Source organism: Triticum urartu, chromosome 5 (assembly GCF_003073215.2).
Source record: "Triticum urartu cultivar G1812 chromosome 5, Tu2.1, whole genome shotgun sequence".
NCBI classification, from domain to species: domain Eukaryota; kingdom Viridiplantae; phylum Streptophyta; class Magnoliopsida; order Poales; family Poaceae; genus Triticum; species Triticum urartu.
In genome coordinates, this window is record NC_053026.1 from 560,805,433 (window position 1) to 560,877,521 (window position 72,089).

General features: G+C 45.9%; 3 protein-coding genes across 3 annotated transcripts; 1 reads left to right on the top strand and 2 right to left on the bottom strand.

Moving 5' to 3' along the window:
- Window positions 1-32,279: 32,279 nt before the first annotated feature.
- Window positions 32,280-34,071, top strand: LOC125506017 (zealexin A1 synthase-like). Its single transcript, XM_048670901.1, has 2 exons — window positions 32,280-33,235; window positions 33,344-34,071. Exons 1-2 carry the CDS (start codon window positions 32,285-32,287, stop codon window positions 33,959-33,961), a joined length of 1,569 nt encoding a protein of 522 aa, XP_048526858.1. The 5' UTR covers window positions 32,280-32,284; the 3' UTR covers window positions 33,962-34,071.
- A 2,356-nt stretch (window positions 34,072-36,427) lies between these two features.
- LOC125506018 lies at window positions 36,428-38,998 on the bottom strand. The gene is made up of 2 exons (XM_048670902.1): window positions 37,151-38,998; window positions 36,428-37,037 (listed from the first exon to the last, which is right to left on the bottom strand). Exons 1-2 carry the CDS (start codon window positions 38,919-38,921, stop codon window positions 36,715-36,717), a joined length of 2,094 nt encoding a protein of 697 aa, XP_048526859.1. The 5' UTR covers window positions 38,922-38,998; the 3' UTR covers window positions 36,428-36,714.
- Window positions 38,999-42,905: 3,907 nt separating this feature from the next.
- Window positions 42,906-46,069, bottom strand: LOC125506019. The gene is made up of 2 exons (XM_048670904.1): window positions 43,588-46,069; window positions 42,906-43,483 (listed from the first exon to the last, which is right to left on the bottom strand). Exons 1-2 carry the CDS (start codon window positions 45,950-45,952, stop codon window positions 43,173-43,175), a joined length of 2,676 nt encoding a protein of 891 aa, XP_048526861.1. The 5' UTR covers window positions 45,953-46,069; the 3' UTR covers window positions 42,906-43,172.
- Window positions 46,070-72,089: the final 26,020 nt, after the last annotated feature.

A 72,089-nucleotide genomic window follows, 5' to 3' on the forward strand; every position in this document is an offset into this window, starting at 1 on the left:
TGTCTCGGCCATGTCTGCATGACTCCCGAACCCGTAGGGTTTACACACTTAAGGTTCGATGACGCTAGGGTTATAGGGAAAGTATGTACGCGGTTACCGAATGTTGTTCGGAGTCCCGGATGAGATCCCGAACGTCGCGAGGAGTTCCGGAATGGTCCGGAGGTAAATATTAATATATAGGAAGTATGGTTTTGGCCACCGGAAGTGTTCCGGGCATCACCGGTAGTGTACCGGGACCACCGGAGGGGTCCGGGGGTCCACCAGGTGGGGCCACCAGCCCCGGAGGCCTACATGGGCCAATAGTGGGAAGGGACCAGCCCCTAGGTGGGCTGGGGCGCCTCCCACCAAGGCCCAAGGCGCCTCCAAGAGGGGAAGGGGGCAAACCCTAGGGCAGATGGGCCCTAAGGCCCACCTCAGGTGCGCCTCCCCCTCTCCCCTTGTGGCCGCCACCCCAGATGGGATCTGGGGCTGCCGCCACCCCTAGGGGAACCCTAGGTGGGGGCGCAGCCCTCCCTCTCCCCCTATATATAGTGGAGGCTAAGAGGCAGCCCAACACACGAATTCTTCCCCTGTTGGCGCAGCCCTACCCCTCTCCCTCCTCGTCTCTCGTACTGCTTGGCGAAGCCCTGCTGGAGTCCCGCGCTCCTCCACCACCACCACGCCGTCGTGCTGCTGCTGGATGGAGTCTTCCCCAACCTCTCCTTCTCCCCTTGCTGGATCAAGGCGTAGGAGACGTCACCGGGCTGTACGTGTGTTGAACACGGAGGTGCCGTCCGTTCGGCACTAGGATCATCGGTGATTTGGATCACGACGAGTACGACTCCATCAACCCCGTTCACTTGAACACTTCCGCTTAGCGATCTACAAGGGTATGTAGATGCACTCTCCTTCCCCTCGTTGCTAGATTACTCCATAGATTGATCTTGGTGATGCGTAGAAATTTTTTGAATTTCTGCTACGATCCCCAACACTATTGACCCAAGACATGATTCGGAGCCGATGCATATAATGCTATAAGTTCGGGGTGCCGCACTTGTTAAAGTGTTCGGACTTCTCACACCATATTGAGGGGTACTAAAGCCCCTGGCGTATTTTGGCCGTACCAACATGTACGGGTGCAACATGTCGTTAAGGAACATATATAAAGAAAAAAGGTAATGCAAAAATAGACAAAAGCTATGCATTGTTTATTAAAAAGGGCTGCGATCAAAGCAGAACGATACAAATAATGTGATAAGTGAAAGGTTGGACTAGTTAACATGTCCGTTCCAGGGGCAAGCTGCGGAATAGTATGCGGAACAGGTATACTGCTCGTGATAGAGACCACCTGGGAGTTCCGTAATGCGGCGTGGCTTGTGTGCTTCCCTGGTTCTTGCATCGTTTGTGCGGCAATTGAACTGCCGAACAGGCCTTCCGAAGGATGGAGTCTTGAAAGTAGGAGAAAATTAAAAAATTGGCAGCCCCTGGTACGGTTTAAGCCGTGTTTCGGGCGTGCCGTGATGGTGCCCCTCCCCCTGTACCCATGGTATCTCTAGAGCGTAGTTATGTACGCGAAGTACTGGCGTCGCCATTTTGCGAGGGTTGGGGTTGGGGCCGCATTGCTACGCCTGCTCGGATCATGCCAGGCGGTCTTGTTGTAGGTTACTCCGGGCGCGCTTGACGGTGTCCGGTCGTTTAGTGGCCGGACTGGAGAACTGCCTAGAGAGGCTGCTTTGTACTTCCGCTGCAAGGGCCGCCGTGTGCTCCTCCGTTCGGAGGGAGCGTTCGGTGTTTCCGTTGACCGTAATTACTCCTCGAGGGCCTGGCATCTTGAGCTTAAGGTATGCGTAATGCGGTACCGCATTGAACTTGGCGAATGCGGTTCGCCCGAGCAGTGCGTGATAACCACTGCGGAACGGGACTATGTCGAAGATTAACTCCTCGCTTCGGAAATTATCCGGAGATCCGAAGACCACTTCAAGTGTGACCGAGCCTGTGCAGTTGGCCTCTACACCTGGTATTACGCCTTTAAAGGTCGTTTTGGTGGGCTTAATCCTCGAGGGATCTATGCCCATTTTCCGCACTGTATCCTGGTAAAGCAGGTTCAGACTACTGCCGCCGTCCATAAGGACTCTAGTGAGATGAAATCCGTCAATAATTGGGTCTAGAACCAATGCGGCGAATCCGCCGTGACGGATGCTAGTGGGATGGTCCCTTCGATCAAAGGTGATCGGGCAGGAGGACCATGGGTTGAACTTTGGGGCGACTGGCTCTACCGCGTATACGTCCCTTAACGCGCGCTTTCGCTCCCTTTTGGGGACGTGAGTTGCGTATATCATGTTCACTGTCCGCACTTGTGGGGGGAAACCCTTCTGTCCATTGTTGTTCGGCGGCCGGGGCTCCTCGTCGTCATCGCTATGCAGCCCCTTGTCTTCATTTTCGGCATTTAACTTGCCTGCCTGCTTGAACACCCAACAATCCCTGTTGGTGTGATTAGCCGGCTTTTCGGGGGTGCCATGTATCTGGCACAAGCGGTCGAGTATACGGTCCAAATTGGACGGGCCCCTAGGATTCCTTTTGAATGGCTTTTTCCGCTGACCGGATTTAGAGCCTCTGAATCTGGCATTAACTGCCGTATCCTCAGCATTGTCGCCGTTAATGCGGCGCTTCTGCTTGTTGCGACGCGACCTGCCACTACTGTCCCTGGTATCCGAATTACCAGGGTTCTTGGTCATATTGTTGCTACGAGCAAGCCAACTGTCTTCTCCTGCGCAAAAGCGGGTCATGAGTGTCGTGAGTGCTGCTATAGACTTCGGCTTTTCCTGTCCAAGGTGCCGGGCAAGCCACTCGTCACGGATATTGTGCTTGAAGGCTGCTAGGGCCTCGGCGTCCGGACAGTCGACTATTTGATTTTTCTTTGTTAGGAACCGTGTCCAGAATTGCCTGGCCGATTCCTCTGGCTGCTGAATTACGTGACTTAGGTCATCGGCGTCTGGGGGTCGCACATAAGTGCCCTGGAAATTGTCGAGGAATGCGGCTTCCAGGTCCTCCCAACAACTGATTGATCCTGTTGGCAAGCTGTTAAGCCAAGGCCGAGCTGGTCCTTTAAGCTTGAGTGGGAGGTATTTGATGGCGTGGAAATCGTCGCCGCGGGCCATGTGGATATGAAGGAGGTAATCCTCGATCCATACCGCAGGATCTGTTGTGCCATCATATGATTCGATATTTACGGGTTTGAAACCCTCGGGGATTTGATGATCCATTATTTCGTCTGTGAAGCATAGTGGGTGTGCGGCACCTCTGTACTGGGCTATATCACGACGTAGATCCAATGAGCTTTGTCTACTGTGTTCGGCCCTGCCGAATTTGTGGCCGGCCTAACGGTTACCATCTTGAGCCGTGGGGCGCCCACACGATCCGTAGATCGATCTTGTTTGCCTTACCTTGTCCTCCAACATATCTCGTAAGTCCGGCGCATATTTCCGTGCCTTGGTACGGGGTGCGGCTTGAGTGGAGGGCCGAGAGGCCTCTCTGTCGCGGCCACGAGGTGGTCGGTCGGCCGCATCAAGTGCTTCCTCCTCTAATCGGGGTAGCAACCTGTGCTTTGGGTAGCTCTTGGAGGGGCGTTCGAGTTTATGCTCTTCAGCCGCAAGGACTTCGGTCCATCTACCGACTAGCAAATCTTGATCAGTTCTAAGCTGTTGCTGTTTTTTCTTGAGGCTTCTTGCCGTGGCCATAAGCCTGCGTTGAAAACGCTCTTGCTCGACGGGATCCTCTGGCACGACAAATTCGTCGTCGTCGAGGCTTGCCTCGTCTTCGGAGGGAGGCATATAATTATCGTCCTCGACCTCTCTGTCTGCCGCTCTCTCATGAGGGCTGGTTTCTCCATCCTCCTGTGCTAAATCTTGCTGGAGGGGATTTTCTTCGGCACTTTCCGGAGTATTATTATCTCCCGTGCTGGAATCATCGTATTTGTTTTGGCGGGATTATGAGCGGCGCCGCTGACGCCGGCGCTTAGGCTGTTTCTTGGAGGGGTCGTCCTCCGTTGTTCCATCGCCATCTCCTTCTTTTGGGGTGTCCACCATGTATATGTCATATGACGAGGTGGCTTTCCAGGGCCTAGTAGGCGCTGGTTCTTCATCATCTCCTTCATCGGCGTCCATACCGCCGATGTCTTCGGAGTCGAAGTCGAGCATGTCGGTTAAGTCATCGACAGTGGCTACAAAGTGGGTGGTGGGTGGGCCTTGAATTTCTTCATCGTCCGTACCCCAACCTTGCTGACCGTGGTCCGGCCAGGGCTCTCCTGATAAAGAGAGAGACTTCAGTGTCTTCAGGATATCGCCGAAAGGCGAGTGCTGAAAGATGTCCGCGGTAGTAGACTCCATGATCGGCGCCCAATCGGATTCGATCGGCAGGGGCGCGGAGGGTTCGGAGTCCGGAGAGGAGTCCGGCTCCTTGGAGTTACGAGTCTCGCAGAGTACGGGGCTGGTGTTCGGCTCAATCGCCGTTGGGATCGCAGCCCCCAAGGTGGCGTCCAACCGCCCATCCTCAATTGACGCAGTTGGCTCCGAATTAAGGGTCGAAGCTGATGCGTGTGCGGCCTCCAGGGCACTGTTCGGCGGCAGATCTAGATCATGCTCGTCGGGACAGTGCGGCGCGCTCGACAGTGGCTCGAATCCGTCGAAGATCAAGTCCCCACGGATGTCAGCCGTGTAGTTTAAACTTCCAAATCTGACCTGACGGCCAGGGGCGTAGTTTTCAATCTGCTCCAGACGACCAAGTGAATTGGCCCGCAGTGCGAAGCCGCCGAAGATGAAGATCTGTTCGGGGAGGAAGGTCTCACCCTGGACTGCATCGCTATTGATGATCGTATGAGCCATCGAGCCTGACGACGACGACACAGAGGAACTCTCAATGAAAGCACCAATGTCGGTGTCAAAACCGGCGGATCTCGGGTAGGGGGTCCCGAACTGTGCGTCTAGGCCGGATGGTAACAGGAGGCAAGGGACACAAAGTTTTACCCAGGTTCGGGCCCTTTCGATGGAGGTAAAACCCTACGTCATGCTTGATTAATATTGATGATATGGGTAGTACAAGAGTAGATCTACCATGAGATCGAAGAGGCTAAACCCTAGAAGCTAGCCTATGGTATGATTGTTGTTGTGTATGTTGTCCTACGGACTAAAACCCTCCGGTTTATATAGACACCGGAGAGGGTTAGGGTTACACAAAGTCGGTTACAATGGTAGGAGATCTACATATCCGTATCGCCAAGCTTGCCTTCCACGCCAAGGAAAGTCCCTTCCGGACACGGGACAGAGTCTTTAATCTTGTATCTTCATGGTCCAGGAGTCCGGCTGAAGGTATAGTCCGGCTATCCGAACACCCCCTAATCCAGGACTCCCTCAGTTGTAATTGTGGAGTCCCTTCTTAAAGTCAATTTTCTTCTCTACAACACGTTCAGGGGCCAACAGAAGAAAAACATTAGAAACGGTTCTGTTGTGACAATTTTCTCTGCTTGAGGAACTAAAAATTGCTATTTTCCACTGTTATGCTAAGATAGTGGACTAACCACGGCATGTGGTTTACTTGTTCCTATGATATAGAACATATCAATGAAAAATAGTGTGCTATAACAAAACAGCGCAACCCTTAAAATCTGTTATAGCGAAGCTATATCGCGCTATAGCAACACTATATCGAGAGTGGATATTTGGGAGCCGGGTGGATTGGAGGACTTTATTTTAAATACTTTAAAACTCACATTTGAAGTTTCAAAACATACAAAAAGAATTCTACATGATCGTATGGATGTATATTACACATGTGTAAAGTTTGGTGATGAAATAAGTAATGTGAGCTATACAAAAATGACAAATGGTGATTTCTAAATAGTGGATAAACATGCACTGTTCATCTTTTAAAAAAAAATCATGTTTTTTTGTGTGTAACTCACATGGTTATTTATTTCAACATCAAATTTTGCACATGTGTAATATACGTTCATACAAACATGTTGAATTTGTTTGATTTTTTAAACTTCAAAGTACTATATTGGCACTACTCAAAATATAGGGCTCACCAGAGCTCGTCCTCCAATGTGATTTTTTGCGATATGTCACGCTTTTATGAATGATTTTTTTGCAGGGAATTTTAGAAATGGTTGTACATCGATTTCATTTTAGCGAGACATTAACCGTAGCACCGTATCATGCTATTAACAACACTATAGCATGATATTTTTTTCATGGTAGAAAACACACATTTACTCTCCACGTAAAAGACAAGGATCTTGACGGAATGGTGCAGCTGAGTCTCAGCGACAAAAATGCGTCTAGATAGACGAGTGCAGGGTGGTGACGCTGTTTGACGCCGTGGCGGCGTTGACGGATGACCGGTCTGACAAGGATGATGCCAATCTATTTCCTGGACATGGGTCAGCGGTTCAATGGCGATGTCAGCTTCTAGAATGCGTGCATGCGGTGTACGTATTAGGTTTGCTGCACCGGACGTGGACTCATGATATGTCATGTGGGCGGGTCGGTGGTGACCCCGGTTCTCGATGGTGAGGAGTGATGACACTCCACATTTTCAAGATTATAGGTGTGAGTAACGGCTTCGGGTGAATTGATGTATGTTCTTGTCTGACCCTTGTTGAATAATCAACAAAGATGGATGTATGCATCGATTGATGCACAGGCCGGCGGTTTTAACATCTTTTTTAAAAAAGAAAAGAAAACGTAAAAGACAAGGAATTAACCTCGAGAATTCTAGAGCAGTAAGCAATCAACCATATAATCTAGGCCTTTAACTCTAGACCCGCTCCTCGTCACATTTATGCAAGTTCAAAACTTCAACGTTTTGGCCCGTCGTTTCTGCCGCCGCCCCTGCCCCTGCCTGACAAATGTACAAAGGAACGAGGTGGACGTACGACAGTGACGGGTGTGATCGGTGATGACTTGGAGATCAGCATACGCCCGGACGCTCGGTATCCTTGACTGGATAGGGTTTTTTTTTTCAGAAGACCTTGACTGGATAGACAGACGTCGATTTCCGCCGTGATCGTGGACCAAGACGTTGAAAAATGACTGTGCTACTCCAGTAGTTGTATGCGCGCCTGACTCGGTTTGACGATCGAGAGCGATGGCAGTGGCGGGGAGGCGATGTGGCGTTATGCGCAGCCGTGTCGATCGATGGCTGCTAGCGCTATATACTTTCGTTTCTGCTTGACCACACATTATACATGCAGAGCGCTGCATAACCATCACCGTGTATATATAGTACTTTGCATTGACACGTATATTACTATGTAACTATTAATTATACAGGTTAATAGACAGATAAAAGATGGAATTAAAATAATAATTCTAATATATTATATTTAATCAAAGTTCATTGCAAATGAGTGTGTTACATGAAAATTAAAATAATGAAGATATTTCCGCAAAGGAAAAAATATATCCATTTAAAAAAGTTTAGTGAACTGAACAATCTAGAATTGAAAAGGAAGAATTTAAAAAACCGACCATGAAATGAACAAAAGGCGAAAAGAAAGAATAAATTTCAATCTAAGGAAGATAAAATCATGAGGTTACTCTAAAAGAGGAACCGTAAAAAACAAAGATGAGAAAAGTCCACTCTAAAAGGAAAAGAATTATAGAAGTGGTATTACCACAATAATAAATGAATAAACATAATATTTTGCCGCATGCCGAAATATAGGAGAAAACTCAACAATAGCAGAAATATACTAAGCATCAGTAAGGGAAGACTTAATGAAAATATATAATACTCTAAGGCACAATCAATTAAGAGTACCAGTATGACCCTAAAAGAAGAAAGAAACCCAATGAAAAACTCAAAGCAAATGATGACTAAAATTTGCAACATATTTCATAAAACTTGCACTATTCCACAAATGCAAGAGCAAGAATATAATACCGTAGTGTTGATACTAATTATGATTCGAGTAGAACCGTCCAAAATTGAATTACATTTTAATTCCAAACACAAAATTAAGTAGTGACATGGTCCAACATCAAATACCCCCGTCACATGCACACATACAAGTGAAATGCAATTGCCAAAAGATAAATCAACGAAGCATCAATAAAGAAAGACATAATAAAACAATATTTTCTTGACTAAGCTAGAACAACAATACATGAGCTAGGAACATTATCACAAGGGACAAGAATAAACACTTTTTTGTGAGCCAATACATTAACATAACTTTCAGATAGCAAAATTAAGCAGTGCCACACATGTGCAATATCAAACGGTCATCACACGCATAGAAATAAAAGAAACTGCCATGGCCAAAAAAAATTAACTAATCAACAACCAAAAGTAAAGGATTTGAAACATTAGCACAATCGTAAAAGCTAACAATAAGGGGACAACTATTAAACAGGAGCCTGGATTTGTTTCGGTTCAGTCAAATCGCTAACCACCGTCCGACCAAGATCCAAAGGACCAACTGCCATCTTCCTCCAACCTTCTTCCCCCACCCCTATACAAAAACTAAAAGAAAGGCTTTTTTAAGTTTTCTAAGGAAGAATGAATTAGTGACATTTTCATTACCCTTAATAAATAAAGAAAATAAATATATAAATAAATGATGAACGTTATTGCACACAATTTGCACATACATTGCACTTCTTTTATAACATGCAAGAATAACTAGATAATAGTGCATTTTTGCACTCTAGTATATTTTACACATATACCGTATAGTACTCACATGTATGATAATTTACACACAACCAATATCCACAGATATACATAAATAAAAATAAAAAACGATTAAAAATAGAAGCAAACACACCTGAAAATAGGAAAATATATTGACTAAACTAAAAAAACATGGCAACTGCACAACAACAAAAGCGCAACAATATAATAGTCAATTTTGAGGTGTAAAGTTACCTTGGTAAAAAAACATAAATAGTAAGCTCATAGAAAAAGCAGACTAGTCCAAATTGAAAATTTGCATACTAATTTTATAGAGCTTGCACTACTTCACAATATGCAAGATCAAAGGCTATATTAGTATAAATGTTAAACATCAATGTGATTTACGATCCATATACGCTTATATATTGTACTCATTCTTAGAGCATCTCTAGCAGACCCCGTACAATGCCGACCCGTAAAATGCGTTTACAGTTCGCTGAAAAACGGATTTGCGGGTCGACGCGGGCTACGGCCGAGCAGACCCCGCATAGCCGACCTGTAAAAGAGCATATCCAGAATATGCTCTTTTATAGGTCGGCTACGCGGGGTCTGCTCGGCCGCAGCCCGCGTCGACCCGCAAATCCGAAAACCCCTAATAAGCGATTTTGACAGCGATTCCGACAATTAAGTTCAAATTCGAACAATAAAACATAGTTCGCACGCAAATAAAAGCATAGTTTTGTATGACAAACGCAAAAGGACTTCATACAAAAGCGACGAACACGTCCATCATCATCTTGGTCGCTTTTCAGCCGTCCTCATGATCTTCACTCCGCACCACCTTCATTGATGCCATCGCCGCCCCCGAATCCATCGCGGGCGCTTGTTCCAACTCCGGCACCGAAAGCATCGCCGAGCGCACTGAATGCATCAGTGACATTGGTTCCAAATCCCGATGAGAAAACATCACCGGCACTGTAACACGCACCGGCCGCCGCAAGCATCCTCCTCTTCAAGATGTCTCTCCTTGCCATATCATGCCATTCTTTGGTGATGTCGTTCATGTCAGCGCGGTTCAATGTCATGATCCTATTCTCTTCGGCAAGAAGCTTGGACATGGCTTTGTTCTCAGCGACACATGCTCTTCTCTCCTCAATGTTGGCAAAATTTGATGTCATTTCATGCATGGCAAGAAGTACACCATGTTCAAAGGTGGTGGCTCGGGTAGGCCGGTTTGACAAGTCTGGGTGCACTTTTTTTTACATCAATAAAATGGACCAATTTTTTTTCCACACACTAACATCACCAAGGCAAGCATTCATGATAAAATTTATTGAGTTATGACATTTTATGCGTTTTGTAGGGTTTTCCTAGTGAAAACCCCCTAACAACTAGCCGAATGTGTGACGCAACGTGCGTTCGGTATCCGAATTCCTTCAAATTTTGCATGGAGGTTTGCCATGAGCATGCCCACATTCTAGAAAAATTTGGTGGCATATCATGCATGGAAAGAAGCACACCTTGTTCAAAGGTGGTGGTTCGGATAGGCCAGTAGGGCAAGTCTGGATGCACTTTTTTCACATCAATAAAATTGACCCAAATTTTTTCCGCACGCCAGCGTCACCATGCCAAGAATCCATGATAAATATCATTGGGTTATCACCTTTTGTGCATTTTCTAGGGTTTTCCTGGTGAAAAAACCCTAAAACAGCAGCCCAACATGATGGAACGTGCGTCCGGTGTTGGAATTCCTTCAAATTTTGTATAGAGGCCTGCCATGAGCATGCCCACATGCTAGCGATTTGATGTCATCTAATGCATGGCAAGAAGCACACCCTGTTCAAAGGTGGTGGTTTGGGTAGACCGGTAGGGCAAGTTTGTACGCACTTTTTTCCACATGAATAAAATGGACCAAAATGTTTTCCACACACTAGCATTACCAAGGCAAGCATCCATGATAAATTTCATTGAGTTCTGACATTTTATGCGTTTTCTAGGAGTTTCCCAGTGAAAAAACCTAAAAAAACTAGCTGACCGTGACACAACGTGTGTTTGGTGTCCGAATTCCTTTAATTTTTATATGAACGCCTGCCATGAGTATGCCCACATGCTAGAAAATTTTGGTGTCATATCATGCATGTCAACAAGCACACCATGTTTAGGTCGTGGTTCGGGTAGGCCAGCAGGGCAAGTCTGGATGCACTTTTTTCCATCAATAAAACGGACCCAAAATTTTCCACACACAGCATACCCATGCCAAGCATCCATGATAAGTTTCATTGAGTTATGACATTTTGTGCATTTTCTAGGGTTTTCCTGGTGAACAAATATTAAAACACTAGCCGTGCGTGACGCAACATGCATTCGGTGTCCGGATTACTTCCAATTTTGCATGGAGGTCTCCCATGAGCATGCTCACATGCTGGCAAAATTTGATGGCATCTAATGCATAGCAAGAAGCAGACCACAAAAGTGGTGGTTCGAGTAGGCCGATAGGGCATGTCTGGGTGCACTCTTTTTTCACATCAATAAAATGGACTCAATTTTTTTCCACACACTAAAATCACCAAGCAAGCATCCATGATAAATTTCATTGAGTTCTCACATTTATGCGCTTACTAGGGTTTTCCCAGTGAAAAAACCCTAAACAAACTAGTCGAACATGACGCAATGCGCGTTCGGTGTCTGAATTCCTTCAATTATTGCATGGAGGCCTGCCATGAAAATGCTCAAATGCTAGCAAATTTTGGTCTCATATCATGCATGTCAACAAGCTCACCATGTTCAACGGTGGTGGTTCAGGTAGACCAATAGGGAAAGTCTGGATGCACTTGTTTCACATCAATAAAATGGACCCAAAGTTTTTCACACACTAGCATCTGTTGGGTCACGTAGTAATTTAAAAAAAAAATCCTACGCACACGCAAGATCATGGTGATGCATAGCAACGAGGGGAGAGTGTGATCTACGTACCCTTGTAGACCGATAGCGGAAGCGTTAGCACAACGCGGTTGATGTAGTCGTACGTCTTCACGGCCCGACCGATCAAGCACCGAAACTACGGCACCTCCGGGTTTTAGCACACGTTCAGCTCGATGACGATCCACGGACTCCGATCCAGCAAAGCGTCGGGGAAGAGTTCCGTTAGCACGATGGTGTGGTGACGATCTTGATGTTCTACCGTCGCAGGGCTTCGCCTAAGCACCGCTACAATATTATCGAGGATTATGGTGGAAGGGGGCACCGCACACGGCTAAGAAAACGATCACGTGGATCAACTTGTGTGTCTAGGGGTGCCCCTTGCCCCCGTATATAAAGGAGCAAGGGGAGGAGGTCGGCCGGCCCCTATAGGCGCGCCAGGAGGAGTCCTCCTCCTAGTAGGAGTAGGACTCCTACTAGGAGGGGGAAAGAAGTGGGGAAGGAGAAGGAAAGGGGGGCGCCGCCCCCCTCTCCTAGTCCAATTCGGACCAAGGGGGGAGGAGGCGCGCGGCCCACCCTGGCGCCCTTCTCTCTCCCCACTAAGGCCCATATGGCCCATTACTACTCCCGATAGGGTTCCGGTAACCCTCCGGCTCTCCGGTTTTCTCCGAAATCACCCGGAACACTTCCGGTATCCGAATATAGTCGTTCCAATATATCAATCTTTATGTCTCGACCATTCGAGACTCCTTGATGTGTGTCATATCCGGGACTCTCCGAACTAACTCGGTACATCAAAAACTCATAAACTCATAATATAACTATCATCGAAACCTTAAGCGTGCGGACCCTACGGGTTCGAGAACAGACATGACCGAGACACGTCTCCGGTCAATAACCAATAGCGGAACCTGGATGCTCATATTGGCTCCCACATATTCTACGAAGATCTTTTATGGTCAGACCGCATAACAACATATGTTGTTCCCATTGTCATCGGTATGTTACTTGCCTCGAGATTCGATCGTCGGTATCTCAATACCTAGTTCAATCTTGTACCGGTAAGTCTCTTTACTCGTTGGTAATACATCATCTCGCAACTAACTCATTAGTTGCAATGCTTGCAAGGCTTATGATGTGCATTACCGAGAGGGCCCAGAGATACCTCTCCGACAATGGAGTGACAAATCCTAATCTCGAAATACGCCAACCCAACATTACCTTTGGAGAACACCTGTAGAGCCCTTTATAATCACCCAGTTACGTTGTGACGTTTGGTAGCACACAAAGTGTTCCTCCGGCAAACGGGAGTTGCATAATCTCATAGTCATAGGAACATGTATAAGTCATGAAGAAAGCAATAGCAACATACTAAACGATCGGGTGCTAAGCTAAATAATGGGTCATGTCAATCCATTCATTCCTAATGATGTGATCCCGTTAATCAAATGACAACACATGGCTATGTTAAACATAACCATCTTTGATTAACGAGCTAGTCAAGTAGAGGCATACTAGTGACATTTAGTTTGTCTATGTATTCACACAAGTATTATGTTTCCGGATATACAATTCTAGCATGAATAATAAACATTTATCATGATATAAGGAAATAAAATAATAACATTTTTATTGCTCTAGGGCATATTTCCTTCAGTCTCCCACTTGCACTAGAGTCAATAATCTAGATTACACAGTAATGGTTCTAACACCCATGGAGCCTTGGTGCTGATCATGATTTGCTCGTGGAAGAGGCTTAGTCAACAGGTCTGCAACATTCAGATCCATATGTATCTTGCAAATTTCTATGTATCCCACCTGGACTAAATCCCGGATGGAATTGAAGCGTCTCTTGATGTGCTTGGTCCTCTTGTGAAATCTGGATTCCTTTGCCAAGGCAATTGCACCAGTATTGTCACAAAAGATTTTCATTGGACCCGATGCACTAGGTATGACACATAGATCGGATATGAACTCCTTCATCCAGACTCCTTCATTTGCTGCTTCCGAAGCAGCTATGTACTCCGCTTCACACGTAGATCCCGCCACGACGCTTTGTTTAGAACTGCACCAACTGACATCCCACTGTTCAATGTAAACACGTATCCGGTTTGCGATTTAGAATCGTCCGGATCAGTGTCAAAGCTTGCATCAACGTAACCATTTACGATGAGCTCTTTGTCACCTCCATATATGAGAAACATATCCTTAGTCCTTTTCAGGTATTTCAGGATGTTCTTGACCGCTGTCCAGTGATCCACTCCTGGATTACTTTGGTACCTCCCTGCTAGACTTATAGCAAGACACACATCAGGTCTGGTACACAGCATTGCATACATGATAGAGCCTATGGCTGAAGCATAGGGAACATCTTTCATTTTCTCTCTATCTTCTGCATTGGTCGGGGATTGAGTCTTACTCAATTTCACACCTTGTAACACAGGCAAGAATCCTTTCTTTGCTTGATCCATTTTGAACTTCTTCAAAACTTTGTCAAGGTATGTGCTTTGTGAAAGTCCAATTAAGCGTCTTGATCTATCTCTATAGATCTTGATGCCCAATATATAAGTAGCTTCACCGAGGTCTTTCATTGAAAAACTCTTATTCAAGTATCCTTTTATGCTATCCAGAAATTCTATATCATTTCCAATCAACAACATGTCATCCACATATAATATTAGAAATGCTACAGAGCTCCCACTCACTTTCTTATATATACAGGCTTCTCCAAAAGTCTGTACAAAACCAAATGATTTGATCACACTATCAAAGCGTTTATTCCAACTCCGAGAGGTTTGCACCAGTCCATAAATGGATCGCTGGAGCTTGCCCACTTTGTTAGCTCCCTTTGGATTAACAAAACCTTCTGGTTGCATCATATAAAACTCTTATTCCAGAAATCCATTCAGGAATGCAGTTTTGTCATCCATTTTCCAAATTTCATAATCATAAAATGCGGCAATTGCTAACATGATTCGGACAGACTTAAGCATCGCTACGGGTGAGAAGGTCTCATCGTAGTCAATCCCTTTGAACTTGTCGAAAACCTTTTGCGACAAGTCGAGCTTTGTAGACAGTAAACATTACCGTCATCGTCAGTCTTCTTCTTAAAGATCCATTTATTCTCAATTGCTTGCCGATCATCGGGCAAGTCAACCAAAGTCCACACTTTGTTCTCATACATGGATCCCATCTCAGATTTCATGGCCTCAAGCCATTTTGTGGAATCTGGGCTAACCATCGCTTCTTCAGAGTTCGTAGGTTCGTCATGGTCTAGTAACATAACTTCCAGAACAGGATTACCGTACCACTCTGGTGCGTATCTTACTCTGGTTGACCTACGAGGTTCAGTAACAACTTGATCTGAAGTTTCATGTCATGATCACTAACTTCCTCACTAATTGGTGTAGGTGTCACAGAAACCGGTTTCTGTGGTGAACTACTTTCCATTAGGGGAGCAGGTATAGTTACCTCATCAAGTTCTACCTTCCTCCCACTCACTTCTTTCGAGAGAAACTCCTTCTCCAGAAAGATTCCTAATTTAGCAACAAAAGTCTTGCCTTCGGATCTGTGATAGAAGGTGTACCCAATAGTCTCCTTTGGGTATCCTATGAAGACACATTTCTCCGATTTGGGTTCGAGCTTATCAGGTTGAAGATTTTTCACATAAGCATCGCAGCCCCAAACTTTCAGAAACGACAACTTTGGTTTCTTGCCAAACCATAGTTCATAAGGCGTCGTCTCAACGGATTTTGATGGTGCCCTATTTAACGTGAATGCGGCCGTCTCTAAAGCATAACCCCAAAACGATAGCGGTAATCAGTAAGAGACATCATAGATCGCACCATATCTAGTAAAGTACGATTACGACGTTCGGACACACCATTATGCTGTGGTGTTCCGGGTGACGTGAGTTGCAAAACTATTCCGTATTGTTTCAAATGAAGACCAAACTCATAACTCAAATATTCTCCTCCATGATCAGATCGTAGAAACTTTATTTTCTTGTTACGATGATTTTCAACTTCACTCTGAAATTCTTTGAACTTTTCAAACGTTTCAGACTTATGTTTCATTAAGTAGATATACCCATATCTGCTTAAATCATCTGTGAAGGTGAGAAAATAACGATATCCGCCACGAGCCTCAACATTCATTCGGACCACATACATCTGTATGTATGATTTCCAACAAATCTGTTGCTCTCTCCATAGTTCCGGAGAACGGCGTTTTAGTCATCTTGCCCATGAGGCATGTTCGCAAGTACCAAGTGATTATATATCAAGTGGTTCTAAAAGTCCATCAGTATGGAGCTTCTTCATGCGCTTTACACCGATATGACCTAAACGGCAGTGCCACAAATAAGTTGCACTATCATTATCAACTCTATATCTTTTGGCTTCAATATTATGAATATGTGTATCACTACTATCGAGATTCAATAAAAATAGACCACTCTTCAAGGGTGCATGACCATAAAAGATATTACTCATATAAATAGAACAACCATTATTCTCTGATTTAAATAAATAACCGTCTCGCATCAAGAAGATCCAGATATAATGTTCATGCTAACGCTGGCACCAAATAACAATTATTTAGGTCTAATACTAATCCCAAGGTAGATGTAGAGGTAGCGTGCCGACCGCGATCACATTCGACTTTGGAACCATTTCCCACGCGCATCGTCACCTCGTCCTTAGCCAATCTTCGCTTAATCCGTAGCCCTTGTTTCGAGTTTGCAAATATTAGCAACAGAACCAGTATCAAATACCCAGGTGCTACTGCGAGCATTAGTAAGGTACACATCAATAACATGTATATCACATATACCTTTGTTCACCTTGCCATCCTTCTTATCCGCCAAATACTTGGGGCAGTTCCGCTTCCAGTTGACCAGTCTGCTTGCAGTAGAAGCACTCAGTTTCAGGCTTAGGTCCAGGTTGGGTTTCTTCTCCTGAGTAGCAACTTGCTTGCTGTTCTTCTTGAAGTTCCCCTTCTTCTTCCCTTTGCCCTTTTTCTTGAAACTGGTGGTCTTGTTGACCATCAACACTTGATGCTCCTTCTTGATTTCTACTCCGCAGTTTTCAACATCGCGAAGAGCTCGGGAATAGTATTGTTCATCCCATGCATATTATAGTTCATCATGAAGCTCTTGTAGCTTGGTGGCAGTGATTGAAGAATTCTGTCAATGACGCAATCATCTGGAAGATTAACTTCCAGTTGAATCAAGTGATTATACCCAGACATTTGAGTATATGCTCACTGACAGACTGTTCTCCTCCATCTTGCAGCTATAGAACTTATTGGAGACTTCATATCTCTCAATCCGGGCATTCTTTTGAAATATTAACTTCAACTTGGAACATCTCATATGCTCCATGACGTTCAAAACGTCGTTGAAGTCCCAATTCTAAGCCGTAAAGCATGGCACACTGAACTATCGAGTAGTCATCACGTGCTGCCAGGATTCACAATGTCTGTAGTTGCTGGCATAGGTGGTACACCTAGCGGTGCTTCCAGGACGTAACTCTTCTGTGCAGCAATGAGGATAATCCTCAAGTTATGGACCTAGTCCGTGTAATTGCTACCATCATCTTTCAACTTTGCTTTCTCAAGGAACACATTAAAATTCAACGGAACAACAGCACGAGCCATCTATCTACATACAACATAGACAAGAAAGATACTATCAGGTACTAAGTTCATGATAAGTTTAAGTTCAATTAATCATATTACTTAAGAACTCCCACTTAGATAGACATCCCTCTAATCCTCTAAGTGATCACGTGATCCAAATCAACTAAACCATGTCCGATCATCACGTGAGATGGAGTAGTTTCAATGGTGAACATCACTATGTTGATCATATCTACTATATGATTCACGCTCGACCTTTCGGTCTCCTTGTTCCGAGGCCATATTTGTATATGCTTAGCTCGTCAAGTATAACCAGAGTATTCCGCATGTGCAACTGTTTTGCACCCGTGTATTTGAACGTAGAGCTATCACACCCGATCATCACGTGTGTCTCAGCACGAAGAAACTTTCACAACGGTGCATACTCAGGAGAACACTTATACTTTGATAATTTAGTGAGGAATCATCTTATAATGCTACCGTCAATCAAAGCAAGATAAGATGCATAAAAGATAAACATCACATGCAATCAATATAAGTGATATGATATGGCCATCACATCTTGTGCTTGTGATCTCCATCTTCGAAGCACCGTCATGATCACCATCGTCACCGGCGCGACACCTTGATCTCCATCGTAGCATCATTGTCGTCTCGCCAATCTTATAGTTCTACGACTGTTGCTACCGCTTAGTGATAAAGTAAAGCATTACAGGGCAATTGCATTGCATACAATAAAGTGACAACCATATGGCTCCTGCCAGTTGCCGATAACTCGGTTACAAAACATGATCATCTCATACAATAAAATTTAGCATCATGTCTTGACCATATCACATCACAACATGCCCTACAAAAACAAGTTAGACGTCCTCTACTTTGTTGTTGAAAATTTTTCGTGGCTGCTACGGGCTTAAGCAAGAACCAATCTTACCTACGCATCAAAACCACAACGATAGTTTGTCAAGTTGGTGCTGTTTTAACCTTTGCAAGGACCGGGCGTAGCCACACTTGGTTCAACTAAAGTTGGAGAAACTGACACCCGCTAGCCACCTTTGTGCAAAGCACGTCGGGAGAACCGTCTCGCGTAAGCGTACGCGTAATGTCGTCCGGGCCGCTTCGTCCAACAATACCGCCGAACCAAAGTATGACATGCTGGTAAGCAGTATGACTTATATCGCCCACAACTCACTTGTGTTCTACTCGTGCATATAACATCAACGCATAAAACCTAGGCTCGGATGCCACTGTTGGGGAACGTAGTAATTTCAAAAAAATTCCTACGCACACGCAAGATCATGGTGATGCATAGCAACGAGAGGGGAGAGTGTGATCTACGTACCCTTGTAGACCGACAGCGGAAGCGTTAGCACAACGCGGTTGATGTAGTCGTACGTCTTCACGGCCGACCGATCAAGCACCGAAACTACGGCACCTCCGAGTTTTAGCACACGTTCAGCCCGATGACGATCCCCGGACTCCGATCCAGCAAAGCGTCGGGGAAGAGTTCCGTCAGCACGACAGCGTGCTGACGATCGACGCAGGGCTTCGCCTAAGCACCGCTACAGTATTATCGAGGATTATGGTGGAAGGGGGCACCGCACACGGCTAAAAGATCACGATCAATTGTGTGTCTAGGGGTGCCCCCTGCCCCCGTTATATAAAGGAGCAAGGGGGGAGGGCCGGCCTATAGGGCGCGCCAGGAGGAGTCCTCTCCTAGGGAGTAGACTCCTACTAGGAGGAGGGGGAAAGAGTGAGGGAAGGAGAAGGAAAGGGGGGGCCGCTCCCCTCTCCTTAGTCCAATTCGGACCAGGGGGGAGGGGCGCGCGGCCCACCCTGGCGCCTCTCTCTCTCCACAAGGCCCATATGGCCCATTAACTCCCGGGTAGGGTTCCGGTAACCTCCCGGTACTCCGGTAAAATCCCGATCTCACCCGGAACACTGATGATATCCAAACATCAGGCTTCCAATATATCAATCTTCATGTCTCGACCATTTCGAGACTCCTCGTTATGTCCGTGATCACACCCGGGACTCCAAACAACCTTCAGTACATCTAAACATATAGATTCATAATATAATTGTCATCGAAACTTTAAGCGTGCGGACCCTATGGGTTCGAGAATTATGTAGACATGACCGAGACACATCTCCGGTCAATAACCAATAGCGGAACCTGGATGCTCATATTGGCTCCCACATATTCCATGAAGATATTTATCGATCAGACCGCATAACAACATACGTTGTTCCCTTTGTCATCGGTATGTTTCCTTGCCCGAGATTCGATCGTCGGTATCTCAATACCTAGTTCAATCTCGTTACCGGCAAGTCTCTTTACTCGTTTCGTAATACATCATCTTGCAACCAACTCATTAGTTGCAATGCTTGCAAGGCTTATGTGATGTGCATTACCGAGAGGGCCCAGAGATACCTCTCCGACAATCGGAGTGACAAATCCTAATCTCAAAATACGCCAACCCAACATTTACCTTTGGAGACACCTGTAGAGCTCCTTTATAATCACCCAATTACGTTGTGACGTTTGGTAGCACACAAAGTGTTCCTCCGGCAAACGGGAGTTGCATAATCTCATAGTCATAGGAACATGTATAAGTCATGAAGAAAGCAATAGCAACATACTAAACGATCGGGTGCGAAGCTAATGGAATGGGTCATGTCAATCACATCATTCTTCTAATAATGTGATCCCGTTGATCAGATGACAACACATGTCTATGGTTAGGAAACATAACCATCTTTGATTAACGAGCTAGTCAAGTAGAGGCATACTAGTGACGTTTAGTTTGTCTATGTATTCACACAAGTATTATGTTTTCGGATAATACAATTTTAGCATGAATAATAAACATTTATCATGATATAAGGAAATAAAATAATAACATTATTATTGCCTCTAGGGCATATTTCCTTCAGCATCATCATGCCAAGCATCCATAATAAATTTCATTGAGTTCTGCCATTTTATGCAATTTCTACGATTTTCCTAGTGAAAAAACCTAAATAACTAGCCGAACGTGATGCAACGAGCGTTCTGTGTTCGAATTCCTTCAAATTTTGCATGCAGGCCTTCCCTGATCATGCTCGCATGTTCACAAAATTTGATGTCATTTCATCCATGTCAAGAAGCACATCATGTTCAAAGGTGATGGTTTGAGTAGGCCGGTAGGGCAAGGCTTTTGCTATTTGCAATCTCTGTCATTATCAGTCAACATGAACATTTTCTTATATCCGAATTATTTCTATAAATTTGTCAACAATTTTGGTATTTCAAATTGTGTATGAAAATTTTATAAACATGGACACTTTTTCCAAAATTGTTAATAAATTGTCAAATATTGATGTTGCACACAAATTGCAGACCACATTCTTTTTTTAAAAATTTATCAACATTTTTAAAACACAAACATTCATTAACTTTATGAGCAAAAAATTCAAAAATGGGATATTGTTTTTCAAATCCCACAACATTTTTGTAATTTGTAAAAAATATTTGAAAACAATAACACTTTTTTGATATTCCAAAAAAATAAAAAAATTTAAACAGGCTTTGAAATGAATAATAAAGTTAAAAAATAAAAATAAAATTAACGAAAAAATAAAAATATAATAGACTTCCGATCTCTCTCAGGCATTGCCCAACCGGGCGACAGCATCACTTCCGTTGGTTGCCTGTTGGGCCGGCCCAAGCATTCTCTGATTTGAAAAAAGTCCACTAATTTTGAAAAAGAGTGTTTATGAATTTGAAAAAAAATGTGGGCTTTTATCGAACGTTTGTAGAAGTTGAAAAGGGTTACTAGATATGGAAAAAGGTTTTTGAATTTGAAAACAAAGTTTGCGAATTTAAGAAAATGTTCACGAACTTAAATGGAAAAAGTTCGAGTAGGGTATTCGGGTTGGGCAGAAGGTTCAATCTCAAAGTACCTTTTTTCAACGTCATTCAAATGGCCCAAAAATTTTCTAGGGCCTTGTATCACCATTTCAAGGCACTATGCCAACTTTTTGTGATTTCGACAGTTCTGCATTTTCAAATAATGTTTGTGCTTTCAAAATTTATTTGGAATTTAGAAAATAATCCTATATTAAAAAATTTGTTACACAAATACAAAAAAAGTATGAGGAAATTCAAAATAAACTAGTTTCATTTATTTTATTTTTGCGTCAAATTCAAATTTTGTTGTGATTTTCGAAAAAATTCATGTTCAAAATTTTGTTCGCACTTTTTAAAATATGTTTGTGTTATGACATTTTGAGCAATTTTGAAAGACACGAACATATTTTTAACATATCTATACATTTTTTTAAATGCAAAAATTTGTTTTTTAAGAACAAAAAGTGAAAAAGCAAACATTTTTGAAAATTTTGAACAAAAGCTTATAAGTGTGAGCATTTTTTGAAAAATAGAAAATAAAAAGGAAAAAATGAAAAAAAAATAGTGATAAAAGGACCGCTTGAAGAATAGGCCAGCCCAGCTGCGAACTGATGTAGAAGAAAATAAAAAAAGGAAGTAAATACGCACAAGCATTAGGATGTCTTAGTTGGTTAGTGTGGTCCTTCTTAGAACTTTTTTCTTGAGATATCTCAGCGGTCAATGTGTTTAAGGGGGTGTACCGAAGCAAAAATGATTACTGAAATATTTATCGCAATTGTTATTTTTCTTTGCCGTGTTACATTGCTATCAACTATATCTACCACTTGCAGTTAATATAGTAACTAGCAAGACAAGGGACTTGACAACCCTCTTATTGTGTTGGGGACGAGTATGTTTTGTGTGCAGGCGCCGTTCACTTTTATAGTTAGGGGAATCCTACTAGATTGATAATCTTGATTCTCTAACTGAGTGAAATACTTTCCATCATCCTGTTTCACCCTTACATTTGTAAGAATCCCAACAACTCCTGCGGAAGTAAGCAAGATTTCTGGCAGCGTTGTCGGGGAGTCTTCTACTTAACAAACATGTCCTTCATACTGTCTCACCATGCTCTTGTTATATATCTTACCTAGTTACTTTTGTCTTTTTCTTTGCATGCATCTTTGCTTGCCTAAAAAAATCTTCAAAAATACCTTTTGTTGCTACGTTCGTGTTCTGCCTTGCTATCATGGCTATACAAAGTTTACATGTTCCTCAGCTCGACTAGTGTGGAGAACGGTTATTTTCTTGTGATTAGGAATTGGCTAAGGGGGTTAGGTTCTTAATTGACAGCTCATATATGGGACATATGAAATTGCCGTAATCAACGGTGAATCTACTAGGGGGGCAACTGCATGGAGTACGAACTCAATCCTGCTTAAACGAGCGCTCGATCCAAGAGGCAGCTATGCTTCGAGTCTTGCTGACCTCGCTCTTGCTCGCATGCTGTCAGTGCCTTAGCCGCTGCTGGGGGCAGGGATTGACCGGAGCCTTCGTGCTGCTCTCGACTAGCCGACCTCCAGGTCCCCTTCATCATCTCGATCACCCACGCTCTTGCTTGGGTTACCTCTTGGTCTTCCCTGCGGATACCTTGTGTAACATCTTCGATGCGGCTATATCTCTCACGTGTCGGAGCACGACTTAGAGGCATAACTACATTGAAGGTAATGTCGCAAGAGGGGTAATCGTTACACATTCCATGTACTGAATAAAAAAAGAGAAACATAGTTGGCTTACAATCGCCACTTCACATAATACATGAATAAAGCATTACATCATACAGATACAATCAAGGTCCGACTACGGAACTAAAATAAAAGAAGACTACCCCTAATGTTACAGATCCCCGATCGCCCCAACTAGGCTCCACTACTTATCAACTGAAACGAAACAACACAATGGACACGATCTTCATCAAGCTCCTCCTTGAGCTCGGTTGCGTCACCTGCACGGTATCATCGGTACCTACAAACTGGTTTGGAAGTAATCGGTGAGTCACGGGACTCAGCAATCTCACACCCTCACGATCAAGACTATTTAAGCTTATGGGTGGGTAAAAGGTATGAGGTGGAGCTGCAGCAAGCACTAGCATATATGGTGGCTAACATACGCAAATGAGAGCGAGAAGAGAAGGCAAAGCACGTTCGAGAATCTATGATCAAGAAGTGATCCTAGAACAACCTACGTTCAAGCATAACTCCAACACCGTGTTCACTTCCCGGACTCCACCGGAAAGAGACAATCACGGCTACACACGCGGTTGATGCATTTTAATTAAGTTGAGTTTCAGGTTTTCTGCAACCGGATATTAACAAATTCCCATCTGCCCATAACCGCAGGCACGGCTTTTGAAAGATCGTCCGTGCAGGGGTGTCCCAACTTAGCCCATCACAAGCTCTCACGGTCAACGAAGGATATTCCTTCTCCCAGGAAGACCTGATCAGACTCGGAATCCTGGTTACAAGACATTTCGACAATGGTAAAACAAGACCAGCAAAGCCACCCGAATGTGCCGACAAATCCCGATAGGAGCTACACATATCTTGTTCTCAGGGCACACCGGATAAGCAATCCGTACAACTAAAACCAGCCCTTGAGTTTCCCCGAGGTGGCGCTGCAAGGGGCTCTAGTTTGGACCAACACTCAGAGGAGCACTGGCCGGGGGTGTAAATAAAGATGACCCTTGAGTCTGCAGAACCCAAGGGAAAGAAAAGGCTAGGTGGCAAATGGTAAAACCAATGTTGGGCCTTGCTGGAGGAGTTTTATTCAAGGCGAACTGTCAAGGGTTCCCATTATAACCCAACCGTGTAAGGAACGCAAAATCAAGGAACATAACACCGGTATGACGGAAACTAGGACGACAAGAGTGGAACAAAACACCAGGCATAAGGCCGAGCCTTCCACCCTTTACCAAGTATATATGTGCATTAATTAAATAAGAGATATTGTGATATCCCAACAAAATATCCATGTTCCAACATGGAACAAACTCCAACCTTCACCTGCAACTAGCAACGCTATAAGAGGGGCTGAGCAAAGTGGTAACATAGCCAAACAACGGTTTGCTAGGACAAGGTGGGTTAGAGGCTCATGGCAATATGTGAGGCATGATAAGCAAGTGGTAGGTATCGTAGCATAGGCATACCAAAAGAGCAAGCAACTAGCAAGCAAAGATAGAAGTGATTTCGAGGGTATGGTCATCTTGCCTGAGATCCCGCAAGGAAGAAGAACGAGTCCATGAAGAAGACAAACGGACGAAGTCGAACGGATCCTCACAACTTTGGAACGGAACCGAAGCTAACGAGGGAAACAACCCGGAAAGAAGCAAACAACATAGTAAAAACCACCACATAAACATGGCATGATGCACAACCAAGTATGATGCATGTCCGGTTTAAAGAGGCATGGCATGTCAAAGTGCACAAACAAAACTACAAGTTAAGTACGAGTTGCATATTGACGGAACACCACATTCAAGTTATTTAGTTCGATCTCGTTTAGGTACTCAACAATATTAGATGTTGATAAGCATGGCAAGAGGGTGAAGCATAACAAAACTATACCATTTAAACAATTTAAATGGGGCCAGATATAACAAACAACAAATCCGGTAAATCCCCATATGCATTAGCAATTTAATGCAACAACAATTTTGAACATTTTAAATGTTGTTATCATGATGCGGATGACATGTGCAAGTTTATGCAATTTTTATTAAAAGTTGACAAGAGCATTATGAAGCAATTTGTCACTGTGGTGGAAATAAAAGGGGTGCCACGACAACGATAACGAAAACGGTGCCACGACAACGTTCCGGTTCCGGCAATTCGATTGAGATACCGATGCAAAGGAGAAGTGTGCGGATGCGTGCAAAAGATGGTGGGGCACTCCCGGATACCAGGTGTCCCATGAGTCGATGATGGTGACGAGGCAAAATAGGGGCAACATGCACCAACAATTCGAGCATGGAGCAAGCACGAGCATCTCATACATCACACATGCATTCATTCACGGGCGGTCGTCTCGGGGTTATACCTTTCGGAGCATGCATTTTCGGGGCGGAACGAGTTTGACGGGATGTAGTTGTTCTCGCGACGGTAGTCGTTCACGTTCATAGTGGAAGTAGCGGTTCACGCGACGGTAGTCAAACTTACGCTCGCGTTACACGGGTCTTCGGTGACGGTTATCGTACATGGTTCGGAGTGGTACTTGCATTTTCGAACTTGACGAATCCAAAGGCTTCGGGGTTCACCGTTGAACTTGACGAAACCCACGGCAACGAAGAGGTACGCGTTGGCGATAGTCGTTCGGGCGGAGAGCGTCGTTGAACTTGACGTTCTTCGGACTTGCTGGTCTCGTCGAAACGAAGGGGTACTTGACGTCGTGGTACTTGGGGATTTCGGAGACAGCGAAAGGCGAACTTGACGATTTCGTTGACCTGGTACTCGGCATATTCCCTGTTTCGAGCAGGTACCGTGACAACAGCTCGAGGCTCGGGTCAACGGGGACAACGATAGAAGGTCGCAGACACGAAGCAGGGGCGCAGCTGGACTGCAGCGACAGCAGGACGGTGAAGGATGAATGGGCCGGCATCGGCCTTGGCGCGAAGCAGGGGAGGCCATGGCGTCGGGCAGGGGTTCCTGAGGTGGTGCAGGTGGCCCAAGGCGAGGTGCAGCGGGACAGAGCTCGACGGAGCAAGGTGGTGGAGGTGCTCGACGCGGGCCAACTCGATCCGGCCGGATCCGGTGGCTGGGGGTCGGGGATGAGGCCGGAGACGCGAGGACGAGGCGGGTCGACGGGGCGGCACTGCTTGCCCTAGCAGAGGAGGTCGAGGCAGGTGTAGCAAAGCAGAGGCTCGCCGGCAGCAGCCATGGAGGACGGCGGCGCTGAGGCGCAACCGCGTCGGAGCAGGGGCCCAGCTTGGTCGTGGCGCGGGCGGAGGGAGGAGGCTGGAGGGCTTGAGCGAGGGAGGGACCGAGAGGGAGATTCGGGAGAAGAAGGGGGTCGCGCCTGCGAGGGAGAGATGGGGTCGGGCACCAGAGTGAGATCGAGAGAAGAAGGAGGTCGAGCGAGGGTCTCCTGGCGGCGGAGGGAGAGCGATGGGATCGAGGGAGTGGGGATCGGGTGAGGGGGCGCTAGGGTTCGGGAGCCCGGCTGAGCCTTGGGCCAGCGCTGGAGTTTGACCTAGGGAGGCCGGCGGCTGGTTGGGCCTAGGGATGGCCCTAGAGGCCGGTCTGCTGGGCTCTCTCCTCTCTCTCCTTTATTTCTAAGCAGAAAACAAAAGTGGAGAAGAAAAGAACGAGGGAGGGGTTAGGGAAAGAATTAGCGCACGCAGATAATATTCCCGGACTCGCAAAAATGCGCTGGTTGCCTGGTTCCAAGAAAAATAGGAGAGGCATGATTGCAAGGATTTAATTCAAAGTCATTTGAATTTAATTCAAATGGTTTGAACAAGGGCTAGGAAATAGAGGTGTCCAAAAATGTTCGGATTTTTGGTGGAGCTCCGAAATATGATGAAAGAAATATATGGCCATGTTGGAGACCAAGAATTAAGATAACAAAGGCATTGGGATATTTTGCAAGTGTGTTTGCGGTAAATCCAAATATTTGGAATATTTACTATAGCTCTCTAAATATCGAGAGGATATGTTTTAAAGAGAATCACCATGTGAATTCCCTCGATTTAAATACATCATCGATCTATGCAATTTATTTAGTTGAGTTGCAAAAGATTTATGAGATGATGGCATGATGACATGAGGCAATGCAAAAAATAAAAGGGCAGGCACAAATGAAACACACGGCGAAACCCGGAACATATGGAAGTCTTCTCGAGCATCGGTCTCGGGACGTTACACCTTGGGTTACCGCTTGGTCCATGAGTGCCAACGAGAATAGAGATTTAGCCCATCCTTGACCATTTTGCTGCAAGGCTAAAGCCTTGGAAGGAAAAGCTAATGAATAGAGTGGGAAGACTTGCATTGGTTAACTCTGTTCTCACTGCTCTGACCACATATCTCTTTACGACCTTCATACCCTCCAAATGGCTCATCAAGAGGATCGATAAAATTAGAAGAAGCTTCATGTGGAGTGGCGAAGACGAGGCTGCCGAAAGAAAATGTTTGGTTAACTGGAGGAAAGTTTGCTCCCCAAAGGATTGTGGTGGCCTGGTGTAAATAACTTCGAGAGATACAACCGAGTATTTATTGAATTCATGCTCCAGCCAACTCATCCAAAAGTCCAAACTGATGAAGGGAGGCGGGCAATATATTTCAACACTCCCTTCACGTCTAGGCTTATTTAGTCCTTAGACGTGGGATCGATGTAGGCCGCGGGATCTTTTTATTTAATATTGCATTGGCAGGGTCTTGAACTCAAGACCTCTTGGCTTAGATACCATACTGAATTCATACTCCAGCCAACTCATCCAAAAGTCCGAACTAATGAAGGGAGGCGAGCAATATATTTCAACAGTATTGAGGCTAAGATGGCTCTGGTTTGATTGGGACCCGGTGGACAGACCTTGGAAAGGGATGCAGGTGCCTTGCGACGCCGTCGACCGGAACCTGTTTGCAGGCCCGGTCCTGAGATTCCGGGGGCCCGGGGCAAGATAACAAAAAGGGGGCCCTAAAGCTATATAAATATATGTGTTTTTGTTCCAATCTCAAATTTTACACTATAATTTATGCTTCCTTGTTACCTCAACTATTCAAAAAAAAGGCACATAAAAGTTGGTCGCTCTTTTCAATTGATACTTATATTTTTTTACTCTTTTCAATCGATACTTATATTTTTGATTAGGTGAATTAGTTAAACTTATGTGCCAACATAAATTTTTATCATCTTATAATATTTCGCCAGGTTGTTCTTCAACAGTAACTAAAGCTAATTCGTCGAAATCCCTAGCAGCACATTCTTTGTTTCTGGGGAAGCAGTAGAACATTTTTGTAGGACTCAATCAACTCATATGCATGTTCTTTTTTTTTTCTCTCTCTTTCTTTGTCAAATGGATACTTTGGAACTAAATTAATAGCATTCTTGCTAAGTAGCACACACATGCGATACAAGAAATGAAGAACACTGCTAATTAAATAAAAAAATGCTAAGAAAGAGGCATGGAATAAGGTACCTTGATGGCTAGAAAATAGAAATTGCAAGCTTTTGCTGCTGCTTACGAGTCACAGACAGAAATCCCAGTTTCCCTTGTCTATTCCCAAACAATACGGGGATTAAAACTCCATGAACTCAATAATCATACAAGACTATATAAAAAGACGAGGACGTTGATGGAATCTTGAAAATCGCATTACCTTCCTCCACTAATCGCGTCCGGCAGCCGAAAATCACAATTAGACCATGCGGGTGACATGGCGTTGAACTTTTTTTTAACAGAAAGACTGTAAAGGAACCCCCTACAGTATAATTGGTGCAACAACCCCAAATTGCAAGTACCATGCTTTGAATCTGGGTGGGTGGGAAGGCATCAGCTCCTTTCAACCACTAGGCTATGCCTTAGTCTGCTATGGCGTTGAACTTTGCATTGGCATGGCCGATTGGTTGCCAATTTTAGAAGAGAAGAAATAGAAAGACGAGAACACCACTCGCGTGAGGCAAGGCCAGAATTAATATTAATCGCTCTGTTACAATTCTTTCCATTTTTGATTGAGAATTAATTAGTCAATCTGTTACATGGGAAAGAATTCTTTCCTAAACAACAAGCACGTAAAAATGAGGTGATCTGTTACATGCAAATAATTCTTTATACCTTTTTTAGAATTAGGCGATCTGTCAACACGGGAAAGAATTATTTTCAAAAAATTACAACTCTTTCCTAAATATCACACACATAAGATAACCAAGCCATCGGGGGCCCTTCCTAGTCGGGGGCCCGGGGCGGCCGCCCCCCCTGCCCCCCCTCAGGGCCGGCCCTGCCTGTTTGTGGCATGCACAAAGATCAATGTTGGAGATGATCGATCGACATCCTTTTGGAAGGAGCGATGGATTGACGATCTCCCTCTCGCCGAGGCAGCACCCTCTCTCTACATGCTGGCCACAAGGAAAAATATCTCAGTCTATGATGGGCTGACTGGGGGCAAATGGATGAGACGGCCACACATGATTATGAATGTGGAGCAACTGACACAATTCAGTAAGCTATAGAAGATGATTCAGACTGTTCAGCTGACTACAATTTTGAATAGCATTGTTTGGAAACTCAACAACAACAACAACCATTTCACGCAAAAATTGCATACAACATTCAGTTTTGGGGGTTTGTGAGGAGGCCTGAGCTCCATGCTATTTAGCGAACAAGAGAGGAAGCCAAAGTGAATTTCTTCCTTTGGCTACTTCTTCAAAACCGGCTTTGGACTGCCGACCGTTTGGCTGCTAGAGGAGGGCCACACTCAGATCTTTGCAAGCTTTGTGATCAGGAAATGAAATCGGCAGCTCGTCTCTTCCTGGGCTGCTCTTTCTCTCAATCAATCTGGGCGGCCATTGACTACACGCAACCACGAGACTCTGCTCTTACCATTGGGCCTTGAACTCTAAGTGTGTGGTGGAGCCAAACCACGAGGATGATGAAGAACCCGGCAACAACACATGATTTCCACTGCCATGTACTCCCTCTGTTTTTAAATATAAGTCTTTCTAGATATTTCAAGTGGAATACCACATACCGATGTATATAGACATATTTTAGAATGTAGATTCACTCATTTTGCTCCGTATGTAGTCACTTATTGAAATATCTAGAAAGACAAATATTTAGGAACGGAGGAAGTACGTAGCCTGGAACATCCGGAAAGAGAGAAATCGCAGAACCTTCGAACAAAAGGAGCTTCGGCATAACAAGGTGGCTTCTTTGATAAGGGCTGACATCCAGTTACTTGAACTGGCTTACCGTGAGTAGTTCCAATTAGCCTTGTTTCTTTTCCTTTTCCTCTTCTTTGTTTTTCATCGCTGACTACTTAGTCATGTACAGAAATCCCTCTACTTATAATGAAAAAGGCAGAGCTCTTGCCATTGGCCGTCAAAAAAAATCTCGATCACCCACGCCTGACGAGGCACTCGACGGCATCTCCGCCTGGTCCGACGATGCCTGGCAACATCCCCTTGGCGATCCGGAAATCCCCACGACCAGAAGAAATCCTTGAGAACCACACCACTCCCACAAGCCTCTCAATGTCGCCGCCCAGATGGGATTGAAACCATGGAGACTTTATTGAACGAGGCAACACCACCACCATCTGAGCACCGCCCCAACAAACCTTGACCCTAACACCATAAAACAGAACCCTTCCACCGACAAGGACCGAGATGCACAACGTCTCCATGGCCCGAAGGCCACAGAGGCGGGGCAGAACGGCGGCGACGCCGACAGGAGGCGGGGGGAACCCTAGTTGTAGTTGTAATTAATCCATGAATTCATTTCTATTCTTATTTCTAGAAATGAAGAGAGAGTCTTTGCACAATTGGTTTCCAAGCATTTCTAATTCCCCCTTGTTGTGCCAGAGCCCAACGCTACCTCAACTGATGTTGATTGTTTTCCTAAACAAAACCAAAATTGGTTAAAAAATTTAGTACTAGAAAGTTGTATTAAAGCAGCGACAATTAATATGGATCGGCGGAGTAGCAAATATTAAATGTTTCCAATAGTAATGCAATTTTTGAGCTTATTTGGACTACATAGTTACAAAATATTGGTTGTTTTGCTAAACATATCCAAAATTGGGTATTTTTTTAACTCATCAAGATATTTAGATAAACACTACATGTTTCTGGTAGTACAAATTCTTCAGCTTATTTGGACTAAAGGATTCGGAGGAGGCACGGGATACAATGGACTCGGGGTGGAACTACTTGAAGACGATAACTCTGGCGTTATTCGACCAATTTGGATGACGATCTAGCCACATGATTGGTGATGCATGAGCTTCAATTAACTTTTCTTAGGATTTACACAATGCAATAAAAATAACTACTCCCTCCGTCATTTGATGGAGAGGCTGATGGTATCCACTTCTCTAACTGAGATGCTGTTCAGCGCTCACCAACGGGGAACGCCAAACTTCTGGATGCCGTTCCGTTTCCTCTTGTCCTGTCCATCTCCTGTTTCATTTCCCAGTATGATGCGACAGAATTGATCTCTTTCATAGATGCGCTAGCTCCATGATTCACTAATTGCCAATTCCACACAGCAAGGCCAAGCAATATAACAAGTTAATTCGTGCGTCTCTTTCATGGTACTACCGATTTCCGTCGCTTGTGTACGCTACATGGATTCTCGATTTGTTTACCATATCTTGGAGAAATGCTTCTCTGTCATGCATCGGCCCTACACTTCCTCGGAAATCTGCAGCCGCACCCATGTATATTCACATGCATTTGGATTTTGCTCTTTCTTGTAAATTTATCTTGTTCCGCCCCTTTCACCTGACACAGTTTCTTATCTGCCTTGCCTCCCCTGTTTCTCCGCTTTTATTCCACACTGGCTATGTTGATTTTGTTGCGATGTATGGATTCTTTGCCAATATACATGTGTAGCTGTGATTTTTTTTAATACCGTACAGGGGTAGATGCTCACAACACGTATGCACCTGGGCCAATGAAAGGACTTGAACCCGGATAGATTTGTTCCACCACTGAAATCTAACCATTTAAGTTGCACTTGGTTCACATGTCTTGCTGTGATTTGGGAGGACATTTTTGTACAAACACAAAAAGGTACTTCCTCCGTCTCATAATGTAAGATATTATTTAACATTAGAAATTGGCAAGTCTTCGGATATGATATGTATCTCCGACCTATTTAAGTCAAAATGAAACAAATTTGATGAGCACAGGAACACACTAAGACACGGTGATGCGCTATGAAACACAATGATATGTGCCTCCGACTTATTTATGTCTCATTTGTGTCGCTTGCACTTCATGGACTCTAGATTTGTTTACTAACTCCCTTCGTTTCATAATATAAGAGCGTTTTTGATATTATACTCTCCGTCTCATAATATAAGAGTGTTTGTGACACTACATAAAGTGTAAAAACGCTAACGCTGGGAGGGAGGGAGTAGTATATACCTCGTTCAAAGTCCTATATAGCCAAGCTGGATTTTCCAATCTTTACACCTTCGATCGATGGAGCTAGCTCAAATGGCAGAAACCACACCCGTTCAGCTCGTCTGCTACAGTCTCCTCTGCGTCCTTGTCGTCACCATAGTCCTCAAGCTCAAGCTCAAGATCAGACCAGACTCTGCCGGCCGTCTGAACCTGCCTCCCGGCCCATGGGCGCTGCCGGTGATCGGCCACATGCACTTCCTGCTGGGCGCCCTGCCGCACCAGGCCATGCGCAGTCTCGCCCGGCGGCATGGGCCCGTCATGCTCCTCCGCCTGGGCCACGTCCCGACGCTGGTGCTCTCCTCCTCGGAGGCGGCAAGGGAGGTGATGAAGGTCCATGACGCCGCCTTCGCCAACCGGCCCGTGTACGCCACCGCGGACGTCCTCACCTACGGAGGGCAGAACATCTCCTTCGCACGCCTCGACAGCCGGCACTGGAAGACCGCCCGGAAGCTGTGCAGCGTGGAGCTGCTCAGCCCGAGGCGCGTCCGCTCCTTCCGCCCCATCCGGGAGGAGGAGGCGGCGAGGCTCGTGCGGTCCGTCGTCGCTGATGCCGGCGCCGCGGCCGCCGTCAATGTCAGCGAGAGGGTGAAGGTGATGATGAACGACGTCATCATGAGGGTCTCCGTCGGCGACCGGTGCCAGCAGCGGGAGCTGTACCTGGAGGAGCTGGACAGGGGGCTGGGCGTCTTGTCCGGGTTCAACCTGACCGACCTGTTCCCGACGTCGCGCCTGGCACGGGCGCTCGGCGGTAGGTCCCTGAGGGCGGCATGGGAGGTGCGCGAGAGGATCCAGTCCATCTTGGACGCCATGGTCGAGGACCACAAGAGGGCGATGGAGAGCGAGGAAGCCACTGCCGCCGGCGCCGGCCATGAGAACGAGGACATCCTCACCACCCTGCTGCGGTTCCAGAGGGACGGTGGGATGGGCGGCATCGCCCTCACGAACGAGAATGTCAACGGCATCTTGTTCGTAAGTCACTCAGCACTCACTACCACCATTTCTGCCATGCATCCCCTTTCCTGCGCCAGCGCCACATCTGCGGAGTATGAAGTGTCTCAACTGTTTCTTTTACATCAGGACATTTTCTCCGCCGGGTCAGAGACGACGGCGACGACCACCGTCTGGGCCATGTCGGAGCTTATCAGGAACCCACGGACAATGGCCATCGCACAGTCTGAAGTGCGGCGAGTGCTCCAAGGCAAGACCAAGGTGGCCGAGGCGGACATCGACGGCCAGCTCCACTACCTCCAGATGGTAATCAAGGAGACCTTCAGGTTGCACCCTCCGGTGCCGTTGCTCCTCCCGAGGCTGTGCACGGAACAGAAAAAAATCATGGGCTACGACGTGCCTCCGGGCACCACGGTGTTTGCAAACGTGTGGGCCATCGGCAGGGACGAGAAGAGCTGGACCGACGCGAGCGAGTTCAAGCCCGAGAGGTTCGAGGTCGAGAAGGTGGACTACGGTGGTACCGACTTCAGGTTCCTCCCTGGTGGCGCCGGTCGAAGGATGTGCCCTGGTATGATGTTTGGTGTGTCCAACATGGAGATTGCTCTCGCGAGCCTTCTCTATCACTTCGACTGGAGGCTCCCCGATGGTGCGAGTCCGGAGAAGCTTGATATGACCGAGGCATATGGGATCACGGCGCGTCGGAAGACTAACCTCTTGTTGGAAGCTACTGTTTTTGTGCCTTATTAGTTTGTTGGTTTACTAATTGATGTGTGCATCTTTGGCTGCAGAGATTGAGAGAGTGTACCTTTTTACTGTATATGTTGCATTGTACTTTGTCGAAATATGTTATTGTATATTATAATTTGTGCTAGCTCATTGAGTGTTATTTAGTAATTTTGTCGATCTCTATTTTATCCACAAGTACAACTACCACGTCCCATACGTGCAAATCGCATCCAAAGTTTATGTACGCATGGACTCTTTCGAGATACAATATGAAATGAAATAAACGCACCCCTTATAATTTGTCATGCATTCTGTATTAGTTTATGCTGAGCCCGGTCAGCCATTTTGCATGATTTGATTATAATAAAGCGGACTTCTGGTTAATCCCTTTGATCTCAACCATTGCATCAATCAATGGTCACGTCCTATGACTCAAGTATTCAAAACTGAAATATGGGGCCTCTTTGATTTGAAGGATGCTAAAAGCACAAGGACAGAAAATACATAGGATTCAGATCACATGCCATGTTGAATTCCGGAGGAACTGAAATCGCAAAAAAAAAGTGTGCTAGGAATTTTGGTTGCACCACATGAGATTTGTTCGACGGAAATTTTCCTTACATGCAGCATAGACCATAAGCCAAGTTTCTATAGTTTACAATCTTACTAAAATGAACATTAAAATTCACATAATCTCCTGGAATTACTACAGAATTTATTTGAACAGAAGAAACCCAGATATATATCTCAGATAATCAAATAATTTTTGGCAGGCCTGATAATCAAATTGTCGCTACATGGTCAACAGGGTGGCTAATACATTTGGTTGGATATGAATCAAAGCCATTCTTGACCATAGTGGTGTTTTCTCAGTGCTAGAAGAAAACAGATTGAGATTGGTATCTTGGCGATTGGGATGGGCACACAACGATGATAAAAATATTTATGTTACATCCAAGGACTATAGGTGGAGATTAAAGCAATGATTGACTTCATCTAGTAGTAAAGAATTTGCAAGTACATCTGGATGTTAGTGTTATATTTCTTATTGTTTTGATTGTTTGACTTATGTACGCGGCCACCTAGGCTCGCCTCTTCCTATGCTGGCCGTTACGCGTGCAGGGCGCTTGATGAAATGCCCGCTCGGGACGTTTGTCTCGTGGGCCAACAGGATGATGCGGGGCAGACATTGGTTAGCATTATGGGGAGCCGGGTCCCCGTGAATGTGGAAAGCTTCTTGTTTTATAAGATGAGGGAGCTTCCCCCAGTTCCATTGCATTGCAAGAATGAAACCAGACATACACACATGCCAAGCATGTTCAAGAACGTGGAAAGCTTGCTCTCGGCTGAAGCTGCTTGGGTATGGAGCCATCAATCAAGATGAGCAGGGGCTTGGGTTTGAAGCTGGAACGAGACCATCAATCAATATGAGGACATTTTAATGAAATCCAGGAAGGTACAGAGAAATCCATCCTATAGCTGGGTACAGAGTGGCAACTGGCTACAAGCTTTTCTTGTCAGGGCTCGGGGGTGGTTAGCTGATGGTGCACTTATATGCTGGTAATGTAATCTTTCAAAATACTACGTATATTACAAGTTCAACCTACCTGAAAAATATTGTCACTGTAATAGCTAAAGAATACGATAAGGAGTGCAAAGGCTTTTAGAAGCTCTAGTGGCTGCGCTGTATGACCTGACAATAATCCTGTTAAGATGACTTAATATTGATTGGCGCTACCGGTCTACCTATCAACGAAAGAGAAGGTAAGCAATTCTTAGACAAATTGTCTCTCTACATAAATAACTTTGGGCACTTCTGAACTTCTGTTCAACTGTCTCCGTCGATACAGTCATTAGCATACTCGATATATTTTCTGCATAGTGAAATAGCGTTTGCTAGTCCCTCAACTTTGAGTAGTAAATCAGGATAAGCAATTCTTAGACAACTTGTCTCTCTATATAAATAACTTTGGACACTTCTGAACTTTTGTTCGACTGTCTCCGTCCATACAGTCATTGGCATACTGACTATATTCCCTGCACAGTGAAATACTTTTTGCTAGTTCCTCAACTTTGAGTAGTAGATCAGGATAAGCAAGAATATAATCTTGATTTGCTAATAGAACAACATTGTAATCCGTAACAAATATCATGTCCAAAGATGGTAGTACATATGAGGTAGAGGCTGAGATGTTAATCTGTATCTGGGCAACCTGCTTTAGATAGAAAATAAGTTATGTACCAGTAAACTGTTTTCATCTATCCACATCATAAATTTGTTACTGTTGAACCCCTATTGGCTGACCACATTCATCCAATGAATTTATGTCTAGTAAGTTTGAACCTCTGGCAGCCTAGTTGGCTTCAGACAAGCGGTCTGTGTCCAAATATGGTATGCCACAGTTTCTGAATCTATCTCAGCTGGAAAGAGTATAAGTAGAAAGGGAATAGACAAAAAAAAGGGATCAGTTAGCCAGGGCACGCATATCTATCTCAGCTTAATGTGAAGATTGCATAGGGTTTATATATACTAGTACCAAACAAACTAGCAGTTATGTATTCCCCTGAATTTCACAAGTTAACATACAGAAAAAGCAACCAGGAACATACAATTAGAGTCTAATGGGGTGTAAGCGCTGCAGTTTCTTCACTCACAATTATCTGATGAAGATCATTTCACCGGCAAGACTAGCCCACCATATTGTGGCACTCTTCATCAGGAGATGTCTTCTAAAGACCCAAGCTACCGTTATGATATTATGTTAAGTTATACCTCAAATTTTAGAGGTTGTCCTGTCCCGCAACTGCATCTCTAGCGCGACAACTTGTTCCTTGAGACGAGTGATTATTGTTTCCAACTCAACCTTTTCTGCTTCTCGAGCTTCAGACGCCTCTCTAATCATTTCCGGTGTCCCGACTTCCCGTCCTGGTTGGAGAATCACTTGACCTGCATTGGTGGCTCTTGAATCTCTGACCTGGGCATCTTTCACCCACTCGAATGGTCTAAGATAGTAGAGTGTTTTGGTAGAAATTACTCTCTTGACCATTTCACTGTTTCCATATACTAGACCATCACAAGATGCATCATCATTGTTTCCTACAGAAAAAAAAAGGTAAAGTATGCATTAGCAATAGCTTGCTATGACGATTCATCAATTCTTCTACAGTAGATATGAGGCTGAGATGTTTTCATGTGCTATTTCATTTTACCTTCCAAAACACCTGAGCTTTCTGTATCCACCTTCGCTCTCTGAACTTCCTTTTCTGTGACATTGTGTGTCTGCACCTCATCATCAATGGATCCTTCTAAGACAAAGACATCAACACTAGTGACATGAGTTACTTTATTAACTGTGGATCCTTGACTGGGAGTGGTATCACTTTGGACATTATTAGCAAGCTCATAACCACAATTGTTGTGCACCATGATGATATCTTTGGACGACTCGGTGCAGTCCTGCGCATCTCCTACACCAGCAGGGGCAGGGAGCCCTTCAGCTTTCATGGTTCTTGGGCTAATAACTGCGACATGAAGTTGTTTCATCCTTGCAGCATTAGCAACAGCAGCAGCACATGCCGACGAGTAAGGCTTCCACCATTGTGCATATTCAACCGTCATGCCCGGATCACGTTGCGGAACGAAAAAGGAAACGTCTTCAGGCCGCATCCTGTATGTCGCCCACGCGGTCTTTCGACATGAATTGGCACGGGGGATAGTCCCGGGCACGTCTTGATCGAAGCCCAGCTGCCTTGCGACGCGGTGCGGACAGTAGTGCTCGATGCATTGCATGCCGACGAGTTCACAAGGTAGCAGACACTGCGCAAAGGATTGCAGCTCCTTGCTTGTTGCTACAACATGGCAGTGCACCCAGCAGCCATCTTTGCCTTGTGGCAGAGCAAAGCTACTGCCTCCATAAGGCCTCCATTCGAACTCCTCCGGGGACATGAGCACGGCGTGGATGTACCCAGGATCAAGCGGGTTTCTGATGTTGTGCCACTTGACAGCCCTCGGCATGCCCTGATCGTCGCCGTGGGAGGCAGTGTTTGGTGTCTCAGGACGAAGCTCTGGGAAGCGCTCCCAGACCCATAGCTGGAGGATGTGCAGTGGCGCACTCGCCACGAACGGCTGATGGGTGGTGCCCAAGCTTAAGTGGTGACTGAGTGCGGAGAGGTCATTGTAGATGTTGGCAAGAACGGCGGGTGCGAGGGCCGAGCACCTGCCGCGCGCCAGTCCGGCGGCGAGGGGGAACACGTCCGGTCTGACCACGTCGAATGGCGGCGCCGGAAGCACGTATCTGGTCAACCACATGGCCAGAAACGCCCCGTGCTCGAGCAATGTGGCCGCCTCGGCCTCTCCTCTGCCGGCGGCAGCGACCTCCCCCGTCGGCGGCTCCACGAATCGCTTAACCCACTGGGCAAACGAGGGTTTGTTGTTCGTGCATCTGTTGGGCGCGATCCGGGCGGCTTCGAGCGCGTCCACGTCGCCGCGGAGCTCGTCCGGGAGCCGGGACCACACCGGCCGGCCCAGCAGGGGCAGGCCCCCGAGCACGGCCATGTCCTCCAGCGTCACCGTGGCCTCGCCCCACGGGAAGACGAACGTGTTGGTGTCGCCGGACCAGAAAGCCGCGAGCTGCAGCAGCAGGCCCTCGTCCCGCCGCACCCAGCCGGTGGTTGCGAGGACGGCGTCCAAGATCCCAAGCTTCCGCCACAGGCGCTCATGCCGCGGCCGGAGCCTGGCCACCCACCGCCTCCACAGCTTCGAGGAGCCGGGCCAGGCCGTCCAATCCACAGGGAGCTCGTCGCCAAGAACAGGGTCGGCATTGCGGGGCGGGGACGGCAGAGCGGGGAGGCGAGCGCCCCCCGCGCGGGGGAGGAGGAAGTGGGCCGATCGGGCCGAGGGGCGGGAGGGATCGGCGCCGGAGACGATAGCGGTGGTGGCTTCCTGTACTAGGAGGCCGCGGAGCTCGTCGTCGCTGGACATTGCGGTGCCGGTGGCGCTCTGGGTGGGCTGGGGTTTTCTGGGCGGCGCAGAGCAAGGCGAGCGTGAGTAGGGAAGGTGCTCCGTGGAATTTGGGGTGGGTGGGAGGCAGTAATAATAAAATAACAAAAAGTAAAGTGGGGAGGAAGTAAATTAGGCTGTTCACTTTCCTACGCGCCGGAGTAGAGATGTCAGAGATGTTGCCATGGTGATGGGTGGCAGACGACGACATCAGCTTTGGCTGCTGCAAAGCATACGCAGACGTTTTGACTGAATTATTTCGACACTTTTAGCCATTCGGTTATCAAATTGTCCAGACAAGTCCAGATGTCCGAAATTCCGTAAATCGTGACCAAACCTCCGCAGACGGCTTCTGGCGTGCAGGTGGAGTTTGACTCCTCCTTTTGGCTTTGGCCGATTTTGGGGAGGCCCCCTCTCCTCAAGTTCCGTTTTCTCACCGCCACCTACATCCTCTATAACGCTAAGCTATCTAATTTTAAAAAGCTCATACTCAATTAAGGTTATCAATTAGAATTGGATCACCGGAAACGGGTCAACAATTTCTCAAAGGTCTCTCATTCAATTCTTTTATATCATACATTCTTTTATACTATCCACTATGCTTTTTAATTTTTAAGGTCTCACAATTAATTGAGGTATTCAATTTATAATTGGGTCAAATGATTTGACCGGGTCAACAATTTCTCAAGCTCTCCCATTCAATTCTTTCAATTCACTATTTGCTGAAGTTTGAAGCTCTTTCATTCAATTGAGGTATTCAAATTTGAATTTGGTTTATGATTTTGACCGGACCAACAATTTTTCAAATCAATCAGCAGCAACCGGGCTATAAAAACATATCAATCCCGCGCACCCACCGACCACCTACAAAAAAGAAGCGTCATCATGTAATATTGTAGCACCAATGTAGTACATGCAACCACTCACATAGAATTTTTTTTCACATAAATATAGGTTGGTTAGCGGATAACACAAAATCACACCACGAAAGAACCATCAAATTACGCATTATAAATAAAAATAATACACACTCTATCATCTCCCCCACCCGCCAAACAAAATATTACATTAGTTCCAAAATATAAGGGGTGATAGTTTTTTAGAAAGTAAAATTTCTTTAACTTTGACCGAGTTCAAAGCAAAAATATCGACATCCACAATATTAAACAAAAAAGTATGAAAATTCATTTCATGATGAATCTAAAAATATCGATTTGATATTATGGATTTTGATACATTTCTCTACAAATTTAATCAAACTTAAAATATTTTCCTTTTCAAGAAAGTAATACACCTTATATTTTAAAATATAGTGATTTTTTTAGATAACTCAACTACACCAACGCGCAGCAAAACGCACCCAACCCTTCTCGTATATATATGTGGTAGGAGGCAACTTCTAAAACACACCCAAATCCTTGAAGGTTGCCCCCTGCTGCCAACACGCCCCTTTTCTCTCCTCGCCTCTAGTTGATCTAGATGTGTCGCCGCTAGGCATTTTTTCCTCCTCACCGCAACTCCAACATGTTGACCCAAACGCACATGAGCTTTGTCTTTTTTGTCCGGTTGGATCGACTCGTCCGCCCCTTTTGCGGAAGGACAAGCAACAACAGGATATTGAAGGACGTCACACTCTCCCTCCGGTGATTAGCCGTGTTCCATTTTTTAGTCTTCTGTTGTCCGAGCTCTAAAGTCACCATCCGGTCCCGCAGAACTACTGCTCCTCCTCCCTTCTCAGCATGCTTCGGTATGGCCCCATCCGAATTTGCTTTGACCCAACCCTCATCTGGTGGTGTCCATCGTTGTAGAAGCCATACTTATATGTATTTAATTCTTATTATGGAAAATTCTTACATACTATTGATGGAAATACAGCAATGGACCGGGAGAAGTGGAAGGGTGAAATTCAAATTTATTTTTATTTTATTTGTGGGTAAAATTTCTGATCTATTCATCAACAGTCATGCTAGTATAAAGAACATCAGGGATAACAAAAAATAAAAATAAAATCCACTAACATTTGCTAAAGATGTACATATCGACTACACACCTCACAAGTTTTTTATTATTATTAAGAATATATCAATGATAACACTGAGGAAGATTGAAGGCATAAAGAAAATGTGTGGTTGACACGAAAATAATTGGCTAGGAAACCATTCCAATTAACATTTTGTTTGTAAGTTTTTGATAAATGTTTCCTTCATATTTTAAAACAATTTACCTAAAACAAGTTAATATTTTTAAACTATTTTAATATATATTTGAAAACAATTGGCTAGGAAACTCATACCAAATATAGGGACGCAAGCAGAAGGGTTAGTTGCGTTGAAATAATGATGAAAGACAAGTTACAAGGAGAAGAAGAAAAACATGTCTAAGTTGAAATGAGCATTTTACATCCACAAGGCCAGCCTGAACTACTCAAATGGTCAAAATAATCATCAACTGCAGCAGCGCGCTCCCGCCAGCCACTTGACAACCGCGTTCCTTCGTGCACGCGCACCTCCACCAATGCCGCGACGACAACAACCTCCTCGGTCGCGCCCATGCCGCCGCGTCCTTGCCCCTCGCCGGCGCCGGCGCGCTCATCCTCTCCCACGCCGCGATTGCCGACCTAACCTCCTCCCGCCTCCTCCTCCTTCCTCTGGACGACTGGAACTCACCCATCCTAAGCTCTGCGCGTACGTTTACATCCACATGCTCTGCTCCGCCGTGAGCCAGGACGACCGCACCTTCCCCTTCGTCCTCCACGCCGCCGCTGAGGCGCACGCAGCCAAGGGTCAAGCAGTCAAGCTCCACGCCGCCGCGCTCAGAAGCGGCCACCTTACGGACGTGTTCGCGGGCAACACGCTGCGCCTCTTTCTATGCGGCCACCTCACGGACGTGACGCGCGCGGGGTGTTTGATGAAATGCCAGTCCCGGATGTTGTCCGTAGTCTCGGCGTTCTTGGCCAACAAGATGCTAGATGATGTGAGGCAGGCATTGGTTAGTATGACGGAGAGCGGGCAGCGGGGTCCCTGTGAATGTGGCAAGCTTGGTCTCGGTTATGCCTGCCTTATAAGTAGCTGTGTACATACTACAGTGGCTACAGGCTTTTCTTGTAGGGGATCAGATGGTTAGCTGATGGTGCACTTATATGGCGGTATAAGAATGGATTCTACTGTATATAGCAACATAATATTACAAGTTCACCCAACATGATAATTATTGTCACTGTAATAGCAAAGGAACACATATGATGAGGAGTGCGATTGCTTTTAGAAGAGTCTAGATGTGGATGTCTACGCTGTATGACCTGACAAGAATCACATTAAGATGAGTAAATTTTTATTGGCGCCTACACATCTTTGCTTATGGAGTCTGGACTAGCAATGAAAGACAAGGTAAGCATTCTCAGACAACTTATCTCTCTACATAAATAACTTTGAGCAGTTCAACTGTCTGTGTCCATACAGCCATTGCATACTCAATGTATTCTCTGCATAGTAAAGTACCTTTTGGTAGCTCCTCAACTTTGAATCATAAATGCGCTGGGGGACAAGCAAGAAGATAATGCTGATGTGCTAATAGAACAATTTTGTAATCTGTAAAAATATCATGTTCAGAGATGATACTACAGATGAGTAGGGGCAGAGATGTTAATTTGCAGTATATAGGCAACCTTTAGATAGAAAATAAGCTATGTATCAGTAAACTGTTTCCAAATATGCACACCCCAAATCTGTTGAATCCTTGTTAGCCAATTCCATGCATCCAATGAACTCATGTCCTAGAAGGTCGAAACCACTATGACAGGATTCTCGGTTTGACTACTTGGTACAGAAGTTGGCCATTGGCACATCAACTGCGAAGCACCGTTTGTTTTAATCACAGCTAACTGAGGTAATCAGCTTGTTTTATGTAAGTCAAAAGATCAGTTAACAAGAGCACACACATATATGTATGTCATGGTCAAATCGGTCGTTTAGTGTGAAGATTGCATATCGTTTATCTATACCACCAAACAAACTAGCACTTATGTATTCCCCTGAATTTCACAACATAAAGAAAGAAGCAACCAGGAACATATAATCAGAGCTTAAGGAGCTGTAGTTTCTGCACGCACAATTAGCTGATGAAGATCATTTCATCGGCAAGACTAGCCCACCATTTTGTGGTACTCTTCATCGGGAGATGTCTTCTAAAGACCCAAGCTACCACTATACTATGTTAAGTTATACCTCAAATTTCCTAGGTTCTCCTGCCCCGCAACTGCACCTCTAGCGCCACGACTTGTTTCTTAAGACGATCAATTATTGTTTCCAACTCAACCTTTTCTGCTTCTCGAGCTTCAGACGCCTCTCTAATCATTTCCGTTGTTCCGACTTCCCGTCCTGGTTGGAAAATGACTTGACCTGCATTGGTGGCTCTTGAATCTCTGACCTGAGCATCTTTCACCCGCTTGAATGGTCTAAGATAGTAGAGTGTTTTAGTAGAAATTACTCTCTTAACCACTTCATTCTTTCCATATACTAGACCATTATAAGATGCATCATTGATTCCTGCAAAAAGGAAGAGGAAAAGTATGCATTAACCTTTATACAGTCTTTAAGCGACTCCATTGCTAGATATGAGGATGAGATATTTTCATGTGCTATTTCATTACCTTTTGAGTTTTCTCTGTCCACCTTCGCTCTCTGATCTCCCTCTGCCATTACATTGCGTGTCTGCATTTCATCAATGCATTCTTCTAAGACATCAACATTAGTTTGAACATTAGTGGCATGAGTTACTTTAACTGGTCCTTGTCTGAGAGTGATATCACTTTGGACAGTAGGAAGCTCATAATCACTATTGTTTTGGACCATGATTTCCTTCGACTCATCTCTTCTTATGGTGACCAGATGTCGTTCGAATTCTTCATTTGGCTGGTCTGAGTTGGATGCTGCCATCGTCAACTTGGACAGTTCCATATAAATTGCACTCGCCTCGCTATCCTTTCTGAATATTTCATCCAACTCATTACCACTGATGGCCAAGATGTCTGGAAGATTTGAATACATGTCCGCTCCAATTGCAGCTCTAATGCCTTTGTTGCTTCTAGCGGTCGCTGCACCCTCGACTTCCCCATGTTCTGAACTGAAATTCTTCTCATCACACGGAATAACCGAGCCTAATGCTTGCTCTTCAAAATTCTCATTCTTGGTGACCGGCCCACACGATGGTTTATCAACTTCACTCACCAAAACTGCCTCTGCATCAGAGAAAGCTTTCTCAGCAACTTTGCGTGAAATTGCCCTACGTCTGCCTTTTCCTGCCCATCTTGGCACCAAATCCTTCACGGTTTCTGAATTTTGCTTTGTCTCGCCATCTTTCAAAATATGCGTCTCTGTATCCTGGCTTTCCGTCTTTAGAATGACACTATTCAGCCTCTCTTCCAGCGGAATCTCATCCTCTGTATCATCTTGCAGAGTCATCCCAGCCTCCAAGTGACGCTTTTTGCCACAATCTACACCACTGAGACTGAGACCATCAGCTTTCATCTTTCTTGGGCTAATAACTACAACATTAAGTTGTTTCATCCTTGCAGTATTAGCAACGGCGGCAGCACATGCTGACGAGTATTGCTTCCACCATTGTGCGTATTCAACTGTCATGCCCGGATCGCGTTGCGGAACGAAGAGCGAAACATTTTCAGGCTGCATTTTGTATGTCGCCCATGCCGTCTTTTGACTTGAGTTGGCACGGGCAACAGTCCCAGGTACGTCCTGATCGAAGCCGAGCTGCCTCGCGACACGGTGCGGACAGTATTGCTCGATGCATTGCATGCCGACAAGTTCGCAAGGTCGGAGACATTGCGCAAAGGATTGCAATCCCTTGCTTGCTGCTAATTCATTGCAGTGCACCCAGCAGCCACCTTTGGCTTGTGGCAGAGCAAAGCTACTGCCTCCGTACGGCCTCCATTTGAACTCATCCGGGGACATGAACACTGCATGGATGTGCCCAGGATCAAGCATCCTTCTGATATTGTACCACTTGGCAGCCCTCGGCATGCCGGGATCACCACCGTGGGAGTTGATGGCAGGGCAAAGCTCCGGGAAGCGCTCCCAGACCCATAGCTGGAGGATGTGCAGTGGCGCACTCGCCACGAACGGCTGATGGCTGGCGCCCAAGCTTAAGTGGCGACTGAGTGCGGAGAGGTCACTGTAGATGTTGGCAAGTACGGCAGGTGCGAGGGCCCAGCACCTGCCGCGCGCCAGTCCGGCGGCGAGGGGGAGCACGTCCGCTCTGACCACGTCGAATGACTCCACCGGAAGCACGTATCTGGTCAGCCACATGGCCAGAAACGCCCCGTGCTCGAGCAATGTGGCCGCCTCGGCCTCTCCTCTGCCGTCGCCAGCGGCACCAGCACCGGCACCGGCACCGGCACCGGTCTCCTCGATGAATTGCTTAACCCACAAGGTATAATTGACTCTCTTGCTCTTGCTCCAGTTGAGCGCGATCCGGACGGCTTGGAGCGCGTCCACGTCCCCGCGGAGCTCGTCCGGGAGCCGCGACCACACCGGCCTGCCCAGCAGGGGCAGGCCCCCGAGCACGGCCATGTCCTCCAGCGTCACCGTGGCCTCACCCCACGGGAAGAGGAACGTGTTGGTCTCGCCGGACCAGAAACCCGCGAGCTGGAGCAGCAGGTCCTCGTCCCGCCGCACCCAGCCCGTGGTCGCGAGAACGCCGTCCAAGATCCCAATTTTGCGCCACAGGCGCTCGTGCCGCGGCCGAAGCTTGGCCACCCACCGCCTCCACAGCTTGGAGCAGCCGGGCCAGTCCGTCCACTCCACCGCGAGCTCGTCGGCAAGAGGAACAGGGTCGGCATTGCGTGGCGGGGATGGCAGAGCGGGGAGGGGAGCGGCCCCCGCGCGGGGGAGGAGGAAGTGGGCCGATCGGGCGGTGGGGCTGGAGGGGTCGGCGCCGGAGACGATCGCGGCGGTGGATTCCTGGACCAGGAGGCCGCGGAGCTCGTCGTCGCTGGACATTGCGGTGGGGTTTCTGGGCTGGGTTGGGGTTTTCACGGCTGGAGAAAGGAAGCAGAGCAGAGCAGAGGCTGTGTGGAGTGTGGAGTGTGCCGTGTGGTCAGTGGTGGTTCTCCGCAGGTAGGGGAAAGTGAATGCGCGTCTTGGCCAGTCAGTACTTTCCCTACGCGGAGGACGAGCTTGCACAGGACAGGAGTAGCAGCAATGTTGCCATGCCCATGCTATGCTGGGGGCGGTGGACAAGGAGGCCGGCACTGATGTATGGGTGGCAGACGACCTTGGCTGATGCAAAACTTGATCAGCGCGGCGGGGCGTGTCATCGGAGGTGAAATTAGGATCTCGTCTCTGGTGCATCGATGGTCTCGAAGCATTTTTGGGCAGTGAAAATACATCAGTGCTGTAGCAATCCTACAATGGACCGGAAAGGTGACAAATTCTCAGACATAAAACCCGTGCGTGTAGACACAGAAACTTTCAGAAGAAATACGAACTGATTCACTATAAATCTGACGTCAGATTTTTGGAGGCTCTTGCTTTGTTTCTCGCAGCTCCTCGTCCGTCAGTACAGCTGCAAAACTGAATAATTGGACACTTTTACAGAGTCCACGTCTCAATCACTTGTATTTCCATCTATATTTTCTGACAAACAACGCACAGTATTTCCACCCATTTTTTATAAGAGCCCACATATCAGTCGCTTGTATTTTCACAGCCGGATGCTCTATATTCTGAATACTGCCCTTGCCTAGGTTACTTTCTTTCCTGATGCTAAGATATACTCCAACATTTTGAGATTGCTCGCAAATACAAAGTCAATGTCGTACATCAAATAATCGTGCATGGAGCATCTTACTAAATCCTTTGAAAAATCATGAAAGGCGTCTACTCAATGCTGCTGCTCATGTTGAGTTAGGCAACGGAAACAGATGTTTCTTTTGGACTGATAAATGGATCAATAGCGTCACAGTAGAAGATATTGCGCCAGAAGTTTTCAATTCCGTGCCTCCGGTCGTTAGGGAGAGAAGAAAAGTAGCAGAAGCAATGATTAGTGCAGTATGGATCAAGGACATAAAGGGGAAAATAAATATTCGCATTTTTCATCAGATCTTAACCTTATGGTAGGCGATCTCTGAAGTTCAAATCATACATGGTGCTGAAGACAAACGGTTCTGGTCGTGGAATTCTAAAGGTACCTACTCGGCGAAATCTGTTTATAAGGTACACTACGCTGCATCAATTATGTGTAATACTTCTCGCATCATTTGGAAGGCTTGGGCTCCTTTAAAATGCAAGCTCTTTCTCTGGTTGGTCGTCAAGAGGCGTGTCTGGACAGCGGACCATCTAGCTAAGCGTGATTTGCCTCATAATGTTGCATGTTGTTTCTGCAATATTGCGCAAGAATCGGTTCATCATCTCTTCATGGGTTGTAGTGTTGTAACCATCATTTGGAGTTCAGTGCTTCTTTGGGCAAATCTGAGAGACGCCATCCCTCAAAATGCTCCTGATTTCCGGGATTGATGGCAAAAGGCCAGAAATAGAGTCCATGGACCTAGAAGGAATTCCTTAAACACTATGGTACCACTAATTATATGGAGTATATGGAGGGAAAGAAATGGCAGAATTTTTGAAAACTCGCACACACCGCTTCAAGGAATCATCAATCAGATCAAGATTGATGCGATGCATTGGGCAGAAGCAAGTCTAGGTCGTTTTGTATTATTTTAGTTTCGTTCTTTTTGAGGCTTTTGTAGACAGTTGTGGTGGTCAGGGTTTTGGGTCTTTTTGTTTGCTGAAGTTTAGGTTGTCCTTCTTGTAACTCTGATGGACGTTGGTTGTGTATTTCTCCTTCTCTCTTTAATATAATACATGCAGTCTTCCTGCATGGTTCGAAAAAAAATACAAAATGAATGTGATTGGCAAGAAAGAAGCGAAAATCCTTTTTGGAGGCCGAGCTCCAATGAGGCCGTCTTTTGAAATATTCAAAATTCATATTTTTTACATTTCATGAAATTCTGAAAAAATATAGATATAAATAGAGGCATGATGCATGTGTGTGTAAATTTTCAGGGCGAAATACACTGAAATGAGGGATGTGCAAAAAAAGACAAACCTGAGGCTTTTTAACACATGATAATCCTTCTAGGCCATGATTTTTTCTTTTTTGTACAGATCGCATTTCAACGTATTTCATCCTAAAATTTTACACACATATGCATAACATTCTTGTTTACTTGTACACAATATTTTAGATTTTTTTGAACCTAAAAATTTTGATTTTTGATATTTTTTTTCAAAAAAAGCCTCCATGGAGGCCGAGAGCCAAAACGCCTAACTATCGGTTTTGGTAGTTAAATAAGTTATGGGTGGAGTCTGACATTTCTTAGTTTGGTGATCATTGTATAGTACCACAGTGCCATAGTCCGGCCAATATCGAGTACTCCCTCCATTTCTTTATGTAAAGTGTATTATTTTCGAAATAGTGACCAAGTCATATAATTATAGACAAATTAGGATGAAATTACCCTTGTCTAGTTCATTGATTATCGGAAAGTAAATTATTTAGCCTAGAAAAGTAAGAGATACATACAATCGGGAGAGATATACTTCCCAAAAAATTTCTACGAGAGATATATGCAATCAGGTGATAGATACTTTTCTTTTTCTGGAGGGCTAAGAACAGGATTACGAGGAGTTAGAACAAATGCACCTTACATAAAGGAACATATAAATGAATGAAGAGAGTATTTAACAAAATAGTATCACCTTTTGGGTTCCCGTCCCACTGAACTATCACTTTCTTAACAGTAGAAAAAGGCTACCACTTTAGGGGTAAACTGCGCTCAAACTACCACTTCAATTTCATAACCATTTTAGACCATTTAAGCGCGTTTATAACAGACGGGGCCCACCCGTGAATGTTGACGTGGCAGGAAAGTCGACTCCATTTTTAGACCGTTTGACATGTGGGGCCGCATCAATCCTCTCTCTCTCTTTCTGGCATTTCAACAAACACCTTCTGTGCATGGGAGGGAAGCAGGTGAGCTTCACCATTGCACCATACGTGGAGGCCGTGGGACAATTCGGCGGCCGATGCCACCGGCCAGGTGTGGTTGCTGCCCACGGCGAACCCCAAGCGCTGCATGATGCACCAGTAGCAACACCATCAGATGGAGCGATACGGAGCATTGTCATCCGTCATGGATCTGATACAGAGAGGAAGCGGCGGATTGGGAAGAGGAGTGGACGGAGGGACTGAGCGGACTGTGGTCTAGGGTTCATCGGAGAATATATATTTATGAGGTCGGAGTGGGCCAGGCTGACGTGGCAGACGCGCCCGAGCATGTCTGAGCCGCCCCATATCTGCCCTACATTTGGGCTGGATATGAGGGGCGTTGGATAGCCCGGGTGTTTAAGGCCGGTTTGAGGCGCCCGAGTGGTTCAACTTTTTTGACCGATCAGTGATCGGGCGACCTGCTCGGGCGTTTGAGGCACCCGACTATAGATGCTCTAATACATGTTGTTCTAGTGAAAGTGCAACTAATCTCCGGGTGATTTTGGTGATTAATAACAACATATGAGTCATTGATCTAATGCTCATTGATAAATAGATTTCAGAGAAGATCAATGATTGGCATGGCAAGGACTAGTGATTATGGACCCCTCAAAATTCTAAGGACAAGAATTGACAAAGCTCCAAGACTCTACATGTTTGGTTAAGTAACCCAAGATCACATTGAGTCCATTGGAAAGCCAATACTATCAAAAGGGGATGAGCTTTTGCTCATGACTTAATTGCTCAAGTGCTTAGTGATATTGCTCCAAAAATCCTCAACCACTTCTCCACATCACACCTGTCCAAAACCCTAAATGTCCATCTCGGTCCCACCAAAACCTTCGCATCCAGACCCACCAAGATGACCCCATACATTGCCACATATCAAACCCTAACATTTCGGTACAACCGATATGGACCTCGGTCCCTCCGAGATGGCCTGACCAAATTTCTATAATGAAGTTGCTTCATTTTGGAATTCCCGAGATGAAACAATCGAAACTACTGAAATGAGGTCTTGCCCTAGCCATTGCACTTCGGTCACACTGACTCATTCTGTTCGGTCTCACCGAAAAGCTTAACAGTCAAGTCTTTTGCACTAGTGGGTCTCACCAAAAAGCCTAATGGTCAAGTTTTTTGCACTAGTCGGTCTCACTGAGATTTTCTGATTGGTGCCACCAAGTTGGGTCAAAGACTTGTAATGGTTGGATTTTTGGTGCTGCCTATATATATATATATACCCCTCCACCCCCCACACCTACTCTCTAAGAGAGCCATCAGAACGAACCACTACTTCCATTACTCATTTTCTGAGAGAGAATCACCTACTCATGTGTTGAGATGAAGATATTACAATCCAACCATTTGAACCTTAATTTCTAGCTTTTCCCAAGTTACTTTCATTCAATCCCCTCTTTCTACCAAAGCCAAATTTAAGAGAGAGAGAGAGAGAGTGATTGAGTGTTGGAAAGACTACTATTTGAAGTACAAGAGCAAGGAGTTCATCATCAACAACACCGTCTATTACCTTTTGGAGAGTGGTGTTTCCTAGATTGGTTAGGTGTCATTTGGGAGCCTCCAAGAGATTGTGGAATTGAACCAAGGAGTTTGTAAGGGCAAGGAGGTCGCCTACTTTGTGAAGATCTACCCGAGTGATAGTCCTTCGTTGGCCTAAGCCATGATGGAATAGACAAGGTTGCTTCTTTGTGGACCCTTCATGGGTGGAGCCCTCCGTGGATTCGTGCACCCGTTATCCTTCATGGGTTGAAATCTCCATCAACGTGGATGTCCGATAGCACCACCTATTGGAACCACGACAAAAATCATCGTGTCTTCATTGTGTTTGATTTCCCCGATCCCTCCTTTACATTCATATGCAAAGTCTTTACTTTCCGCTGCTCAACTCTTAGACTTGCATGTGTAGGGTGTACTTGACTTGGTAGTATTGCTAAAACTTGCCCGCAACTAAAATTGGGAAAAGGATAAGTTTTTATTATCAAGTAGTCTAATCCCCCTCCCCCTCTAGACATACTTTCGATCTTACATCTAGCCTTCGTTTTCTTTCTTTCTGAATGTTGTTAGTGAGTGTACTATGCAACAGCTATATTTTGCACCAAGATGGCAAGATGCTTTCATGTTTTCTGCTTTTTTGTTCTGTTATCGTTGATAGTGAAATCTGGTCCTTTTCGGTGACCATATCTCTACTTATACTACTTAAAAAGAATGTAAGGTTCTCGTTTCACCTTTCTTCTCATAACCTCTTCGTCCAACCTTCCTTTTGTGATAATCAATCACCTTAATTGATTTATCTTCTTAATCAATTTTACTTTAATTTACTTATCAAACTTCTCATAAAAAAATAAGGTAAATCACAGATAGGTTTTGATGAACATTTACTTACACAATCACATTAAGGCCTCATTTGGTTGCAGGGTATCCCGAGGGGATCCCCGATTATTCCCCGGGTGGAGAAACCACGGGAGGGATGGACCTCGGGAAACCGTGTTGGGGAATGTAGCAATAATTCAAAATTTTCCTACGTGCCACCAAGATCAATCTATGGAGTCATCTAGCAACGAGGGAGGAGTGGATCTACATATCCTTGTAGATCGCGCGCGGAAGCGTTCAAGAGAACGAGGTTGATGGAGTCGTACTCGTCGTGATCCAAATCACCGATGACCCTAGCGCCGAACGGACGGCACCTCCGCGTTCAACACACGTACGGAGCAGCAACGTCTCCTCCTTCTTGATCCAGCAAGGGGGGAGGAGAGGTTGATAGAGATCCAGCAGCACGACGGCGTGGTGGTGGAAGTAGCGGGATTCCAACAGCGCTTCGCCAAGCGCTGCGGGAGGAGGGAGATGTGCCATGGGAGGGAGAGGGAGGCGCCAGGGCTTAGGTATGGTTGCCCTCCCTTCCCCCCACTATATATAGGGCCAAGGGAGAGGGGGAGGGCGCAGCCTTGCCCCTTCCTCCAAGGAAGGGTGCGGCCAAGGGGGGAGGAGTCCATCCTCCCCAAGGCACCTCGGAGGTGCCTTCCCCCTTTAGGACTCTCCCCTCCTCTTGTCCCTTTGGCGCATGGGCCTATAGGGGCTGGTGCCCTTGGCCCATATAGGCCAAGGCGCACCCCCTACAGCCCATGTGGCCCCCCGGGGCAGGTGGCCCCACCCGGTGGACCCCCCGGGACCCTTCCGGTGGTCCCGGTACAATACCGGTGACCCCGAAACTTGTCCCGATGGCCGAAACAAGACTTCCCATATATAAATCTTTACCTCCGGACCATTCCGGAACTCCTCGTGACGTCCGGGATCTAATCCGGGACTCCTAACAACTTTCGGGTTACCGCATACTAATATCTCTATAACCCTAGCGTCACCGAACCTTAAGTGTGTAGACCCTACGGGTTCGGGAGACATGCAGACATGACCGAGATGACTCTCCGGTCAATAACCAACAGCGGGATCTGGATACCCATGTTGGCTCCCACATGTTCCACGATGATCTCATCGGATGAACCACGATGTCAAGGACTTAATCAATCCCGTATTCAATTCCCTTTGTCTAGCGGTACGATACTTGCCCGAGATTCGATCGTCGGTATCCCGATACCTTGTTCAATCTCGTTACCGGCAAGTCTCTTTACTCGTTCCGTAGCACATCATCCCGTGATCAACTCCTTGATCACATTGTGCACATTATGATGATGTCCTACCGAGTGGGCCCAGAGATACCTCTCCGTTTACACGGAGTGACAAATCCCAGTCTCGATTCATGCCAACCCAACAGACACTTTCGGAGATACCTGTAGTGTACCTTTATAGCCACCCAGTTACGTTGTGACGTTTGGCACACCCAAAGCACTCCTACGGTATCCGGGAGTTGCACAATCTCATGGTCTAAGGAAATGATACTTGACATTAGAAAAGCTTTAGCATACAAACTACATGATCTTGTGCTAGGCTTAGGATTGGGTCTTGTCCATCACATCATTCTTCTAATGATGTGATCCCGTTATCAATGACATCCAATGTCCATGGTCAGGAAACCATAACCATCTATTGATCAACGAGCTAGTCAACTAGAGGCTTACTAGGGACATGGTGTTGTCTATGTATCCACACATGTATCTGAGTTTCCTATCAATACAATTCTAGCATGGATAATAAACGATTATCATGAACAAGGAAATATAATAATAACTAGTTTATTATTGCCTCTAGGGCATATTTCCAACAGTCTCCCACTTGCACTAGAGTCAATAATCTAGTTCACATCGCCATGTGATTAACACTCACAGGTCACATCGCCATGTGACTAACACCCAAGAGTTTACTAGAGTCAGTAGTCTAGTTCACATCACTATCTGATTAACACTCAATGAGTTCTAGGTTTGATCATGTTGCTTGTGAGAGAGGTTTTAGTCAACGGGTCTGCAACATTCAGATCCGTATGTACTTCGCAAATTTCTATGTCATCTTGTAGATGCAACTACTACGCTACATTTGGAGCCATTTCAAATAACTGTTCTACTTGGAGCTATTCCAAATTGTTGCTCCATTATACGTATCCGGCATCTCTACTCAGAGCTATCCGGATAGGTGTTAAGCTTGCATCGACGTAACCCTTTACGACGAACTCTTTTACCACCTCCATAATCGAGAAAATTCCTTAGTCCACTAGTTACTAAGGATAACTTTGACCGCTGTCCTGTGATCCATTCTTGGATCACTCTTGTACCCCTTGACTGACTCATGGCAAGGCACACTTCAGGTGCGGTACACAGCATAGCATACTGTAGAGCCTACGTCTTAAGCATAGGGGACGACCTTCGTCCTTTCTCTCTATTCTGCCATGGTCGAGCTTTAAGTCTTAACTTCACACCTTACAACTCAGGCAAGAACTCCTTCTTTGACTAATCCATCTTGAACACCTTCAAGATCATGTCAAGGTACGTGCTCATTTGAAAGTTCCATTAAGCGTTTTGATCTATCCTTATAGATCTTGATGCTCAATGCTCAAGCAGCTTAATCCAGGCTTTCCATTGAAAACACTTTCCAAATAACCCTATATGCTTTCCAGAAATTCTACGTCATTTCTGATCAACAATATGTCAACAACATATACACATCAGAAATTCTATAGTGCTCCCACTTACTTCTTTGGAAATACAAGTTTCTCATAAACTTTGTATACACCCAAAATCTTTGATCATCTCATCAAAGCATACATTCCAACTCCGAGATGCTTACTCCAGTCCTTAGAAGGATAGCTGGAGCTTTGCATACTTATTAGCATCTTTCAGGATTGACAAAACCTTCCGGTTGTATCACATACAACCTTTCCTCAATAAAATCGTCGAGGAAACAATGTTTTGACATCCTATCTGCAAGATTTCATAAATAATGCAGTAATCACTAATATAATTCCAACAGACTCTTAGCATCGCTACGAGTGAGAAAGTCTCATCGTAGTCAACTCCTTGAACTTGTCGGAAAACATCTTAACGAAAAGTCGAGCTTTCTTAATGGTGACCTTTACCATCATTGTCCGTCTTCCTTTTAAAATCCATCTGCACTCAACAGCCTTACGACCATCAAGTTGTTCTGCCAAAGTCTACACTTTGTTTTCATACATGGATCCTTTCTCGGATTTTATGGCCTCGAGCCATTTATCGGAATCCGGGCCCACCATCGCTTCTCCATAGCTCGTAGGTTCATTGTTGTCTAGCAACATGACTTCCAAGACAGGATTACGTACCACTCTGAAGTAGTATGCATCCTTGTCATCCCACGAGGTTTGGTAGTGACTTGATCTGAAGTTTCATGATCACTATCATAAGCTTCCACTTCAATTGGTGTAGGTGCCACAGGAACAACTCTTTGTGCCCTGCTATACACTAGTTGAAGTGACGGTTCAATAACCTCATCAAGTCTTCACCATCCTCCCACTCAATTCTTTCGAGAGAAACTTTTCCTCGAGAAAGGACCCGATTCTAGAAACAATCCCTTATTGCTTTCGGATCTGAGACAGGAGGTATACCCAACTGTTTTGGGTGTCCTATGAAGATGCATTTATCCGCTTTGGGTTCGAGCTTATCAGCCTGAAACTTTTTCACATAAGCGTCGTAGCCCCAAACTTTTAAGAAATGATAGCTTAGGTTTCTCTAAACCATAGTTCGTATGGTGTCATCTCATCGGAATTACGTGGTGCCCCTTTTAAAGTGAATGTGGTTGTCTCTAATGCCTAACCCATAAACTATCGTGGTAATTCGATAAGAGACATCATGGTATGCATCATATCCAATAGGGTGCAGTTATGATGTTCGGACACACCATCACACTATGGTGTTCCAGGCTGTATTAGTTGTGAAACAATTTCCACAATGTCTTAATTCTGTGCCAAACTCGTAATTCAGATATTCATCTCTATGATCATATCATAGATCTTTTATCCTCTTGTCACGACGATCTTTCAACTTCACCCTGAAATTACTTGAACCTTTCAATAATTCAGACTCATGATTCATCAAGTAAATATACTCAACATCTACTCAAATCATCTGTGAAGTAAGAACATAACGATATCCACTACATGCCTCAGCACTCATTGGACTGCACACATCAAAATGTATTACTTCCAACAAGTTGCTTTCTAGTTCCATTTTACTGAAAACGAGGCTTTCAGTCATCTTGCCCATGTGGTATGATTTGCATGTCTCAAGTGATTCAAAATCAAGTGAGTCCAAACGGTCCATTTGCATGGAGTTTCTTCATGCATATACACCAATAGACATGGTTCGCATGTCTCAAACTTTTCAAAAACGAGTGAGCCCAAAGATCCATCAACATGGAGCTTCTTCATGCGTTTTATACCGATATGACTTACGTGGCAGTGCCACAAGTAGGTGGTACTATCATTACTATCTTTTGGCATGAACATGTGTATCACTACGATCGAGATTCAATAAACCATTCATTTCAGGTGTAAGACCATTGAAGGTATTATTCAAATAAACAGAGTAACCATTATTCCTTAAATGAATAACCGTATTGCGATAGACATAATCCAATCATGTCTATGCTCAACGCAAACACCAAATAACAATTATTTAGGTTTTAATACCAATCTCGATGGTAGAGGGAGCGTGCGATGCTTGATCATATCAACCTGGAAACACTTCCAACACATATCGTCAGCTCACCTTTAGCTAGTCTCCGTTTATTCCGTAGCCTTTTGTTTCGAGTTACTAACACTTAGCAACCAAACCGGTATCTAATACCCTGGTGCTACTAGGAGTACTAGTAAAGTACACATCAACACAATGTATATCCAATATACTTCTATCGACCTTGCCAGCCTTCTCATCTACCAAGTATCTAGGGTAATTCTGCTCCAGTGGCTGTTCCCCTTATTACAGAAGCACTTAGTCTCGGGTTTGGGTTCAACCTTGGGTTTCTTCACTAGAGCAGCAGCTGAATTGCCGTTTCATGAAGTATCCCTTCTTGCCCTTGCCCTTCTTGAAACTAGTGGTTTCACCAACCATCAACAATTGATGCTCCTTCTTGATTTCTACTTTCGTGGTGTCAAACATCGCGAATATCTCAAGGATCATCATATATGTCCCTGATATATTATAGTTCATCACGAAGCTCTAGCAGCTTGGTGGTAATGACTTCGAAGAACCATCACTATTTCATCTGGAAGATCAACTCCCACTCGATTCAAGCGATTGTTGTACTCAGACAATCTGAGCACAAGCTCAACAATTGAGCTTTTCTCCTTAGTTTGTAGGCTAAGAAAATCGTCGGAGGTCTTATACCTCTTGACGTGGGCACGAGCCTGAAATCCCAATTTCAGTCCTTGGAACATCTCATATGTTCTGCGATGTTTCAAAAACATCTTTGGTGCCTCAATTCTAAACCATTTAGCATTACACTGAACTATCATGTAGTCATCAAAATGTGTATGTCAGATGTTCGCAACATCCACAGACGACGTTCGAGGTTCAGCACACTGAGCGGTGCATTAAGGACATAAGCCTTCTATGAAGCAATGAGGACAATCCTCGGTTTACGGACCTAGTCCGCATAATTGCTACTATCAACTTTCAACTAAATTTTCTCTAGGAACATATCTAAACAGTAGAACTGAAGCGCGAGCTACGACATAATTTGCGAAGACCTTTTGACTATGTTCAGGATAATTAAGTTCATCTTATGAACTCCCACTCAGATAGACATCCCTCTAGTCATCTAAGTGATTACATGATCCGAGTCAACTAGGCCGTGTCCGATCATCACGTGAGACGGACTAGTCAACATCGGTGAACATCTTCATGTTGATCGTATCTTCTATACGACTCATGCTCGACCTTTCGGTCTTCTGTGTTCCGAGGCCATGTCTGTACATGCTAGGCTCGTCAAGTCAACCTAAGTGTTTGCATGTGTAAATCTGTCTTACACCCGTTGTATGTGAACGGAATCTAACACCCGATCATCACGTGGTGCTTTGAAACAACGAACTGTCGCAACGGTGCACAGTTAGGGGGAACACTTTCTTGAATTAATGAGGGATCATCTTATTTACTACCGTCGTTCTAAGCAAATAAGATGTATAAACATGATAAACATCACATGCAATCAAATAGTGACATGATATGGCCAATATCATATTGCTCCTTTTGATCTCCATCTTCGGGGCTCCATGATCATCATCGTCACCGGCATGACACCATGATCTCCATCATCATGATCTCCATCATCGTGTCTTCATGAAGTTGTCTCGCCAACTATTACTTCTACTACTACAGCTAACGGTTAGCAATAAAGTAAAGTAATTACATGACGTTTATGTTGACACGCAGGTCATAAATAAATTAAGACAACTCCTATGGCTCCTGCCGGTTGTCATACTCATCGACATGCAAGTCGTGATTCCTATTACAAGAACATGATCAATCTCATACATCACATATATCATTCATCACATCCTTTTGGCCATATCACATCACATAGCATACCCTGCAAAAACAAGTTAGACGTCCTCTAATTGTTGTTTGCATGTTTTACGTGGCTGCTATGGGTTTCTAGCAAGAACATTTCTTACCTACGCAAAACCACAACGTGATATGCCAATTGCTATTTACCCTTCATAAGGACCCTTTTCATCGAATCCGATCCGACTAAAGTGGGAGAGACAGACACCCGCTAGCCACCTTATGCAACTAGTGCATGTCAGTCGGTGGAACCAGTCTCACGTAAGAGTACGTGTAAGGTCGGTCCGGGCCGCTTCATCCCACAATGCACCGAATCAAGATTGGACTAGTAACGGTAAGCATATTGAACAAAATCAACGCCCACAACTACTTTGTGTTCTACTCGTGCATAGAAACTACGCATAGACCTAGCTCATGATGCCACTGTTGGGGAACGTAGCATAAATTCAAAATTTTCCTACGTGTCACCAAGATCTATCTATGGAGTCATCTAGCAACGAGGGAGGAGTGGATCTACATACCCTTGTAGATCGCGCGGAAGCGTTCAAGAGAACGGGGTTGATGGAGTCGTACTCGTCGTGATCCAAATCACCGATGATCCTAGCGCCGAACGGACGGCACCTCCGCGTTCAACACACGTACGGAGCAGCGACGTCTCCTCCTTCTTGATCCAGCAAGGGGGAAGGAGAGGTTGATGGAGATCCAGCAGCACGACGGCGTGGTGGTGGAAGTAGCGGGATTCCAACAGGGCTTCGCCAAGCGCTGCGGGAGGAGGGAGATGTGTCATGGGAGGGAGAGGGAGGCGCCAGGGCTTAGGTATGGTTGCCCTCCCTTTCCCCCACTATATATAGGGCCAAGGGAGAGGGGGAGGGCGCAGCCTTGCCCCTTCCTCCAAGGAAGGGTGCGGCCAAGGGGGAGGAGTCCATCCTCCCCAAGGCACCTCGGAGGTGCCTTCCCCCTTTAGGACTCTCCCCTCTCTTGTCCCTTTGGCGCATGGGCCTTGGGGCTGGTGCCCTTGGCCCATATAGGCCAAGGCGCACCCCCTACAGCCCATGTGGCCCCCCGGGGGCAGGTGGCCCCACCCGGTGGACCCCCGGGACCCTTCCGGTGGTCCCGGTACAATACCGGTGACCCCGAAACTTGTCCCGATGGCCGAAAGCACTTCCTATATATAATTCTTTACCTCCGGACCATTCCGGAACTCCTCGTGACGTCCGGGATCTCATCCGGGACTCCGAACAACTTTCGGGTTACCGCATACTAATATCTCTACAACCCTAGCGTCACCGAACCTTAAGTGTGTAGACCCTACGGGTTCGGGAGACATGCAGACATGACCGAGATGCCTCTCCGGTCAATAACCAACAGCGGGATCTGGATACCCATGTTGGCTCCCACATTGTTCCACGATGATCTCATCGGATGAACCACGATGTCAAGGACTTAATCAATCCCGTATACAATTCCCTTTGTCTAGCGGTACGATACTTGCCCGAGATTCGATCGTCGGTATCCCGATACCTTGTTCAATCTCGTTACCGGCAAGTCTCTTTACTCGTTCCGTAACACATCATCCCGTGATCAACTCCTTGATCACATTGTGCACATTATGATGATGTCCTACCGAGTGGGCCCAGAGATACCTCTCCGTTTACACGGAGTGACAAATCCCAGTCTCGATTCGTGCCAACCCAACAGACACTTTCGGAGATCACCTGTAGTGTACCTTTATAGCCACCCAAGTTACGTTGTGACGTTTGGCACACCCAAAGCACTCCTACGGTATCCGGGAGTTGCACAATCTCATGGTCTAAGGAAATGATACTTGACATTAGAAAAGCTTTAGCATACAAACTACATGATCTTGTGCTAGGCTTAGGATTGGGTCTTGTCCATCACATCATTCTTCTAATGATGTGATCCCGTTATCAATGACATCCAATGTCCATGGTCAGGAAACCATAACCATCTATTGATCAACGAGCTAGTCAACTAGAGGCTTACTAGGGACATGGTGTTGTCTATGTATCCACACATGTATCTGAGTTTCCTATCAATACAATTCTAGCATGGATAATAAACGATTATCATGAACAAGGAAATATAATAATAACTAGTTTATTATTGCCTCTAGGGCATATTTCCAACAAACCGAGCGTGACATTTGGACGGCCACGTGTGGGAGGCACCGCGGCCCTTTCCACGGCCTTTTCCTGGGTGAGAATTCCATGACGAAATAGGCCGGGAAGGAAAACCTCGGCTCGCTCTCGCGACCGAGAGGCGGTGACGCCGCTCAAGCTTCTCCGGCGATCTGGAACAGCGCCTCTGCCTCCCTCCGGTGACGACTCGCCAAACGCTACACCTACAAGTTCCTCTGCCTTCCGGCGACAACGACAGCAGCGACCCGGCGGCCGTACTTCTGCTTCCACCAAGATCCACTCTCCCCAAATCTCTGTCTCGTCCGACGACTAGGACAACCCGACGTTTGTCTTCCTCCTCCTTCGGCCAAGGTTAGTTCCCTCCGCCTCCTCTTCCACCTCCTCTCCCCCAGATGCTGTGATGCTATATTCTGGATCTTACCTGATATTTTTCTGAACGAGATTCCCTCCCCTCCCGCTTATCTCCAAATTCACGTGGGGGTCTTCACGTGGTGGGAGAGGATCTACTATGACCAGTTAAATCCCCACCGTGGGATTACTACCCTGGGATACTTTGCCCTTGCGGCCAAATGAGGCCTAATATGAGCAAGTAAATCACAAGCTAACGTATTGCAATGCCTTAACTGTCTCACCTTTATTAGCTTACCGAATAAACTTGCGTTCTCTTTGATAAGCCACTAAGTGAATACAAAATAAAGTTTTACGATATGGGTAGATAAATCATAGGCAGGACTTTGTCAATATTTATCTACACAATCATATTAATATGAACTAGTAAACCACAAGCTAAAATACTAGAATATTTTTATCCTTTGCAACGCAGGGCCAATTGCCTAGTGGAAAAAGAAAAAATTATAGCTCATCTGATGAGCCCATTGGCACTGTTAGGGCATCTCCAGCGGCGAAACGCAAAATCCCCCCTCCCCTGCATCCGCCCATAGACAAGGGGCCCAGTTTGCAGACACGGATGAGGGAGACAACCATCCAACACTGTCCGCATACATTTCAACAACTTTTTGAACCAAGTGGACGAAATTCATGTAAACACGATGGATTTCATATAAACCGAACGACATTCATTACATTTTGGGCATTTTTGAACTAAAACTATACCCAAGTAAGGTAAAACTAGTCTACAACGGATATCCATGTGCACGACACAGATACCCTTGACTAGTCTACGGCTGTCGCCGGAGGATCTCCATTGTCTTCCCCATGTCCGGCAGCCCGCTGCCGGACTATCATGAGCCCTAGAGTATATGCTTCAGCGCAACGGGTGGATCGCTTCCCCATGTTCGACAGCACCGCTCATCCGAGTGGAACCCGCACAATGTGCTTCCGCCGGAGGGGAAGGGGACTATGATGGCCTACTACCGGGCAAGACGTTGGCTGTGTACGCCGGCGTCGCCACGTTGGTGGCCTTCATGGGACCCAAGCGGCGGCGGCTGTTGGGAAACACAGTAATTTCAAAAAAATCATACGCACACGCAAGATCATGGTGATGCATAGCAACGAGAGGGGAGAGTATTGTCTACGTACCCTCATAGACCATAAGAGGAAGCGTTATGACAAAGCGGTTGATGTAGTCGTACGTCTTCACGATCGACTGATCTAGCACCGAAGGTACGACACCTCTGCGATCTGCACACGTTCGGCTCGGTGACGTCCCGCAAACTCACGATCCAGTAGAGCTTCGAGGGAGAGCTTCTTCAGCACGACGGCGTGATGACAGTCATGATATTTCTACTAGAACAGGGCTTCGCCTAAGCACCACTACGATATTACCAAGGTGGATTATGGCGAAGGGGGGCACCGCACACGGCTAAAAGATCAATGATCAACTTGTGTATTTATGGGGTGCCCCCTTCCCCCGTATATAAAGGAGTGGAGGAGGGGAGGGGCCGGCCCTCTCTATGGCTGATACGTCTCCGTCGTATCTATAATTTTTGATTGTTCCATGCCAATATTATTCAACTTTCATATACTTTTTGGCAACTTTTTATATTATTTTTGGGACTAACATATTGATCCAGTGCCCAGTGCCAGTTCCTGTCTGTTGCATGTTTTTGGTTTCGCAGAATATCCATATCAAACGGAGTCCAAACGGGATAAAAACGGACGGAGCTTATTTTTGGAAAATATGGAAAATTTGGAAGGAAAATCAACGCGAACCAGTGCCCGAGGTGGTCACGAGGCAGGGGGGCGCGCCTGCAGGCGCGCCCCCTACCCTCGTGAGTCCACCGTAAGGCGGTTGACGCTCTTCTTTTGCCGTAAGAAAGCTAATATTCGGAAAAAAATCATGGCGAAGGTTTCAGGCCAATCGGAGTTACGGATCTCCATATATACACGAAACGGTGAAACAGAGCGAGGACAAAACACATAAACAGAGAGAGACAGAGAGATAGATCCAATCTCGGAGGGGCTCTCGCCCCTCCCACGCCATGGGAGCCAAGGACCAGAGGGGAAACCCTTCTCCCATCTAGGGAGGAGGTCAAGGAAGAAGAAGAAGAAGGGGGCCCTCTCCCCCTTGCTTCCGGTGGCGCCGGAGCGCTGCCGGGGCCATCATCATCACCACCATCTTCACCAACAACTTCACCGCCATCATCACCAACTCTTCCCCCCTCTATGCAGCAGTGTAACCTCTCTCTTACGCGATGTAATCTCTACTTAAAAATGGTGCTCAACACTATATATTATTTCCCAATGATGTATGGCTATCCTATGATGTTTGAGTAGATCTGTTTTGTCCTAATGGCTACTTGATGATCAAGATTGGTTTGAGTTGTATGTTTTATTATTGGTGCTGTCCTATGGTGCTCTCCGTGTCGCGCAAACGTGAGGGATTCCCGCTGTAGGGTTTGCAATATGCTTATGATTTGCTTATGGTGGGTGGCGTGAGTGACAGAAGCACAGACCCGAGTAAGTAGGTTGTTTGCGTATGGGATAAAGGGGACTTGATACTTTAATGCTATGGTTGGGTTTTACCTTAATGAATCTTTAGTAGTTGCGGATGCTTGCTAGAGTTCCAATCATAAGTGCATATGATCCAAGTAGAGAAAGTATGTTAGCTTATGCCTCTCCCTCAAATAAAATTGCAATAATGATTACCGGTCTAGTTATCGATTGCCTAGGGACAAATAACTTTCTTGTTGACAAAAGCTCTTTACTAAAACTAATTTAGTTGTGTCTTCATCTAAACAGCCCCTAGCTTTTATTTTCTCACTCTTTACTTTCTTGTAAGCTTACCCAAAAAAACACCTACAAAGTAATTCTAGTTTCATACTTGTTTCCGGTAAAGCGAACGTCAAGCGTGCGTAGAGTTGTATCGGTGGTCGATAGAACTTGAGGGAATATTTGTTCTACCTTTAGCTCCTCGTTGGGTTCGACACTCTTACTTATCGAAAGAGGCTACAATTGATCCCCTATACTTGTGGGTTATCAATGGCGCGCCCTAGGGGAGTCCTACTCCCACCGGGAGTAGGATTCCCCCTTCCATGTAGTAGGAGTAGGAGAGAAGGAAGGGGAGGAGAGGAGAAAGGAAAGGGGGGCCCAGCCCCCTCCCAATTCGGATTGGGCTAGGGGGCGCGCTTCCCACCTTTTACTTCCTCTCCTCTTTTCCACTAAGGGCCAATAAGGCCCATATACTCCCCGGGGGGTTCCGGTAACCTCCTCGTACTCCGGAACATGCCCGAACTCATCCGGAACCATTTCGATGTCCAAACGTAGGCTTCCAATATATCGATTTTTATGTCTCGACTATTTCAAGACTCCTTGTCATGTCCGTGATCAATTCCGGGACTCCAAAATACCTTCGGTACATCAAAACACATAAACTCGTAATACCGATCGTCACCGAACGTTAAGCGTGCGGACCCTACGGGTTCGAGAACTATGTGGACATGACCGAGACATGTCTTCGGTCAATAACCAATAACGGAACCTGGGTGTTCATATTGGTTCCTGTTGGGGAACATAGTACTTTCAAAAAAATTCCTACGCACACGCAAGATCATGGTGATGGATAGCAACGAGAGGGGAGAGTGTTGTCCACGTACCCTCGTAGACCGAAAGCGGAAGCGTTAGCACAACGCGGTTGATGTAGTCGTACGTCCTCATGATCCGACCGATCAAGTACCGAACGTACGACATCTCTGAGTTCAGCACACGTTCAACCCGATGACGTCCCTCGAACTCCGATCCAGCCGAGTGTTGAGGGAGAGTTTCGTCAGCACGACGGCGTGGTGACGATGTTGATGTTCTACCAACGCAGGGCTTCTCCTAAGATCTGCTATAGTATTGTCGAGGTGGACTATGGTGGAGGGGGGCACTGCACACGGCTAAAAGATCAACTTGATCAATTGTTGTGTCTATGGGGTGCCCCCTCCTCCGTATATAAAGGGGGGGAGGAGGAGGGGGCCGACCAAGAGGAGGAGGCGCGCCCAAGGGGGGGGGGCAATCCTACTCCAAGTAGGTTTTGCCCCCCTTTCCTATTCCAACTAGGAGAAGGGGGAAGGGGGAGGTGGAGAGAAGGAAGGAGAAGGGGGGCCGCGCCCCCTCCCCTTTCCCAATTCGGATTGGGGCAAGGGGGGCCACGCGCCACCTCCTTCTGCCTCTGCTCTTTCACCACTTTGGGCCCATGAGGCCCAATAACCCCCAGGGGGGTTCCGGTAACCCCCCGGTACTCCGGTATATATCCGATAACCCCCGGAACCATTCCGGTGTCCGAATATAGTCGTCCAATATATCAATCTTCATGTCTCGACCATTTCGAGACTCCTCGTCATGTCCATGATCACATCTGGGACTCCGAACAACCTTCGGTACATCAAAACTCATAAACTCATAAGATAACTGTCATCGAAACGTTAAGCGTGCGGACCCTACGGGTTCGAGAACTATGTAGACATGACCGAGACACGTCTCCGGTCAATAACCAATAGCGGAACCTGGATGCTCATATTGGCTCCTACATATTCTACGAAGATCTTTATCGGTCAAACCGCATAACAACATACATTGTTCCCTTTGTCATCGGTATGTTACTTGCCCGAGATTTGATCGTCGGTATCTCAATACCTAGTTCAATCTCGTTACCGGCAAGTCTCTTTACTCGTTCCGTAATACATCATCCCGCAACTAACTCATTAGTTGCAATGCTTGCAAGGCTTATAGTGATGTGCATTACTGAGTGGGCCTAGAGATACCTCTCCGACAATCGGAGTGACAAATCCTAATCTCGAAATACGCCAACCCAACAAGTACCTTCGGAGACACCTGTAGAGCACCTTTATAATCACCCAGTTACGTTGTGACGTTTGGTGGCACACAAAGTGTTCCTCCGGTAAACGGGAGTTGCATAATCTCATAGTCATAGGAACATGTATAAGTCATGAAGAAAGCAATAGCAACAAACTAAACGATCAAGTGCTAAGCTAACGGAATGGGTCAAGTCAATCACATCATTCTCCTAATGATGTGATCCCGTTAATCAAATGACAACTCTTTGTCTATGGCTAGGAAACATAACCATCTTTGATCAACGAGCTAGTCAAGTAGAGGCATACTAGTGACACTCTATTTGTCTATGTATTCACACATGTATCATGTTTCCGGTTAATACAATTCTAGCATGAATAATAAACATTTATCATGATATAAGGAAATAAATAATAACTTTATTATTGCCTCTAGGGCATATTTCCTTCAGTCTCCCACTTGCACTAGAGTCAATAATCTAGATCACATCGCCATGTGATTTAACATCAATAGTTCATATCTTTATGTGGTTAACACCCATAGTTCACATCGACATGTGACCAAAACCCAAAGGGTTTACTAGAGTTAATAATCTAGTTCACATCGCTATGTGATTAACACCCAAAGAGTACTAAGGTGTGATCATGTTTTGCTTATGAGAGAAGTTTAGTCAACGGGTCTGCCACATTGAGATCCGTAAGTATTTTGCAAATTTCTATGTCAATAATGCTCTGCATGGAGCTACTCTAGCTAATTGCTCCCACTTTCAATATGTATCCAGATTGAGATTTAGAGTCATCTGGATCAGTGTCAAAATTTGCATCGACGTAATCCTTTATGACAAATCTTTTTGTCACCTCCATAATCGAGAAACATATCCTTATTCCACTAAGGATAATTTTGACCGCTGTCTAGTGATATACTCCTAGATCACTATTGTACTCCCTTACCAAAAAAATAGTGTAGGGTATACAATAGATCTGGTACACAGTATGGCATACTTTATAGAACCTATGGCTGAGGCATAGGGAATGACTTTCATTCTCTTTCTATCTTCTGCCGTGGTCGGGCTTTAAGTCTTACTCAATTTCATACCTTGTAACACAGGCAAGAACTCTTTCTTTGACTGTTCCATTTTAAACTACTTCAAAATCTTGTCAAGGTATGTACTCATTGAAAAAACTTATCAAGCGTCTTGATCTATCTCTATAGATCTTGATGCTCAATATGTAAGCAGCTTCACCGAGGTCTTTCTTTGAAAAACTCCTTTTAAACACTCCTTTATGCTTTACAGAATAATTCTACATTATCTCCGATCAACAATATGTCATTTACATATACTTATCAGAAATGCTGTAGTGCTCCCACTCACTTTCTTGTAAATACATGTTTCACCGCAAGTCTGTATAAAACTATATGCTTTGATCAACTTATCAAAGCGTATATTCCAACTCCGAGATGCTTGCACCAGTCTATAGATGGATCGCTGGAGCTTGCATATTTTTTAGCACCATTAGGATTGACAAAACCTTCTGGTTGCATCATATACAACTCTTTCTTTAATAAATCCTTTGAGGAATGCAGTTTTGTTTATCCATTTACCAGATTTCATAAAATGCGGCAATTTGCTAACATGATTCAGACAGACTTAAGCATCGCTACAAGTGAGAAAATCTCACCATAGTCAACACCTTAAACTTTGTCAAAAACCTTTTTCGACAAGTCTAGCTTTGTAGATAGTAACACTACTATGAGCGTCTGTCTTCCTCTTCAAGATCCCTTTATTTTCTATGGCTTGCCGATCATCGGGCAAGTCAACCAAAGTCCATACTTTGTTCTCATACATGGATCCTATCTCAGATTTCATGGCCTCAAGCCATTTCATGGAATCTGGGCTCATCATCGCTTCCTCATAGTTCGTAGGTTCGTCATGGTCAATTAACATGACCTCCAGAACAGGATTACCGTACCACTCTGGTGCGGATCTCACTCTGGTTGACCTACGAGGTTCGGTAGTAACTTGATCTGAAGTTACATGATCATCATCATTAGCTTCCTCACTAATCAAATGACAACTCATGTCTATGGTTAGGAAACATAACCATCATTGATTCAACGAGCTAGTTAAGTAGAGGCAAACTAGTGACACTTTGTTTGTATATGTAGTCACACATGTACTAAGTTTCCGGTTAATACAATTCTAGCATGAATAATAAACATTTATCATGATATAAGAAAATATAAATAACAACTTTATTATTGCCTCTAGGGCATATTTCCTTCAGCGGCCTCCCGTGTTCTACTTCTCCTCGATGATGACGGCAGCCGCAGACGTGCTGGCCATCGTTTCTTCGATCTCTGCAAAGCCGACTTCTTTCCTCGCCGGTAGGGTGCAGTTACGCGTACGTTGACGAGGTATGGCACAGTCCCGAGCACGAGAGTAGCGGTACGAACAACGTCGTCCATGGAAGCCACGATGCTCGTGCCGCCGTGCTCCCCCACGTGTCGGCCTGGTGCAACTAGCCGCTCCTCGGCAAGCTGGCTTGGAGTGGCGAGTTGTTACGACGTACCGGTTTGGAAATTCTGCATCGTTGAGTTGGGATGTATCCGCCTGTATCGTCGAGGGTGGTGGAGCAGAGCGTTGCCTTGCTCATATTCGGCAGTCTCGACGGGCCACCCAGCTGGCTGTTATGCCGAAGAACTCCTCTTCCTGCTCCTTGGATGCCATGGAGATTGTGAAGAAAATGGTGCAAGGAGAAGATGGGAGCGTGTTAGGGCATGTCTCTCTCTAAGTAGTTTTGGTGATTGATGACAATGCTTTTGCGGACTAATCGTGTGCATTGAGTATTTCAGAGATTCATTCATTGGCACGGGATGACTCTTTCCCCTCGGAGCTTTATGTGAAGACGGTGTAGTTTCTTTTGTTTCGGTTCTGGTGGACTTGAGTCGTAGGAGACACCGTACTATCAAGAGGGGGTTCGCATTGGAAATGCTAGGATGGAATCAACATGTACACTTCATCTTTGCACCCCCAGCTCCTTTCCCCTCCTTGGAGTTTGTCGGTTCATCGAGAGTGGAGGTTGTGAGGTGCTCGCGGTAGTACCGCCCATGGACCTCAAGCGGCAGTACCATCCTTGGTTGGCACTGCTACCGCCTCGATTCAAGGGTGCTCTCATCGTGTCGGGTTAAGAGGCACTAGTAGCGGCAGTAGCAGCGGTAGTACCACCCTTGAGCGGTAGTACCGCGGCTACCACCGCTATTAGTGCCGCCCAAACACCCCCTCTCTCTTTCATTCCTCCTCTGATGGCTCTATTCTCAGTCACCGCGGTAGTACCGCCCCACTGAGCAGTAATACCGCTCTGTGCGGGCTGAAGAGGGGGGGGGTAACGGTTGGATTGATTCCCCCATTATAAAAGGATGTCTTCTTCTCCAAGTTGACCTACCTCTTTTCCCCCAAGCTCCTTTTTGCTCCAAAACTCATTTTTGCCCGATCTCTCTCCCTAGCCAATCAAACTTGTTGATTCTTTAGGGATTGGTTGAGAAGGCCCGGATCTACACTTCCACCAAGAGAAATTTGATTCCCCCACTAATCCCTCACGGATCTTGTTACTCTTGGGTGTTTGAGCACCCTAGACGGTTGAGGTCACCTTGGAGCCACATTCCATTGTGGTGAAGCTTCGTGGTATTGTTGGGAGCCTCCAATTGAGTTGTGGAGATAGCCCCAACCTTGTTTGTAATGGTTCGGTCGCCGCCTCCAAGGGCACCAATAGTGGAATCACGACATCTTGCATTGTGTGAGGGCATGAGGAGAATATGATGGCCCTAGTGGCTTCTTAGGGAGCATTGTGCCTCCACACCGCTCCGAGGAGACGTACTTCCTCTCAAAGGGAAGGAACTTCGGTAACACATCCTCGTCTCCTCCGGCTCCACGTTTCGTTATCTCTTACATTTACTTGTGCAAACTTATATTGTGATGTATCCCTTGCTTGCTTGTGTGCTTGTTGTTGTTGCATCATATAGGTTGCTCACCTAGTTGCATATCTAAACAACCTACTTTGATGTAAAGTTTAAGTTGGTAAAGAAAAGCTAAAAAATGTTAGTTGCCTATTCCCCCCCCCCATCTAGTCAACTATATCGATCCTTTCAGAGCGGAGTGTGATGCGATTTTTGCTCGGCGGCAGGCACCATTTAAATAGAGGGCGGACGGTCGGAGCCAATCGGCGTTGTGTTTAATAGCCGGCGGCTCGTGAACGGACATGTGGCCGGAGTTGGTTTCTCGATGCACACGCGTATTTAATGGAGAAAGACAAGCAATCTGTGGCCGTTAGAATGTGGCGAAGAGGTGTGTTCAGCCGGGCAGCGCTCTCTCGATCGGCAGTGAAAGGTCATGTCCGTCTGCGCCGCCCTCCCATCCATTCATCGCGGCATCAATGTTGGCCATTACATGCTCTGAGCCGGCATGAATGCGACGCAGCAAAGTGTGAGCGTTTGATGGAAAGCACGGAAGAGGTGGGTTGATTTTTTTATGAGCCACCATGATCAAACGGGGGCGTAGCAGCTATGTGGAGACCCGCAAAGTCTTCACGTTTATTTCTGGTGTATGAGACTGCTCATAGTTGGGAGTAACATAGAGTAGTAACTTGCCGATGTTACTAGTCTATGTTACTACCTCCATAGTGGGTAGTAACATATGAGTGGTATCATGAAAGAGTTCATTTATTAGGCTATAGACTCATTATGCCTTGAAATATGTGATGTTATAGTAACTATCTAAGTTACCACAAATCCCTCTCTCCTCACTAATTAGCTGCCACATAAGCAATCTTGTATTGAAATGTGTGATGTTACTAGTTAAGTTACTCCCATTGTGACTAGTCTGAAAGAAAATGTGTCTAGACCGTCCTAGGGACTGATACATGCCTGCGTTAGGAGAGATGCCCTTAGGCCCCTCCCAATGCTTCACCTTGTACAGGTGCTAAGGTTGCCAACTAAGTAAAAAATATGCTGTGGCATGCTAGTTAAGAAGAGAGAGTAGTCTGGTGACCCCAGGAAGAAACGGTGCTAAGCACGTGTACCTAGGTGGAAGCACAATTCTGAGTCTGCAACGAATTAAATGCACAAAGCTCAGGGCATTTTCAATGCATAGACGCTTATTTGGGCGCTTGCATCATTTAAGAAAAAGATTAATCAAAAAGCATCAGTGGAGGAGTCTCCCTTTCCAACGCAGGAGCGCCAGGTTGAGCGCTTAGATAATATTTTTAGCACACGTTCTAGGACCCGACTCTCGTCAAAACAGATGCATGCAGGAAAAAAAGGCTCAAGCGCCCGATGACAGGAGCGGCATCGACGCCAAGAGAATTCCTGGGATCGACCAGGAATCGAGCCAATCGGCCGGGAAACAGAACCTGGCGCCTGGGCTAAGCGCCCGCGTTGTAGATGCCCTTAGCACTCAAAAGCTTAACACATTTGCATTGTGGACTTGAGTGTTGGGGAACGTAGCAGAATTTAAAATTTTCTACGCATCACCAAGATCAATCTATGGAGTTATCTAGCAACGAGGGAAAAAGGGGAGTGCATCTACATACCCTTGTAGATCGCGAGCGGAAGCGTTCAAGAGAACGGGGTTGATGGAGTCGTACTCGTCGTGATCCAAATCACCGATGACCTAGCGCCGAACGGTCGACACCTCCACGTTCAACACACATACGGTTGGGAAGACGTCTCCTCCTTCTTGATCCAGCAAGGGGGAGGATAGGTTGATGGAGATCCAGCAGCACGACGGCGTGGTGATGGAAACAGCGGTGATCTCGGCACGGCTTCGCCAAGCTCAGCGAGAGGGAGAGGTGTCACGGGAGGGAGAGGGAGGCGCCAGGGGCTAGGGTGCGGCTGCCCTCCATCCCCCCACTATATATAGGGCCCCTATGGGGCGCCAGCCCTAGATATTGAATCTCAAGGGGGGGGGCGGCGGCCAAGGGGGGTGGCTTGCCCCCCAAGCCAAGTGGGGCACCCCCACCCCTAGGGTTTCCAACCCTAGGCGCAGGGGGAGGCCCAAGGGGGGTGCACCAGCCCACCAGGGGCTGGTTCCCTTCCCCACTTCAGCCCATGGGGCCCTCCGGGATAGGTGGCCCCACCCGGTGGACCCCCGGGGCCCTTCCGGTGGTCCCGATACAATACCGGTGACCCCGAAACTTTCCTGATGGCCGAAACTGGACATCCTATATATAATTCTTCACCTCCGGACCATTCCGGAACTCCTCGTGACGTCCGGGATCTCATCCGGGACTCCGAAACAACTTTAGGGTTACCGCATACTAACATCTCAACAACCCTAGCGTCACCGAACCTTAAGTGTGTAGACCCTACGTGTTCGGGAGACACGCAGACATGACCAAGACGACTCTCCGGTCAATAACCAACAGCGGGATCTGGATACCCATGTTGGCTCCCACATGCTCCTCGATGATCTCATCGGATGAACCACGATGTTGAGGATTCAATCAATCCCGTATACAATTCCCTTTGTCAATCGGTACGTTACTTGCCCGAGACTCGATCGTCGGTATCCCAATACCTCGTTCAATCTCGTTACGGGCAAGTCACTTTACTCGTACCGTAATGCATGATCCCGTGATCAACCACTTGGTCACATTGAGCTCATTATGATGATGCATTACCGAGTG

Bases quoted from the DNA above. Each gene is read 5' to 3' on its own strand.
- LOC125506017 (XM_048670901.1), top strand. From the start codon at position 32,285: ATGGAGCTAGCTCAAATGGCAGAAACCACACCCGTTCAGCTCGTCTGC. The intron at 33,236-33,343 runs GTAAGTCACTCA...CTTTTACATCAG, and splicing joins ATGTCAACGGCATCTTGTTC to GACATTTTCTCCGCCGGGTC.
- LOC125506018 (XM_048670902.1), bottom strand. From the start codon at position 38,921: ATGTCCAGCGACGACGAGCTCCGCGGCCTCCTAGTACAGGAAGCCACC. The intron at 37,038-37,150 runs GTAAAATGAAAT...TTTTTTCTGTAG, and splicing joins AAGCTCAGGTGTTTTGGAAG to GAAACAATGATGATGCATCT.
- LOC125506019 (XM_048670904.1), bottom strand. From the start codon at position 45,952: ATGTCCAGCGACGACGAGCTCCGCGGCCTCCTGGTCCAGGAATCCACC. The intron at 43,484-43,587 runs GTAATGAAATAG...TCCTTTTTGCAG, and splicing joins GGACAGAGAAAACTCAAAAG to GAATCAATGATGCATCTTAT.